The sequence below is a fragment of the Brassica rapa genome, chromosome A06, assembly GCF_000309985.2.
Source record: "Brassica rapa cultivar Chiifu-401-42 chromosome A06, CAAS_Brap_v3.01, whole genome shotgun sequence".
Lineage (NCBI taxonomy): Eukaryota > Viridiplantae > Streptophyta > Magnoliopsida > Brassicales > Brassicaceae > Brassica > Brassica rapa.
Window position 1 is genome coordinate 13,153,142 of NC_024800.2, and position 72,089 is coordinate 13,225,230.

Below are 72,089 nucleotides of genomic sequence, written 5' to 3' on the forward strand. Positions count from 1 at the left end.
AAAATTTCAAATCAAATTCGAAATTAAAATACTTATGTATTTTATATGGTATATAATTTATTTTTGAAAAGTATTAATATCCATATATATAATATTTATTACATGAGACTTCCTACTTATGTAATTTTGTAATCATTTATATCTTGTTATAACATAAATTTTAAACCATGGATCACAAAAATTTCAGTGTGAGATTTTTAACAACTTTAGTCATTTATATTCGATTTTTAAAATTCAAAATATAACATATACGAAAAAATCAAAATTTTTATTATATAGTTAATGTGGTTGTTTAATTTATTTTTAAAATGAATTAAAAATGATAGAGAATAGACTGATTTTTATCAAATCTTTATTATTCAAAATCATTAATTGTCATATATACTTTAGGCACATTAGGTAATTCTGTGATTTTTATTTAATGAAACAATGTAGATTATTTATGATTAATTTATGGTTAGTTTAGTAAAAAGCTTATTATATATTTATATGAACCAACATATTTTTCTAAGGATTCTAAGAATGATTGTAGTGATGACATGTGGCTACAAAAATATGTTGTAATGCTTCTCTTTTAATATATAGGGGATTGAAAGAGTTAACGTGAGTGCGACACATAGGAAAGTGACTTCTCAAATAATATTGTAGAGATTTTTTTTTTTGAACAACTAACATCACTATATAAACTGATAAACATATTGCATCAACCACGCGCTTTAGGGAATCGGAGAAACAACGAATACCAGCGAACTAAATTGAAAAAAAAACAAGAAAAACGATGGCGGACCAGCTAACCGATGACCAGATCTCCGAGTTCAAGGAAGCCTTCAGCCTATTCGACAAGGACGGAGATGGTCTCTAGTTCTCTCAGATCTCTTGCCTTTTTCGTTTTCTTACGATCGTGTTTCGTCCTGATTTTCTATTCATGTCGTACTTATTTCATGTGATGCGAGGAGGTTCTAGTTTTGATCCGATCATTATTTGTTTGATTTATATATCGTTCCCTGTAGCAGATGATATCGTTGTTTCTCTGTGATAATTCCGTACCTGAATTGATTATGAACCAATCATGTGACAAATCATTACCGATTTGGGTACATCTGATGGATACAAGTGCTTTTCTATAGACAATTATTTTTTGCTTTTAATTGGGAACTTGACATTGTACTTTTGTTATGATATTTGGTTAAACATGTTAGATGCTGTTGACTGTAAGATACTTGACATGTTTCTTGCTAGACAAATCGTCAAATCTGTTTTACTTGTCAATTCAAATATGATGATTGGGTAATAGTATAAGAGCATGTTTGAGCCGCGCATTCGTCGTGATCTTGCTAAATGTTGGCTATTAAGTGTTCCAAATTTGATACTTGGACTTGCAGTCTGAAACCTGAAGATGGTTTGCGTACAGGCTGCATCACCACAAAGGAGCTCGGGACGGTGATGAGATCACTTGGGCAAAACCCTACAGAAGCTGAGCTCCAAGACATGATCAACGAGGTTGATGCAGACGGGAATGGAACGATAGATTTCCCGGAGTTTCTGAACCTAATGGCCCGCAAGATGAAGGACACTGATTCAGAGGAAGAGCTTAAAGAAGCCTTCAGGGTTTTTTGACAAGGACCAGAACGGTTTCATCTCCGCGGCTGAGCTCCGCCACGTGATGACAAATCTTGGGAAGAAGCTAACTGACGAAGAAATGGATGAGATGATCCGAGAGGCTGACGTGGATGGTGATGGTCGGATCAACTATGATGAGTTCGTCAAAGTTATGATGGCAAAGTGAGATTCTTCGAAATCCCATGTCTGTTTTCCTTCCTGACTTTTATCATTGCTTCTTCTGTCTTTTGTTGAACCCATCATAATTCGCTGTAGTTTCTTGACAGTTTGAAATCATTCACTTATCACATTCTTGCTTCTCTATAGTATTGCGACAAATCTAGGCAAATGGAATTGTGGGAGGAGGAGGGGGGGGGGGATATTTCTAAATTCATACGTAGCAGTTATTTGCTGATGCATTTCTTTTTTAAAACATCTGACTTTATTAATATAATAATGAAAAAGATATATAACCCTCGTGAAAAGAGTATATTACGAAGAAAGGAACATCATAATGAAATAAAAATGAAACACCATGTTACATGTAGGAGTCCTTGCTGTTAGGTATGAGAGCTTGTGACCTCATATTCTGTTTGAGTATCAGAGAAGGAAGAAGATGAGTGAGAGAGTAGAGGGTGAAAATTACGTGAGTAACGTGGAGAAAGAGGTTGTTGGTAGCACCTGAGGTATGAGGATCAATAAGGAATAAAGAGAATAAGAGAGGATGAGCTGTGGAGTAGTCGCTTACTACGAGCAAGTGGGATGTTGGATCAGGAGACGTAATTTTATATATTAGCATTCGTATTTTATTTGCTTTTCATCAAGGATTTAATCAAAGTTGTAAAAAGGGGAGGAGAGAAACTAGCTCCCAATATTAGTTTTCTCAAACCTTGTAACGATTTTATCAATTCTATAAAATCATCTTTTTCATACGACCCATAACAATCTTGGTATCAGAGCCACAGTGGATGAGGACCCAATAACCAAAAGCCCAAACAACCGGCCACAGCAGAAAAGACTCAAGCTGTAGAGAGGAGGCCGCCGAATCAGAACCCTAATAACCAAGGGCAGAGGCAAAGTGAATTATCGCCGGCGGAGTACGCTCGCTACAAGGCGGAGGGTCTGTGCTTCCAGTGCAGGGGTAGATTCCATGCGAGACATGTCTACCCAAACAAAGAGCTGATGGTGTTGATCATCCAAGACGAAGATGACGAGGAGGAAAGTGAAGAGGAGGCAGTGCAAGCTGTGGAGGAGGAGGCGCAAGAGTTCGCAGAGTGCGCCACTTTGTCAGCATGCTCCACCATGGGTATTTCCTCTCCTCGAACCATCAAGCTGAAGGGGATGGTGCGCGATGTCAAAGCTGTGAGAGGGATCGGAGTGTGCCGTAATGTCACGTTGGTGCTGGGTAACTACTCGGTAACCTCTGATTTCTTACCATTGGAACTCAACAACGTTGATGTCATTTTGGGAATCCAATGGTTGGAAACTCTAGGAGAAACGAGGGTGAATTGGAAACTCCAAATTATGAAGATACCGGTAGAGAGGAGATTGGTGGAGTTGCAAGGAGAACCGGGGCTGTGTAGTTCGGAGGTCTCTTGTAAAGCTATGAAGAAGTTACTTGAGAAGAAGGAAGTTGGGATGATAGTTGAGTGTAGTATGAAAGGGAAGTGAGGAGCCGAAGCTCACATCTAAGGCGTTGGAGTTCGTGTTGGAGGGGTTCTCACAAGTCTTTGAGGAGCCGGTGGGACCACCATCACGTGGAAGGGAACATGCTATTAACCTTACACAAGGTAGCAACCCGGTGAGCGTCAGGCCGTTTCGTTATCCCCAGGCGCAGAAAGCCGAGATAGAAAGGCAGGTGACACTGATGTTGAAGGCAGGGATAATACAAGAGAGTGTTAGTCCATTCTCTAGCCCAATTTTGCTGGTCAAGAAGAAGGACGTCAGCTGGCATTTCTGCATGGATTATAGGACTCTCAACAAAGCCACTATCATGGACAGTTACCCAATACCAATGATAGATCAGCTCCTAGATGAACTGCGAGGGGCAGTGGTGTTCTTAAAGCTGAACCTCAGGCCAGGATACCATCAGATTCTCATGAAGGTTGAGGATGTTCCCAAGACGGAATTCAAGACTCACGACGGCTATTACGAGTTTCTCGTTACGTCGTTTGGGCTTTCGAATGCACCGGCCACCTTTCAGTCTCTCATGAACGAGGTGTTTCGTCCGTACCTGAGGCAATTCGTCTTAGTGTTTTTTGACGACATACTTGTGTATAGCAAGAACAAGGAGGAGCACGTCTTCCATGTGAGGTTGGTGTTGGAAATATTGCAGCAGCACCAATTGTATGCGAATCATAAGAAGTGTGAGTTTGGTAGCACTCGCGTTGAGTACTTAGGGCATGTTATCACAGCCGAAGGGGTAGCAACTGATGACAGCAAAATTCGTGATATGACTGAGTGACCCATTCCGAGGAGTATTAAGGACTTGAGAGGTTTTCTTGGGCTCACCGAATACTACAGGAAGTTTGTTCAAGACTACGGTATGATTGCAAGGCCTCTTACTGAGTTGCTGAAGAAGGACAGGTTTTGTTGGGGAGAAGCACCTGTTGGGGAGTTTGACAAACTGAAATAGGCTATGGTGATTGTTCCAGTGTTAGCTCTTCTGGACTTTGATGAGCAGTTTGTAGTTGAGTCTGATGCGTCTGGCTCTGGGTTGGGGGCGGTGCTCATGCAGAAGAAGAGGCCAATAGCTTACTTCAGTCAGGCTCTATCGGATAGGCAAAGACTCAAATCAGTCTACGAGAGAGAGTTGATGGCAGTCGTCTTTGCTATTCTCAGAAATGGCGTCACTACCTGTTGGGAAGGAAATTTCTGGTGCGAACTGATCAGAAGAACCTCAAGTTTCTCCTTGAGCAGAGGAAGATCAACATGGAGTACCAAAGGTGGCTCTCTAAACTATTGGGATTTGACTTCAAAATCCAATACAAGCCAGGGTTAGAGAACAAGGCAGCCGATGCTCTGTCTAGGCGTGGAGTCACAGCTGATCTGATGGCTCTCTTTGTTCCAACAGCCGTTCAGTTTAAGGATGTGGAGGAAGCCGTGTCACGAGATCCGGAGTTACAAAGGATTTGTGATGCTATCGCAGCTGACCCCTTCTTCCTTTTCGGATTTCGCATTGAGTCAGGGAAAGCTACTTCAGAAAGGGAAGATGGTGATACCTAAACAGTCACCGTTGGTGGGGGTGATTCTGCAGGAGTTACATGATGGAAAAATTGGAGGTCATGGTGGGGTTTTACGCACTCAGAAGAAGGTGAGTGATCTGTTTTATTGGTCTGGAATGTTGTCCGATATCCGCAAGTATGTTGCAGCCTGTTCAGTGTGTCAGCGCCACAAGTACTCTACTCTTGCACCCATCGGATTATTGCAGCCGTTGGCTATACCTGTGGCTATTTGGGAGGATGTCGCGATGGATTTTGTGGAGAGTTTACCACGTTCTGAGGGGTACAATGCTATCTTGGTAGTGATAGACAGGTTGTCCAAGTATGCCCACTTCATTGGGTTAAGTCACCCCTTCACGGCAGTGGATGTAGCGGTCGTGTTTGTACAGGAGGTGGTGAAGCTTCACGGTTTTCCCAAAACCATAGTATCTGACCGCGACAAGGTGTTCACAAGCTTGTTTTGGAAGGAGCACTTTCGTCTGGCGGGCACAAACTTATGTACGAGTACATCGTATCACCCCCAATCTAACGGTCAGACGGAGGTGACAAACCGAGGGTTGGAGACTTACTTGCGTTGTTATGCGAGTGATAAACCTAAGACTTTGGCGAGATATCTATCATGGGCTGAGCTCTGCTACAATTCTTCTTTCCATTCAGCTATCAAAATGACACCGTTCTGGGCTGTTTATAGAAGAGACCCTCCTACCTTGCTCAAATATGAGGAGGGGTCTACGGCGAATGCTGATTTGAAAGTAAGCTAATAGAGAGGGACGGGGAGTTAGCTCTGTTACGAGAACACATCAGTGCAGCTCGGCAGGTGATGAAGAGGCAGGTTGATGGGCATCGTAGAGAGGTCGGGTTTGCTGTTGGGGATCGAGTGTATCTGAAAATGCGTCCCTACCGTCAACGCAATCTGGCCGGGAAAATGAATGAGAAGCTGTCTGCTCGATACTACGGACCATTTGAAGTGTTGGCTCGTGTTGGGGAAGTGGCTTACCGCCTCAAACTTCCTGCAGAAGCTAAGATACACAACACTTTTCACGTTTTGCAGCTTAAGAAGGCTGTGGGGGATGCGTTGCAGTCGGTACCTTTGCTAGTCCAACTCACAGCAGAGGGAGCTTTAGAAGCACAACCAGAGAAGGTGATGGGGGGTCCGCAACCATTCAGTTACAGGGCAGGAGGAGGTGCTTATTCAGTGGAAGGGAATGCCAATGTATGAGAGTTCTTGGGAGTGGAGGAAAGTCATTGCAGGACAGTTTCCTGAGTTTGACCTTGAGGACAAGGTCAATTTGGCAGCGGGGAGTAATGTTAGGTATGAGAGCTTGTGACCTCCTATTCTGTTTGAGTATCAGAGAAGGAAGAAGATGAGTCAGCAAAAACAGAAAGTAGAGGGTGAGAATTACGTGAGTGACGTGGAGGAAGAGGTTGTTGGTAGCACCTGAGGTATGAGGACCAATAAGGAATAAAGGGAATAAGAGAGGATGAGCTGGAGTATTCGGTCACTACGAGCACGTGGGATGTTGGAACAGGAGAAGTCACTTTATATATCAACATTCATATTGTATTTGCTTTTCATCAAGGATTTGATCAAAGTTGTAAAAGGGGAAGGAGAGAGACTCCCAATATTAATTCTGTCAAACCTTGTAATGACTTTATCAATTCTATAAAATCATCTTTTTCATACAACTCATAACACTTGTCTTGCCAACTTATCTGTTATCTTGTTAGCTTCTCTTCCAGCCACTTAACGATATTGCTTCAAACCTTTGACTCCACCATTTAATCGCTTGTCCAAGTTTTTGCATCAAAATGAAAAGTATTATTATTAAAAATAGGGAAGTTTACTAAAATGACACAAATTAGTTGTGTTATTACTAGAATAACTCATCTTTTTTGAAAATTATTAGAATATTTTTTGGGTCGAAATTACCCTTGCTCATAGTTATAACAAAAAAAAACATTACCAAAGTACCCTTAATATTTGGTCGACGGCAGATTTATTTTCAAAAAAATAAAACTGTCGAGTAATAAATCTATTTATAAAATCTATGTAGAAAAAATAATCTATCGTTAAAGTGATGACAGACATTTTTAGAAATGTCAGATTTTTTTCCACGGTAGAGTTAATTGTCCGATTTAAATAGAAAATAGATTTTTAAGAATATGTCTGTCGAATGAGGTGGTAAACTTGTTATAAATGGTAGATTTTTGGGGTCGATTTATTTTCTCATGTTCGACTTATTTTCTTACGGCAAAGTTATATATCCGACTTAAAATTGTTGGTAGACTTTTTGCTTATGTGGTGGCAGACTTTTTAATTTATGTTGTGGCAGATTTATTGGCGAAAATCTGGATTTATGTAAACCAAACTTAATTTAATGTTCAATTTCGATCCGGTTTACTTTAATTTCGAATCTAATTTATTTTTAGGATAATTAAGATCAGAATTAGGTAAATTTGTGGTAAATGCCATCAGCTCTTTCATCAGAATTAGGTATTTTTAGGATACCAAAAGCTTCGAATGGTTACCAGCTTCCCGCTCCGTCTCGCAGTTAACAGTAACAAAAATCTCTATATATACACTATATCTATACATTTTTATAACTGTTAGAACCGCACCGCAATTAAACCGCTTGTCCTACACCGCTCAACCCGCAGTCACCATTTGGAGCCTTTATCAAGTTGTCTTTTTCATGATGGTTTAATCACTGGAACGTATGGTCTTCCTGACTTATAGATGTGAGAATTGACAACCATAATGGTTCATACCGTTCTTCTGGCTCACCATTGAGATAAGTTGAGAACCTAACCAAATTAACTCTAATCCCAAGAGTTGATTTGGTTAATACTCTTGTCTTTCTGGTGGACAAAAGAATCGTTCTAAGTTATGGAAGTGGCCAAATACAAATAGAAAGGAACAATTCTTCTACCAGTGTAAAAAATAAATTAATGATGACAACAACTTCAAAATAAAACATGTTTATTTATGAGGCAGGGAGCTACATATTTTTATATAGCTTATAACTAAACTCTACTCAAAGTCTCAAGTCACAAAGCCCTCCATTATTGCCGGCTCAGATCATAACTCACGCAACACTTCTCAGTAAGATCTGTTAGGATCTTTTAATCCAAAACCACCAAAGCTGCTCTTTCAACTTGACTGTGAACGGCCTGAACCAAATCCCCCAATACCTGATGAACGACCTCCTGTAACTAGAAGAACGGTCTGAATCGCAAGAATAACGGTTGTCTGATCCTCCTAAACGATCACCACCATATCTACAACTACCACCACCACCATAACCACCGGAATGACAATGAATTTTCCTCCTTTACCATGAGCCTGAAAAGGAAAAAAGTGTACTATAAAACCTTGCAATACATAAACATGACTGCTAAATAGCAAGAAAAATCACAGCAAGAAGTAATATATTCACAAGAAGGTATGAGATTACTCACGAGATCAATCGTCAAAGAATTATTCAGGTATTTTTTGGTTAGCAAATTCCCTGAACTCCTTCTCAACCTGACGCACAAGCTCTCTTGTCGGAGCCAAAACCAAACAAAGAGGGTTCTTCCCACGCCTGCTACACATCAAAGAAAAAGCTCTACTCGATTTCAAAGTCGAAGACAAATTCAATTTCGTCGATCTAAAATCAAAGACTAATCGGACCTAGGGTTTACACAACAAGGACGATGGCGACTTGACGAGGAGGTGACGAAATCGAAGGCGGCTGTGATGGAGGATATGTTGTTGGAGTGGATACGGGCAACGGCGACTCTCGATCGGAGATTGCTCTGACTTTGGTTTCGTCAATGTCGAGAGAGAGACCCGACAAACAAAGCTTCATTTCTAATTAACCCCTAACTTGATTTTAACATATATTTCTCCCTTTTTTTATTTATTTCGATGGAAAACTTGTGGTTAAAAAAAATGAGGTTAGAGATGGGTTTTTTAGTAAATTTGCATGTATCCCATTTTAGTTTAGTAATTAAAATTTAATATGAGTCATTCTAGTCATTCTTAAATTAATTAGAGTCATTGTAAGTAATTTCTCTTAAAAATATCCATTGCCATCTTGTAATCTTCTTATATGGCCTTGAATCCAACAATGTTGTAGAGCCATCAGTATTGCTTGTAGTTCACTTTCCAAAGCATTTAGAATCTTTTTTCCTTTAGCCTGAACTGATCCTTTGTAAATGCCATGATAATCTTGCACTATTCGTCCTAATTTTCCACCTCTGAATTAATAAAAGATCCATCAACATTACTATATTTTTACCCACCCCTCATTCGGCCTTTTCCATCTTTTTTGACATGATGTTATTCTCTAAGATCCAATCTCATTATTAATAGCAATTGGATTCATAATTTCCAGTTCTTTCCATTCATTTGCATCATTCTTAGCATACTGCAAGATACTCCTCCTTAAATGAACTAACCGAGATAATCTCCAAATTATCTATAAAGGTAAGTCTTATAAATGAACTAACCGAGATAATCTTGCAACATGGTAAACATGCTTATATTTTTTTTTCTTCCAGAATGAACGCCAAGTCTGGTTTAATGCAAATGAGATAGCAAGCCCCATATCACAAGAGCATAGTGTAGAAGAATCACAAGCTATAAGCTCGGATAATATTTGCATGGTGGATGGTTCATGGACTTCCACAACTCAGTTTAGTGGCTGTGGTTGAGTTTGGATGGATAGCTTCAGAAAGATTCAACTTATGGGGACGCGGAATTTAAGAAGGTGAGAATCTGCTTTACATTCTGAAGTAGAAGCACTATGATGGACAATGGAGAGTATGCTTCAACTTTCGTCATGTCAGAGTTTTGGGACAGATTGCAAGAATCTGATCGCGATGATAAAGGAGCCTCACGCACGGCCAAGTTTTGTAACAGAGTTGGAGACCATAAAGATGCTGAGAAATTGTTTCCCGATCTTCAAAATCTCTCATATCCCTTGAGCTCACAATGGAATTTCTGATTCTTTACTTAAGACTACAAAATCATTTTCTAGAGAGTTATGTTACATTGGTTGTTCTATTCCGGCCTGCTTGCCCAGACCACCTCAAGTTTGAATAATAAAATAGCCATTCATTGTCAAAAAAGCTATTAACAATCAAGAATAGTCTATTATGCCTCATTTTGAAGAGAAAAAATCAACACCCTGTGAAAGGAAATTTGTTGAAATAGTCCCAGTAATTCAAAATACCAGCGCTTCTATTAAGAAAAGGCAAGCTAATGGCAATGATAACAAATGGCATGTTAACACAGCTTCAAATGGGTTTCAATGGCAAGCTACTTGGTTGTGTATGACCCAGTTGATGAAAAAAAAAAGTTAAAAGCATTGAACACTCTCGTAAAAAAAAGTAAGTATCACATGTCACCAAACTCTCTATTTTATTTAACTTTTTGTCTGACTTGAAATTAGCGGTCTTTCTTCGCCTGAGAAGGTTCCACATATCCGCCTGGTGGGGATATTATGGCCAAAGATTTTTTCAAAAAATTATTTGAAGATGAGGGATTGGTTAAATTTTACTCTAAGTCAAAGGGGTTATTAATACCCTTGCTATATTGACGTAATTCTAAGTTTGTTATATCCTCTTTTACAGCACCTTGATATACCCTTAGGGATGTACAGACCAAGGTTCTCCAGGAGTACAAGTGCTTTCATATCTCCAAGGATTGCAATAATTGATGCAACCAGGCTTGAACCAGAAGCTACATTTGAGCAAGATGATGTGAGCATGACTGAACCAGTAGCTGATCTTGCGTATAAAAAGCTGGAGGAGAGTGACAGTGAAGAGGAGCTGGATGAGCTGAACACTACAATTGGTTACAAGGAGCAGGATGGGAGTTCAATTGGATTTAACTCAGCACGAGACCCATTCTCTTTCTCCAATGGGCCAATTACTCGATCTCAAACCAAAAAGATGAAAGAAGCAATTGTTGGTTTGGTTTACTTCAATCCAAACTCAGATTCAAACCAAGATCAAGCCGAGAACCAAACCAAGATCATCAATTACTCAGTCTTCAATCTCACTTAGACTTTTTCGATTTCTTAGGAAGTTTGAAAGACACCTTTTTTAATAAGTCTCTTGACATGTCCTAAACTTCTACATAAACTCATGTTTTGTTTTCAATAAGATCATTCACTCTTTTTATCAAAAACTCTCTCTCAAAACTTGTGAATCCTTTGTTCATAACTGAACATCGATTGCTTAGGAGTAAAGATCTTCAAGCTTTTCGTCTTTAGATCACATCCGAGCGGTGACCTGCTCGATCTGAGACACAACGAACAAGTGTTTATTTCTCCATCGACTTCACACTGAAGATCCATCCCCATCTTCTATCATCATCCATCTTTCATACCACCAGAAGAAACTCACTCATCAAACCCTCCATGAACCGATCCGTGCTCCAGATTCAAAATCCTCATCAAATCAATCACAAAGAGATATCAAAAGGATCGGCTAAATCACCCTCAGATCTATCAAAAAGGGATTGAAAATCATCAAGGTGTTCATTAATAATGGACACACTTTTCTCTCTGTGGTGGAGTAGTAAATACGAGGGCTGGCTAGGAGTTGAGTCGAAAATACCTAAGGGAGTCTATGATTACTACAACAGTAAGAGGCCAAATTTTAGCCCACTTGGCAAGCAATAGGGTCGAGATTTGGATACATTATAGTCAGTTCTGATGGTAGCTAACTGTCACTGTGCGTTGATGGTCATTTTTATCCCAGACCGAACTATCAAAAGCTATAATAATATGACTGGTTTGACTTCCAAGGATATTATCAAGAGGAGGCGAAGCCTTTTGCTCACATGGTCCCTTACGTCTTGTATGCATTCTCCGACGCTGAAGTTAAGCAGGCTATGGATACTCCATATTTTCAATCCAATTTGTAACAGATGGGGTTCCACAAGGCAAACCCCCTTATGGAGATTGTGGAATTTACGCAGTCAAATTCCTTGTGCGTCTAGTAATGGGTGTGGCATTTTTAGATGAACATCTTCGTGATCCTAATATGAAGATAATGAGAGGAAACTTGGTGCATAAATGTACGATGAAACAAGGCATCTAGAAGATATGTCTGTGTAACATACATTATATGTGTTAGATATTGATATACCATGGACTTTACATATTTTTAGCCATGATATATAAGTGTTTTAAGAACTATTTACTGTGTTTTGGAGTCTTTTTAGGGTGTTTACAGGTTAATAAGTGTTTTGGAGATATATGGTGATTTTGGGACATTTTGGAGCAAAAGCTAGAAGAAACTCGTAGCTGCCCATCGAACCATTCCAGAGTCGACATTCAGAGTCAACCGTCGAACGATGGACAGCTCTTGTCGTCGATCGACAATGAAGCGCGCGAATCCCGACTTGGTTCCCAGCCGACTTATGGCCTAAGTTCCACATTATTTACAAGATTATCCCTGGCCGATTTTAACCTAATATTTTTTGTGTTCTGCCATTTTTTGGGGAAGACACACTTTCATACTTTCTACTTTACACAGCAAATCATATCTAGGAGTTTTAGTAGTTTGGAGAGAAGATCCAAGACTCATTCAAAGATTTGTATTGGAACTTCAGTTTTTCGACTCTATTATATTTATGCAAATTATTCAGTTATTTGCTATGTTATGCTTTGCTATGTCTGAGTAGTCATCCTTGTTAGATTTCGGGATTAGAAGTAAGGTATTGAGAGATAGCTCAAAATATAGATACGCTAATGTGATAAGATTTCCTTCATGGGAATTACTATTAATGTTTGTGTTTTTGAGTAGCTAACTAGAACCCTGAACTTAGGATAAATAGGCGCAAGCGAAAGCATGGCCTTTTACCTGAATTAATTCTCCTGAGCTAGGATTTCTAGAAACAAGTGACAGCTGATTTAGTAAAACTAGTGAACCAATTGAACAGCTCGGTAACACTTGACTAGGTAAACATCGAGCGATGCTGGTAATGCGGCGTCGATATATGTTCGAATTATATCAACAAGTGATGGCTGAGATATAGACTTAGATCAATAGAATATATTCGCACGCGGAAGCTGGAATATATTGTCATTAGAATTCGTGTTCTAGGATTGAAACCTTAGCATCTATATCATTGTAATTCCAATTACCTGAAACCCTAAATCTAGCTATTTCTCATAAATGTTTACAACCTCAAATCAATCAATCAACCGAACAACTGCCTTGTTCACCTCTACTTTTTATTATTCTAATTGCTTGCCTAGTTTAATCATAAATTTGTTAGGATCTATTGTGTGCCTTAGCTCCTTGTGGATTCGATCCCTAAGTACTACGACTGAACCTCTTATTTGAGAGAGTAAAGTCACTCCTTGGGGTAATTTGAGTGATATCAAATATCATAAACCAAAGTTGGCAACCTTGCGGTTTTTCTTGTTTTCAAGTTCTTTTTTCCTACACCTTGTTTTCAAGTTCTTTTTTTTAACAGCTAGTTTTCAAGTTCTTTTAAACTGTTGTAAATATCTCTGAGTCAATTTGTTGTTTTAAAAATAAAATAAATGATTGCGCGGACACACATGGATTACTGAGAGAAAGTTCAATTTACTGTTATTTTATTTTATATTTATTCTTCATGGGTTCTTAATGTAGCTGGGCTTATCCAGTTTTTTCGGACCTAGCATGACACGCAAGGCCTTACCAGGACACACAAGCCCTACTTCTTTCAACTGGTTCTTCTTCCTCGTCATTTTTTCGTCCACTTCACTTCAGCGTCTTCTTCTTCACTCTACCAGGGAAACACCTACTTCCGGCACTTTATGTCAGAGGGGTAATCTGTCTCTGTCTCTCGTACTTTGTTTGATTAGAAACTAGTATGATATAAAACCTTTGCCTTTTACAAAAAATTTGGAACACCAATTCCTATGTTTTTTCAGTAATATATGTTGTTGCGTCTTGAAATCTATGTGCTGAACTCATGGATTGCTTACTTACTTGATTTTTGTGTTTGTTTGTCATTGTTTTCTAATATTGCCAACTGGTGAATACAATAGAATTCCTTCGAAGTTTTTGTTTGGACGAAACAAGGTTACATCCGAAGAATGATATATTTACAGCTATACTTTCAAGGCCCTAAAAGCTGTAAAAGATGTAGTTGGTGTTAAAATGTGGGAGTGTGAGAGTATGTTGAGAAGTCTCCAATGGGGATAATTATTAAGTTCATGAATCTGGATTTTGCCTGGAGCTCAAGATTGGTTCACTATGTTCTTTCTAGACAACTCTATTGCAAGAAACTATATGAGCTTTGGTTTTTGATCGAAAACACCCAGCCTTGTTTCTCGATTATTGAGTTTGAAGATATCACATGTTTAATGTGTCCTCCAATACCTAATACAAAGGTAGTGGGAGATTTTGAGAAAAGTAATCGTTTTTGGTGGCTGTTCAACCTGAGACGTACCCGTTCAACCCCAAGAGCTGAGGACATACGTATATAATGTCGGTCTTCTGGTTGAAAGATGAGGTAAGAGATTTTACTTTTGACACATCCTCAGGTGTGTTTTATTGGTTGTCGTACATACTTTCCTTCTTTTGTAGCACATGAACACAGCCTTAGATTTATATAGATTAAGATTCCAACAAGACCCAAATATATTCCATATCTTCAAGGATTGCGATTATGGACGTAGGGTTCCAGATGTTGTGGGCACATCAGTACCAGAACTGGCTAGCAGATGAAATAGCCCCCCCTGGTGGAACCTTTTACTACTACCAGGTACTTGCACTACAAGGAATATCGGCATCAGCAGCTGTGGGAACCGAAATTCGCACTGTCGATTTTCCGTAAAATAAGGAAAGTCAAGTCAACCCGACTTTCCCAGAGATCCCGGATTATCTGCGAAAACATACGAAAAATGAAAGAGACGAAGATAACAGAATATAGAAAGTAAGTTGCACAGAGGCGTATTATTGATTGACAAGAACAAAGTTACAAGGTTTCTGACAGACAAGACGAAGAGAGTTTTGCTAACCAAGTCAGTCTCAGAACAAAGACGAAAAGAGTCTAAGTGAAATCAAGCCGCCTAAATTCCATGTTTTTCTAAGCTAGCAGACTTTTTATAGGTCTAAATCTCTCTTCTGCACCTTTAGCTTTAGCTCTCCTTATATATGCCTTCTGGATCGGTTCCCGTTTCCTTTTTTACCCCTAGGTCGAGTTTATCCCTTCGCGGAAATATTCATTTCCTTCTTGATCTTCATCATTATCTTGAAAACTTGACATTTATCTTCCGATTTTGCGAGAGTTATCTCTTCTGCGAGTAAAGATACACCGTCATAGCATTGTTGGGCTCAATTTCGTATGAAATCTTATGTGTGCCTATAGCCGTGTTCTAGGCCTCTTTGTGATTTAAACGTTTTTACGATTTCTTCGAAAGAACTTTCTTGATACAACGTTGATTTAGCGAGGAAGTTCACACTTCTTGTGTAGTTTAGACAATTGTGTGTTAAGTTAACTATTGCCGTTTATTCGATAACCATGAACTTCATTCGGGAAAGTGAGTCTTTGCGGCTCTTATTGTAAAGCTCCAATGGTAACTCCAATCGATACGAAACGAGGGATTGATCCGTCGAGGTTCGACGAAAGGCATCAAGTTCATTTCCACGTCGCCTTATGGCGCGTCGGGAGGAGTTGGACGACGCGTTCGGCCCAACTCGCCTGATCGGCGAGTTTGACAGTGCGTTCGGTCCAACTCGCCCGTTCGGCGAGTTAGACTGCTTGTTTGGTTCCATGATCTGCTTCTCTCGAGTCTTTTGCTCAGGAATTTTTGTCGAGAGTGTGTGTCGAGAAAGCTTTTGTACAGAAACGCAATTATTAGATGTTGATTTCGAGATAACCGTTTTTTATCCCAACAGTAGCACCGACAAACACTACCATATCGTTTTCGTAGCGTTTTCATGAACGCTATGACAGCCGTAGCTATAATAGACTCCCACCCTATATTAAATAATTTTAACAGTGTCTTATTTTTGCTATTATATCGTTTTCCATGGCGTGTTTTGTGGCCATAACATAGTTTATAATGACACTTCTTCTTTGCCATTGAATATATTTTTGTAACTCTTGTGTTTCTGGTGGTGTGCACCTATAATAGCATTTTCCGTATGTTCTTGAATAAGATAAGATAGCTTGTTTCTTGTGCTGGGATGTTAATTTTCATAGCTAATCTGCGATGCCCTATTATTTTTTATAATAACACATTTGTCGGTTTGATTTATGCTATAATTGTTTTATTTGGATTATTTAATTGCACAATTTGTAAATTTAAAATGAAATAATTAAAAATATAACTTACTCTAATTAAATACATACAAATTACAAACATGCCAAAAGCAATATAATGTACTACAATAGATCCATAGCAAACAAAACACACAATGATGCAGCTATTATAGAACCATGCCATTAATATTGACGGCCACCCTTGGCTCGTGAGGACTGTCCTTGTTCTTGTTGTGGTCGTCTCATAAGAGCTGAGTTGCGGGCATTCAGGGATCTCATACAGTGCATGAACATTGGGACGATGTCTTCTTCAGGTTCCTCAATGCGTATCAAATATCCTTGAGAGCGTCTGAACTTGGTTCTAGTTATCTCTTCCATATCATTTCCTCCTGAGGACTGTCCTTGTTGTTGTTTTGGGTGTTTCATTTAAGCTGTGTTGAGTGCTTCTTGTTGTGGCTATTTTTTTTTTTGAGTTGTGGTTTCACTCAGGATGCCGCGGGTCCACAGATGATGCCCTTCCTTGCTTCCATTAGAGTTTCTAGATTGAAAAGTTAACACAAGTTAGATCTTCGGATAATAAGTCTGAAAATCGAAGAGGATATTTAAGTATCTCAACACAAGTTAGTGAAGAATTAATTGAAAAGTTAACACAAGATAGATCTACATGATAATAAATCTGAAAATTGAATATGATATTTGAGATCTCAACACAAGTTAGTGAAGAATAAATCGAAAAGCATAGCCTGAATATGGAATTCGAGTATTTCTGACCTGGGTATTGAGTATGTTGGTTATCTTCGTATTTGTTCCTTTCCGAGATCTGTAAGGCTTCGAATCTTTAAGGATCTGTAAGATTCATTACGTTCATAACTAGAGAAATCTAGTAATGAGATCGATGAGAAAAATCTACGGTTTAGAGGTCGCTAACCTTTGATATAAGTTGATGAGTTCAATGGAAACGCAGAGGGAAATCGGTTGTACAGAGATACGCAAAGGGAAAAATCGTCGGTATTGATGGAAAGACGGGAGATTCATGGTGGTTTGAGATGAAATCGTGGTGTCTTAAGAGAGATTCGTGGTAGTTTGAGATGGAATCGTGATGGCTACATAGAGATTTGTGGTAGTTCGAGATGGAATCGTGGTGGCTCAGAGAGATTCATGGTGGTTTGAGATGGAAGGAGATAAGTCTCTAACCTAGTTCATGGTGGCTACAACCTGTTTCGATAGACGACATATAAAGATAAAATATTTTAATTTGGCTCCCAAAATTTTGATATTTTGGTTTGTCTCTAAGAAAAAGGAAATATTTTGGTTTGGCTCCAAAAGATAGTATAACAAGAATATAGTTCTAAGCTTAAAACACCATGGTTTTTGTTTCATTTTGACATGGTGTAAATTTGTAATGGAATGTATGTGTAATTTAAAATGATCAAAAAAGAAATTAAAGCAGTACTATACAATGAATACATCATTTTGTGAACATATAAACCCTAAACACAATAACTACACCAATTTACCCTAACCCCTAAAACTAAACACTAAATGTAAACCCTTAACGACAAAGGTGTGGAAAGTTTCTTTTTTAACGCTGATTTATTATGATATTACAATTATGAGAAAGATTACATAGACCATTCGACAACCGACAATACTACCTACCTTATGAGGATCTACATCTAACTGCATCACCTGAGCCGTCCTACGAAGACCTACCCCTGACCGGATTAACTTGCACCATGTTGAAGATTCCTTGTAAGCCTTTCTTCCATAGTTTGCATAATTGTTTAATAAGTCGCTTTCTCCGGGAATTGAAACCTGGACCTCCTATAATGCGCAATCTGCAAGAAATTACATAGCCTGGGATTTGAACCCAAACCTGTGTGTAGAAGCCTTTAAATCTTAACCATTTGGCTACGGTGCTTCCACAAATGTGTAGAAAGATTACATCATTTAATTTTTGAACAAATAGATTATTTTGCTATTGTGTGTGTTGTTATCTTTTGTTAATAAACCCTCAACACTATAATTACCCTAAAACCTAAAATTAATCCCTAAAAATAACATATGAAACCCTAAATATAGACTCTAAACACCAAATCTTCTCTACATTGTTTTTGTTAAAAAATAATAATAATAATGAGATTATTCCATTTTTATATGAAAATGCATATTTGGACATTTCATTTTTTTGGCTTTGTTGTTAATTTCAAAAGATAAAATGTGAACACATAAAACATAGGTTGGTTACGGTTATGATCCAAATCATACATAAAAAACAAAGTTGCATGAAGTTGTAGCGCTGCTTGGTCGAGTGGACAGAAATAAGAAGAGAGTTTTTTTTTTGTATAAGATATGCCTTTCAAGCCATTGTTCATACGATTTGGAGAGAGAGGAACAAGATCAAACATGGAGAGAAACCTTTACCCATATTTGTAGCAAAGAAGCTAATTGACAAAGAAGTAGAAACAAATTAAGCTTGATGAGGTTAAAAGGTTGCAAAGGAATGGAAGACATGCTTCCATACTGGTTTAGCACAAGAGTGTAGAAAATCTTGATTTGCTTTAGATATTTGGAGTAAATGATAGGAGTTTTCTTTAATCAGGTCTACACCTTGTTGTAAAAAAAGATTTTTTTGATGAATAAAATTTAACATTCTTTCAAAAAAAAAAACAAAGTCATTAAAAAGACAAAAGTCATGTTCTCAAACAGACAAACACGAAGTCATTTATGTCTTAGAAGAACTTAATTGCTTGGTTTGTTTTGTGCTGTTGTTAAACCTGAAAACAAAGAAATCTTAAGTTAGTTTGACATATTTTCACACTTATGTAACACGACAGTGAGCAAATAATTGAACAAAAGTCTCACCGTTATAACTTTATCGTCTGGCCAAACTGCTTCGTTAGATGATCAATATTCCCCTTTGATTTCCCTTTATTAAAAGCAGAGAACATAAAAACAAACTGCTTCGGTCAGAATTTCAAATGTTTTTTTCCTGTAATTTTTGGTCTACGAATTTACTTATTTGACAAATCAAAGTGGAGCATATGGCTTTTGAATAAAATATCAATTAATGTTAAGATAATGCTTAAAAAGCAACAAATCAGATAATTAACAAAACAATTGTTAGCAAGAAATTGGCCCTAAACTCATTCGATGTGTTAGTTAAAACCCTATTTTTTCTCTGATTACCACTATCACGTGCATGTTATCTATAACTTCCAAATCGTGGCATGATTTTAAACTGTTCCGTAGTTTATATACTTTATAATCAATTCATTTTTTCTGTATTTGCTTTTCTTCTTTCTTCTCTATCGTTGACGTTCCCAAGTTTTTTTGAGGCACTATGTAAAAAAGAAATGTTGTCTGGATAGAAAAGGTAATTATTACTGTAAACTCGGGAGTTCCATTCTTGCTTCATTTTTATAACCACGATTCAAATTTGTATTACAAACTATTTTTAAGTTGCATTGATCTTCATTGTAGGAATTGTAGTATTATAATGTGTTTACGATGACTTGATGATTTATGGTTACCAAGTTTCTTTTTTCAAAGTTGGTACTTTTCATGACCAAAGGTTTTCAAAATTTTATTTGGTGACTTGACTTCTTAAGTTTTAGATACATGACATCAATAATTTTACCATAACGTGTCTTTGAACCCTTTTTGGGTCAAAAATTTCTCTGAACCTATACCTTTTATTATCAAATTCTAATAAACAACGTTTTGGACCTAATTGGTTTATATGGACAATGTTTTTTGATTCGATGGATAAATTTTTCATTCCAGTATTAGTTTTAACTTCCTATTTTCCTATTTTGTAGATTCAAAGATGAATGTGGTGTTACCGTGGTAGTACATTTTTAACCATAAACATGTAATGTTATTAAATTTTAAAATTCGATGTTAGTTCTTATCTGAAAAAAAAGAAATACAACCAAATACTAGTATGTATTAAATTATTGACAAATTTATTACTATTCAAACATGAACTTTAGAAAAAAAAATTCTAAGAAACTTAAGGTAATTGAAGTTTTTATATAAAAAGGTAAAAAACACAATCTTTATCCATTTAGTATAAAACATTTTTGTCTCATTTTTGCCTTAATTACCCTTTCCATTTATCAAATTTAATGAAATAAATAGTTTTATCAATAAAAAAATAAAAAAAAGATGAAATATCCATATATACATATAATGGTAATTTTTTTAGATTGTAAAACTTGTTAAATTAAAATTTATAATTATGTTTTACGTAAGATGTCATCTTCTACGAAAACTGGCATGGTGAAAAGTGAATTCCAAGTTAAACAAGTTATTCTATTTTCATTAGAATCAATAATCCACTTTTAAATAGAAAATCTAAATATGAGGAATGTGAAGTCTACGCATATTAAAGATAGGTACATTTCTTTAGAATGCATCTTCTATTTATATCTTTAATTATAAAGTTTTACAAATATGAAATATAAAAACAACTCAAGAGTCTACATATGGTCGAATTTTCTTACGAATTAGTTCTACGTTCTCTACCCACTGTAGAAATCTACTTTCTACGGATAAGAATTACTATATTTATGAAAATATGGAAAATTCAATTAATATTCTAAAAATATATGGAAATCTTTTGACTTTCCTAAAAATATAGGGAAATCAATATATTTTTATGGAAATCTTTTTATTTGGTATTGGATATTGAATTAAATTATATACAATTGGAATTATATATTAACAAATTATAACTAAGGGCTTGTGATTAACTATTTTAGAAATTCTATTTTTTAAAGGCTGGTCTGTTATCAGCATAAATTATTTTGTATACAACTTCAAAAAAAACTAGTTATATGTTATATTATATAAATTAATTTTAAACTCAAATAAAGAATAGATGTGGCAAAAAAATGCAATACAATGTATTGCAATTATTGTATTACATTGTATTACCAATAAAAATTAAAAACAAAACTTAATGCTAATAATACTAATAAATTGCAGAAAAAATAACGTAATATTACATACTAACAATTTCAAATATATATATTAACTAAATTTCTGTTTGACTATAACAAAAATTTGGGTGAATACTTTATACAACATATTTAATAGATTATAAGTCATATAATTCAAATATTAAATGTTTATACTGGTGAATCAATTTTTGAGTCACATATTTACATTTCGTAAATACAAAATATGACACAATTATTTTTTTAAATAGTTTTTGAAAATATTATTTAAAATGCCTTATATTTGTTGTCATGTTTACTCATAATTATTGCCTTTTTATATTTTATTCCCTTTTTTGTTGACGTTAATAAGTGAATCGATTAGTTTATTAATTTTTTATTTTATTCTCTTTTTCTTTAGTGTTTATGTTAATAGGTAAAGAATAATTTAAAATTAATTATAAAGTAATATTACAATGTAATTATAAAGTAATTAATTTGATTAAATAAGGGCTAATTTTGGGTTTTGCACAATTATTATACTACAGGGACAAATTAAAGTTGGATTTATACTAAGGGGATAAAGATTGTGTGTTTTTGATCTATTTTGGCAAATTTTGTATAATAAATACTTTGAAATCTTTTTTTACTTAAAATTTTGTTAGTTTCGAATTTTAGGATGGTTCTAGTGGTTTTAAAGTGTTGTAGCGAATTTTTAATTTTAGTTAAAAAAAAATTTAAAACAAAACTCATGGTTAAAGTTGTGCGAAAAACTGTTACTTCTGTTAATTATGTAAAAGAAAGCCCGTATTTATTAACTCATGGTAATTATGTTAACTCATGGGTCAGTATAGGGTCCTTCTCAATGGTCAGCCACGAGGTTTTATCACCCAACAGCGGGGCTTACGGCAAAGGGATCCTTTGTCTCCGTATTTATTTATTATGTGCACTGAGTCATTAATCGCGAATATTAAGAAGGCGGAAAGAGTGAAACAATAAATGGTTTAAAGGTAGCAAGAGCTTGTCCAGCAATATCTCATTTGCTATTTGCAGATGATAGTCTTTTCTTTTGTAAGGCAAATAAGGAGGAGTGTCAAACCATTCTTAGGATTTTGAAGGAATATGAGGTTGTCTCAGGGCAACAAATTAATTTCCAGAAATCTTCAATTCAATTTGGACATAAGATTGAAGAAGCTAGTCGTCAAAAATTGAGAGATATTTTGGGAATTCAGAATATAGGAGGCATGGGATCTTACTTAGGTTTACCAGAAAATCTTGGAGGATCTAAGGTACAGGTGTTTGGTTTTGTACAAGAACGCTTGAATAATAGGGTTAATGGTTGGACCTTTAGATTTTTTACTAAAAGAGGAAAGGAGGTAATTATTAAGTCGGTGGTTACGGTCCTGCCAAACCATGTAATGTCTGTTTATCGGTTACCAAAGGCTACAATAAAAAAGTTAACGAGTGTAGTAGCTCAGTTTTGGTGGAGTCCAAGAGGAAGTATAAAAGGTATGCATTGGAAATCATGGGAAAAATTATGTGTGCCTAAAGATAATAGTGGACTAGGCTTTAAGGATCTTATGGATTTTAATACAGCAATGCTTGGTAAGCAATTGTGAAGGCTAGTTGAGAAGCCAAATACTCTTTTTTCAAGAGTTTCAAAGTACGGTACTACATGAATGCTTCACCCCTGGAACCGATCCATTCATACTCCCCATCATATGGCTGGAGGAGTATAAATTCTGCTACATCTTTGGTTTGTAAAAGACTAATTAAAAGGGTGGGAACATGTTCATCTATATCAGTATGGAATGATCCTTGGATCCCAGCCACACGGCCGAGACCAGCAGACAAAAACCTTCAAAACAGTTACCCGGATCTCACAGTGGATTCCCTCATTAATCAGGAATCCCGAACATGGAATTTACAGGCAATCAGAGCTTTGGTGGATCCTCATGATGCAAAAATTAGTAAACGTATTCCATTAAGTCGAAATCAGATGGAGGATAGAAATGAATGGCATTTTACCAACAACGGGAAATATTCGGTCCAATCAGGTTATCAAGTGGAAAGGGTATATCCGGATAAGGAAAAACCACCATAATTTTATGGTCCCACGGTGGATACATTAAAAGCTTTCTGCTGGAAAGTACGGTGCATCCCGAAAATAAAACACTTCTTATGTCAACTCCTTTCAGGATGTATAGCGGTACTGAAAATTCTAAAATCAAGAGGGATACAAGGGGATATATGTTGTGCCAGATGCGGAGATCCGGAGGAATCAATAAACCATGTGTTTTTTGAATGTCCTACAACACGTCAAGTGTGGGCATTATCTAAAATACCATCGCATCCCAATATTTTTCCTATCAGTTCTTTTATGGCTAATATGGATCATCTTCTTTGGAGAGTTAATCCAAAGATGGATGATCACCAATTTGCATGGATATTATGGTATATATGGAAAGGCCGGAATAATAAAGTTTTTAGCAATCTGGATATTGATCCGATGAAAACACTTTAATTAGCAGAATTGGAGTCATCACTCATCACTCTGGAATGAAGCACATGTAGTAAAGGATCCAACGAGGGGGCATCAGGTACAGACCACTTCCACGTTAGTGATGTCAGGACGATGGTGCTTCATATATGGACCATGGAAAGATAAGGATTTATTTTCAGGGCAAGGCTGGTATAGTACTTTACCGGGTTTCGGTGGTTTATTAGGGGCAAAGAATGTAAGGACAAGTCTCTCACCCCTTAATTCGGAGGTGGAGGCTTTAATTTGGGCAATGGAATGTATGAAGAATTTAAGACAAGTTCAGGTGACGTTTGCAATGGATGTTCTCAATTGGTGAAGATGGTTTCGGAACCAGAAGAATGGCCAGCATTTGGAAGTTATTTGGAAGACATTAAGCTTTTAAAAAGAAGTTTCCTCAACTCAGACATCGTTAATGTACTACGGACGGAGAACCTTCGGGCGGATAGCTTAGGACGCCGTGCTAGAAAACAGTCGTCTTTCGTCATTCACATGGATGCGGAGTTACCGTTTTAGTTTACATAGTCACTATGAGTCTTTAAATGCTTTTGCTGTAAAAAAAAATGTAAAAGAAAGCCCGTTTAAGACGACACAAACCAACGAAAAAATAGTCTCATTTCTTCATCTCAATTCTCTAATTGCTTCTCTTGCTCAAACTCACGAATAAGCATGATATACTCTGCAGTTGAGTTCATTCCATGGATCAAGAAATGAGGTACAATTCTCAGCTAAATTTCTCGTTAGTTTTACCTTTGACTGATGGTTAGGGTTAGTAAAAATTTGGGGTTTGAACACGCTTTGTAGTTCATTTAACTGGTTCCTTGATAATATTGACGTAAAGTGTTTCAGTTTGTTTTTTTTTTCTTAGATTTCAAAGAAAGGCATTTTTTTTCCTTATACACCCCGAGTGTTCGATAAAATGCTAATATCTTGATTTCATTGTATTTGCAGTGATTCTGTTGATGTATGTTTCACTGTATTTCACAGTGGGAATTTTGAACTAGAAAGTACTGTCACTTCATATAAAAGAGGAGAGGTTCTTCAACTTGTATGTTCTCCACAAATGTTGTTTGCAAACATGTCGGAGGCTCTAGAGAACTCGTTGTTTGGTCAAAGGGTTTGGTATAAGCTTCCTTCTGAGAATTTTGGAGAGCTAAAAATGATGTGTAATGGTGATGTGATGTTTGACTTACTGGTTCAGTCAACAATTTTGACAAAGCTGCTGAATGTTTTTTGGAGAAAGACGATATTGACGATGGAGTTGCTAATGTCTCCGGTGTTAATTGAGCTTTGGTAATGTAGGTAGGGGGACTGGTGATAGATATAATGGTGATGCTGAGATGCTTGATGAAGATGCACGAGTAGAGAAAAATTTAGAAGGATTTGTCGATGAAGAAGAGAATTATAATGATGAGGTCACTCCGCAGAATTCTGATTGTGAAGGTGATGAGAGGCAATACCAAAGGTGTAAAAAAGGGAGTGGGGCGCTTAAGTTAGGTCAAGTATTTGTTACTTTATCTGAGTTCAAGAAAGCTGTGGTTGATTACTCTCTAAAGAATGGATTCAATGTCAAATTCACAAGATGGGGGTCTCAAAAATCTGAATTTAGGTGTGCAATTGTCGCTGGAGATGATGGTAGGAACAATAATGAACACGATGTTGCTGGAGATGATGGTAGCAACAATAATGAACACGATGTTGCTGGAGCTGATGGTAACAATAATATTGAACAGGATGGTGATGGAAATGTAAGTACAAAAGAGCATCAAAGTTGTAAATTCAGAATCTACTGCTCCTTTGAGAGATCAGTAGGGATGTTCATGATCAAGACGTTCGAAGATGAGCATTCTTGTATACCAGATGGCTGTAGCAGGGTCGTTAAAGGTCGAATGATTGCAAAGTTGTTGTTGAATAACATAAGAAGAGAACCTACTCTCATGCCTAAGGTGATGCAATAAAAGATGGAGGAGAAATACAATCGTATTGTCTCAAATGATCTATGCAGGAAGGCTAAGAAACAAGTGTCACAGATGATTCAAGATGAACATGACGAGCAATTTCAAGGCTAAAGGATTACAAAATATAGGTCATTAAGTGTAATCCGGAGTCTACTGTGGATGTTGGGACAGTGACAAAAGAAGATTGTAAAGAGATCTTTGACCATATATATATTTGTTTAGCCTCCTGAAAAAGAATATGGCTTGCACATTGCCCACCAATATTTGGGATAGATGGGTGTTTCTTGAAGAACAATGTGCAAGGACAATTCTTGGCAGCTGTTGGGAAAGACACAAACAATCAGTTGCTCCCTGTTGCGTGGGCAGTTATCCAAGTGGAGAATACTGAAAGTTGGTTGTGGTTTATTCATTAACTTAAACACGAATTGAACATGTTGGATGGACAAGGCTTCACTCTAATCTCGGATAGACAAAAAGTAAGTTGGTCTATCTTCAACTTTTTTTTCTGTTAAAACTTCTTAGGTATGATTAAAGATGTTTTGCTCCCAATGGCAGGGTTTTCCTATTGCTGTCGACCAAGAATTGCCAAGAGTGTAGCATCGCATGTGTGCACGCCACATTTACGGGAATCTAAGGAGATCTTTGATAGGCCATTGATTTTACCCACTTTTAGCCATGGTTTATAAGTGTTTTAATAACTAATTATTATGTTTTAGAGTCTACTTAGTATATTTATAAGATCAGGAGTGATTTGGAAGAAAGTGATGATTTTGGAGCATTTTGGAGATAATTGGAGAAATCATCTGAGCTGGCCATTGAGCAAGACCAATGGTCGACATTCAGAGACAATAATCGATCGATGCACATTCTGTGACATGAATCAACGGCGAAGCGTGCAGAAGCCCGTTTTGGTTCAAGCCGACTTAGAGCCCAAGACTTCACCAAATTACAAGATTACTCCTGACGAATTTTAACCTAATATTTATAGTTTTACAATATGTTAGAGGCAAAGTGTGCTTTCTTGTTTTCTTATCTTCACAGCAAAGGTTTTCTACGATTTTAGTAGAGTTGGAGAGAAGATCCAAAAATATTTGTGATTGGAACTCCATTAATATCTATATATTTATCTATGCAGTTTTATACCTAATTGATGCTATGAATTGCTTAGCCATGTTGGAGTAGTTCTTTTGTTAGGTTTAGGGTTTAAATAGGTTATGAGTGATTAGCTCCAACTAAAGATTGCTAACCTGTGATATTCATCATTAGGATTTTCATTAATGTATGTCTCTAGTTTAGCTAGCTAGAACTTGCCCTAGGAGTCATCACTTGCATCTCACCCTGAATCCGTCCTAATTGCGTTAAGATTGCTAGAGTAAGGCGAAAACTGATCTAGGAAGCCTAGTGAGCATAATTCAACCCGTGCGTAAAGCTTGACTAAGAACGTGTCGATCGATATTCCTATAGAACAATCAATGTCGATCGATATTCCTCTAGAATCATCGATCGACAGTTATATCTGGTCAATAAACAAACCTAAAAGCGAACATCAGTCAGTTTATTTATAAGTGTTTGAGCTCTATAACATCATGCATACAACTTGTTAGGTATCTGTAGGATTATAATCCTGATTACCTGAATAGAAACCATAAGTCTAGCTATTTCATCTAAAGCACCAAAAACCCAATCAAATCAATCGAGCAACTGCCTTGCTCACAAATCTGCTTTTTACATTTAATCATAATAAACCTAGATTAATCACTCTGATTAGATTTATTAGGTTCCCTAGCTCCTCGTGGATTTGATCCTAAGTACTACAACTAAACCTCTTATTTGAGAGAGTAATTCACTCCTTAGGGTAATTTGAGTGAGATAAATCTTATCCAGGAAAGGAATTGCCTAAATACTTGTTTTGGGCTGTTGCAAAGAGTTTCAACATTGGTGACTATGATAGAGCTCTAACAGCACTGAAGGCGTTTGATGCAGGAGTGTATGAAGCAGTGTTATCAAAGAATCCGAGTAATTGTAGTCGTGCTTTCTTCAGCTCAACTTTGGTGTGTGAAGATCTATCAAACAACTTTTATGGGTCATACAACAATACACTCAACACTGCTCGAGAGATGCCATTAGTGGAGATGTTGGAGAAAGTTCAGCTATGATCCGTATAGATACAAGAAAGACTAATGCATTGAGGTGGCAAGGAAAATACAGTGAAAAAGTGGTTGAAACAATCAAGGAAGAGAAGAAGCATTTGTTCGACTGTCGCATTGTTCCTAGTGGCAATGGTGTGTATCAAGTTAGGGAAAATAGTCATACTTATACAGTGGATATGCTTGCAAAGACTTGTGGTTGTAGGAGGTGGAGCATGACATGTATTCCTTGTTGACATGCTTTGCGGGTTATTGGGAAAAAGTAGCTTGATCCTTTACAATATGTGTCTCATTGGTACTTAACATCGACTTGGAGGCAGCAATACAGCGATCCAATCCGTCCCGTGAATGGAATAAACTTCTGGAGATCATTTGGGGAGAAAACTATTGAACCACCACCAAGAGATGTTCCACTGCCAACAAAAAAAAAAAAAAAAAGAAGAGGATTAAAGGAAAGAATGAGTCCCCACAGAATAAAAAGAAAGGAAAAGGATTACAGGAGCCTAAGAAAAAGATGATTAAGCTCTCTATGGAAGGAAGGAGTTCACACTGTGGAAGGTGTGAAATCTCATGTTACAATAGCCGTAGTTGTCCAAATGAAGGCTGTCCGGTTTATAGGCCAAAGAAACAAGTATCTAGACCAAGTCAAAGTGAAGGACCAACTCAACCATCACAAAACTAGGATTTTGGTTGAAGGTAGTGTGTCCTTTATTGATTTTTTTCTCTATGACTGTTATTGGTGTTATTCTTAAAAACTTATTGGTCTCGTTTTCGAATGTGTTGTTTCGGGACAGTGTGAAGTTAGAAGATATTAAAGTCCCACGTCGATCAATATAATGATCTTTGGGCAATATATATGTGTATTGGTAATCTTCTACTCTTGAGCTAGCTTTTAGGTGTGAGTTAGGCCCATCACTAATATGGTATCAGAACCCATGGTTAAGCCCAGCAGATTATTTCCCATATAAACTGTTTCCTACTTATGTACCCTGTAAAAATGACCCATTTTGTTGTGGTATTTCCGAGATGTTGGGCTTGGGCTGTTTCCACTGGACCGTTTCCCATCCACATCTCGAGAGGGGCTATTAAAGTCCCACATCGATCAATATAATGATCTTTGGGCAGTATATATGTGTATGGATAATCCTCTACTCTTGAGCTAGGTTTTAGGTGTGAGTTAGGTCCATCACTAATAGAAGAGACGTTAGAAGAATGGTGCTGGACACTGAAGTTTGTTTATTCTGGTCAATATGAAGTTGAAAGAGGCAGTAGAAGAAGAGTAGTGTTTAGGTTATGTATGACTTTTATGTTATGATCGGCAATGTTGTTCTAACTCTTTTGATATTGGTGTTTGACTTTGTAATGCAATATTTATGTTAGTAAATTGACTATTTTGTCAAACTCAAACCAATTTTATCTAGCAAAAACTCTTATAACACAGCTTTTTTGTCTTTTAAGAGTCCCAATACAACTTTTTGTCGAAGAAGGAGACTCCGATACATCTTTTTCAAGCTCTCCGCCAAAACGACACCGTTCCCTCTGTATAGGGTTAAATATTCTGTCAACCAAAACGACGTCGTTGCTTACGTGGATATCCTTCTTTGTCTGTCAATAATCCGTTAGCCATGTGGCTAATTGGCAGTTTTTCGCATAAAAAATAAACTTTGGATATGAAGCTTGAATTATTTGAAACTTTAGGTATGTTTTCGCACCCTCCTATACTTTGGGTATGAATTGAACATATGACCAAACTTGGGGCAGGTTATGGCTGTTTCCCGCCCGGTCTGTGGGCATTTTTTGTGAAACATTTGAATGAAACCTCCATTTTAAATTAAACATTCATGTATGTATAATGATGTTTGGCATACGCAGATTCTTGTGGCTGCGGCTATATTTTTGTTCGTTTGGCAGACGTCAGCTATCTGCGTCCGAACGCCGCAGCATCCAGCGTTAATAAATTTTGAACGCTGTAAATTAGCATCAAGGTCAAAAATTCTACGGCAGAAAATATAACTTACATATTTGCCCTTACACTATCTCATTATTAAAAAAAAACTAAATCTAATTAGATGCAGCTTTCTCTTCAGAATAGACGCAGATTGTGTTAAAAAAAAAGAATAGACGGAGATCTCCAACTCGTCTTCTCCGAATAGACAACGCAGCCATGAGCTCTCTCCTTGAGCTTTGTCACCACAGTTTCGTCCTCGAGCTCTGTCTTCTCCGAATAGACACAGTTTCGACCTCGAGCTCTCTCATCTCTTTGTCCTCAAGCTCTTCGACGAAACCCATCTCTTCCTTTTCTCGTCATTGTTCTCTGTTGAGGTAACTGTCTCTGTTTTTGTGTTTCATATGAGTTTTTGAGAATGGGTTTTGGATCCAAGAGCCTTAAAGTTTCTGAGCATAACTTGTCGTGTCATCTTGTTCCAGCTTCATTTTCACCTTTCCTTGTTTATAAGAATCATTGTCTGCAAAAAAAAACAAATGAGATATTAGATTATGCTCTTGTTCAATTGTTACTTGAACGATGTGTTTCATCTCTGCCAATGGTTGGTATATGTGTTTTGGTTGGTTCTAGTTGGTAAAGACATGTTTTTTTGTACGTATATAAGTGTATACATGATGAGAGATCCTTAGTGGTGTGATGTGTATGTACGTATGTATGTATGATGGTACTAGTTGTCTTCAAAGACTTTACACTTTATGATATCTTAAGTCTTGATGAAATGGGTAGGCTAAGATCCCAGTTATTGAGAACTGCTTAGAGGTTGTTGCCACTTTGGAAGCAAGGAACAATACTGGTGAGGTTCTTTGTTTAATTTTTGGAGATACAGTTTAAGAATGATGCCAAAACCTCACACTCATTTGATACAGTTTCACTCTTAGTTTCTTTGTTACTTGAACGATGTGTGTTTCATCTAGTTGTTTGCTTAGTTGGTGACTGATAGTTTAGCTTTGTTTAGAGCTCAATGAGTATCTTTGTTGAATGCATCTGTTTCTCTTAAGTTTCTCAAGGCCTATATGGAGCAATAGTGTTATGGCTGCATGAAAATCATGATAACATCTCTATGCTTGATGTTTGGATCAGACGATTGAATCTGACTTATGTTATGTTCTCTCTTTGTGAGTATATGAAGCTTTCAAAGCAAACAACGGTTCAAGCAATAGGAGTGGCGTCAAGCTTGGTCGAGACTATACAAGGAGCTTGCAGGCTAGGAGGTTGCTTCAAGGCTATGGTTTTGATGGGTATATGATCAAAGAAGAGACCGGGTGTGCAATGGTTTGTTGGCAAGATCGACCTCTATACTCAGTATCTGCTTGGAGATGAAGGAAGTGAAAGAAGATGAATGATATAAAAAATTGTGTGTTCTCTTTTGTTTATTAGAGCAGATTCCTTTTCATTTGTTATACATAGGGACACAATGTTTAGTTGTTTTGTGATTGTGACAAATGCTTCTTACTGCTTCTGCATATTGCTTCTTTGAGTATTCAGCAGTGTATGTGTTTGTTGGTTCATTTAGGTTTGATCCAGATTATACCAAAACCGGTCGGTTCAAATTCTTCAGTCATGGTCTCAAAACTGTTGCAAAAAACAAATTTGAATTTCTCTCGGCATATGATTCTGTTGTCAGTTATATTAAAAACTAATTTGGTGTTTGTTTTGATAACAATGAGGGCACGTGCACTCTCCAAAGAATGTTTGACAAAGGTTATATATATTAGTAAAGCAAAGAATGGTTACATAGCTAGTTAATACGAGCTGATTTGAAATGCTTCAATGGCCAAAAAAATGAAAACCAGGGATAAGGCAGCTTGAGCTCATTTTCTTGCTGCCTTCCAAGAAATGGTTTGTGTTTGCATCACCTCATTTGGTTTAGGTGTCTCTGTAATTCGATTCTCATTACATCTTTGTTTTTAGATGGTGAAGAAGAAGAAGAAGAAGAAGAAGAAGAAGAAGAAGATGATAATGATGGGGGTGGTGGTGGACTGGACATATTGTATATGAACATACCGTTTACCATATTAAATATATTAATTAATGACTAGGTTTTTTTGGCTTATAACTTTGATTATCATTTCTATGTGATATTGAAATATTTGTTTATTTATTTAAGACTTAATGTATTATTTAGTTTTTTGTTTTGTGATCAATATTTTGATATATCATTTTGTTTTTATTTAGCTAATGATTTATGACAAATGTTTTTGTTATATTTTTATTTTTGACTAAATATTTATTACCAATTAAATATAATATTTTATGGATGTAAATATATATTAAACTATATATTATTTATTAAAAGTACAATTATACAAATTTATAAAAATAAAATATGAATTAAATAAAAATAGCTGCAGCGTCTGCCAAATAAATAACAGTAAATTTGCTTCTAGCGTCAGCATCCACGTCCAGCGTCTTTTAAACGAACAATAATCTGCGGTTGCGGCTGAGACAGTGTTTGTGGCTGCGTCTGCGAAATAAACAACAACCAGAAGAATATGATGCAGCCGCAGACGAAGCATCATCCGCAGCCGTAGCCGCATGAAGCTGTATGTGCTAAACGAACAAAAATGAGACCTCCATTTAAAAAAAAACATTCATGTATGTAGGAAGAGGAGTTCGGAGAGAGACTAGCAAAACAGAAGAGGAGAGAGATAAATGTACTAATACACACTAATCTACACACAAATTTCATGTTTATAATTTCTATAATCCTACGTAGGGCATGAATGGTTCAAACGCAGCGACTACGGTTGCGGGAGTTTGCGGATGCGGATGATAGGGTTTCTAGCGGTTTTAAGAGATTTGTACGAATGGGTCTGCAGTTAGAATTTGGTGTGTTTGCGGAATACTTATGACTGGTTAACTACCAGATGCATCATCGGTTAAATAATAAATTAACAATATTTCACATTTTATATAATTATAAAAATATCAAAAATCATAATACTATAATAATAATAAAAAATATATTTCAAAAGTTCTAGTTTTAAATTTTTAAAAATTATAGAAAATATATTTATTTTAAATTTTTATAATATTAATTAAAATATAATAGATATATTTTAGTATTTTTATAATTGTAATTTAAAAATTTTATTGAATCTTTTATTTTTGTATTTATATTGCTTAAAAAAAAAGAAAAAGAAAATTATTCTCTCGCAACCGTCCGCAACCACAAACACTAGTTAAAACCATCATTTGAATTTATGAGGTTTAGATCGGTTTGAAACGGTTTAGAGTGGTTTGAGTGATTGTTCCAAAACACCAACAACTGCTTCCAACAGGAAAAGCTGCATTTGCCGGTGGTAGCGGGGAAACTCGTAGAGGGAATAGGCAGCATCTTCTCACATCTTTCGATTGTAATTAAATTTTATTACATACTCACATACACACTAAGGAACAAAATGATAATAATAATAATATAAGTGTTTGCTTAGTAAAATTGTATTTAAGGTATAACAAATACTAGAAGATAACCCGCGCGCATGCGCGGAGTGAGTTCTTATAATAATGTTTGTTTATGAAATGATTTTAATATTTTGCAACATTACAATCTTTATTGATTATAAAATGATGAATACGAATGTGGGTCTCTTAAATATATCATCGTTGTTGAAGAGTTAACGTATTACATTTTATTTTAATTATTTTTAAGACTTCATATACACAAAAGGAAATTAAGTTTTACGGCTGACACATATCACCAAAATCAAATGGGCAACATTGATTGTATGATGACGAAAGGGGATTAGGTTTTCTGCTCTCGATTCGTTTACTATCGACTCTCCATAAGTGATTTCATTTTCTACCTCTATAGAATTGTGCTTTCGTTCTCGTCTTTGTTTTATTGATATGAGTTAAGTTTATTTTTTAATTTTTTTTTATGAATTCAGTGAATTACATAAATGTCATTAAAAAAAAGGACATCTGTAAAAATTAGTTTCACTCCATTTACATATCTAAGAATCAAAATTTGTAAAAAATCACCGGCAAACTATATTAACAGGTTAGTTTTCAAATCTAATATATCAAGCTGTTATAGAATATAAGTGCAGAATCGAAGTATAAATGTTTGTCTAGGATATATTCACCAGCTTGGTCTAAAAATCATATAATTAGAACAACAAAACAAATTACTTCTTTCACCAGTTTGGGTAATATCTGAATCTGAACGGATAATAACCGAACCTGAATGGATATCCGAAGATAACCAAACATAAGTATGCTTAACTCTATATTTCTAGTTTATTTCTCTCAATTTATTCAAAATATTTATATTAATGATTCTTATTGCTCAAAATTAGATAATATACATATAATCATGGACAAAATCATTTGCTACTCACTTAAAATACATATCAAGTTCTTGTTTCTTGCATTAACAAAAGTTGCATCTAAAGTTTCAAAACAACAGCTAAATTAGTGTCATTCTATTTTTAAAGTTTTATCTCCAAACCTATAATAATTTAATCTTTTAAAAATATATTTTAAACACAAAAACTTAAACAATGAATAATTTATTTATTTTTTCTTCAAAATTTAAATACTCGAACCGACCCAAAATATCTGAACCTGAACATAAAATACCCGAACCCGACTCGAAGTTTAGAAATACCCGAATGGGTTCTATACCTTTATACTGAAATATTCGATACAAACACAAACGTGTATCCGTACGCCCATCCCTATAATATAGGATCATTTGTATCTTGCTTGAACAAAAAAAAAGTTAAACCAGTGATCACAAATTTTTAAAATGTGAGACTTATACCATTTTTAGTAATTATAGTCGTCTTTTAAAATCAAAAATATAACAAATTAGAAAAAAAATATAATTGGTTCTATTATATGCTTGATGTAATGTTTAATTTCTTTTAGTAGTATAAAATTAAACAAAAAAGAGAAAGGTTAGAATTTTTTATCAAATATGTATTATTCATAATCATTAATTGCCATATGTATGTTAACTATATTAGGTAATTCCGTAGCTTTTATTTAAGGAAATAAAAAATATTATTTTGTACACTATTAATTAATTTGATAGTTAGTTTAATAAAAAGCATAGTATATGTTTATATGGACCAACTTATTTTTTTAACAATTCTAAGAATCATTTTCGTGATGACACGTGGCTACGAAAACATGTTGTAATGCTCCATGATTAATATATAGGGGATAAATACTAACTATAAAATAAAAAGTGAATATATTTTTTAGTTTAGAAAAATGAAAAAAAAATATTAGATGAATTTTATATTATAATTTAGATATAAATAAAAGACATACTACATATTATGAATATATAAAAGAAATATTTTTAAAATTTATGAAAATATTAAATAATTAATAAATATTTTTTGGATAGAATCCTGAAAATCTCAGGACCGGTTCTTGTCATAGATAAGATTTTAGAGTAGTTTAATAAAAATCATAATAAATTCTCAATTCACCTAACATCATCTAAGAACTTAGAGGAGGTTATTGGAATCAGAATTTAGAAGGAGTTAAGAGATTTTACAAGTTAATTTTTAGAAGTTAAGTAGAGTTAACAAATATTCTCCAAATATCTATCAAATACTTTGAATTGACTTTTGTAGATTTTATTGATTTTTATGGATTTGCATAATATATTATTTTCAAAATATTTCTTCTTATAAGGCAATGTATAACAATCTCTTCAGAACATTTCCAAAAACAAAATCTCGATGTAAACCATATATACAAACATCACGTAATTGACACAATAATACCCATATCTTCTTCTCTTCTCCTTCTCATTTTCTTCTTCTCCTTCTCATTTTCTTCTTCTCGTGTCCAGCTACATACATGTATCTACTTCTTCTGACCATTATTTTATAGCTCTTTTTATATTCAGCAGAATAAAATTATTTTCCAGCCACCATTGTTGACCATTGTGTATTATTATTCTATGTATTGCTTTGTGTTTTGACTTCTTTTTTTGACTTTCGTCATTTGATTTTTGCTAGCTTGTGTTTTTGTCTTCAGTTCGATTGTTAATTATTTATACTAACTATAGTTAGTTCTTGAATAAGATTTCAATGGAGGATAAGGAAAAAGGTAAATATAATTCATGTACTCAGGATGAAACGAAAGTATTGATTGAATTATCACTACAAGAAAACAGCGTAATTCTGACGGACATTCTGACGGAAAATGAGATCCTCGGAATATTCCGACGAATTTCCGAGGAAATTCCGAGGAAACCCAAAATTTGGGGTTCCTCGGAATTTCCTCGGAATATACCGATGAAATACTGAGGAAATCATATTTCCTCGGAAAATACCGATGAAATACCGAGGAAATCATATTTCCTCGGAATATACCGATGAAATACCGAGGAAATCATATTTCCTCGGAATTTCTATTAATTTATATTGTTCCTCAGAATTTCCTCGGAAAATTCCGAGGAAATTCCGAGGAACACATGTTTCGGGTTTCAAAACATCAAATTTTTTTGCCCTATATCATTTCTTATACAAATGCAATGCATACCATTGAGGAATCTTTGTATAGATGATCATAAACCATGAAATAACAAAATTTCAAAATAAATTGTAAGTATTCCCTTTACCGTTCATTAAAGTGTATAAGTGTTTCTCTTATGTTGTGGGGATTTCGTTCATACAATCGGAAAAGTGTTATATAAGTGTTTCACTTAAACAATTTTTTGACTTCATAATCAGTCTAAAACACTTAATAAGGGTTATATAAGTGTTATACAAACCGCAAAACGTTGTTTTCGGTTTAAAAACCCTACTTCCTCGGAAAAGCCTCGGAATATTCCGAGGAAATTCCGAGGAAAAACAAGTGTTCCTCGGAATTTCCTCGGCATAGTCCGAGGCTTTTCCGACGATTCAGGGCTTTGCTTTTAGGGTTTCCGTTTCTTCGGAAAAGCCTCGGAATATTCCGAGGAAATTCCGAGGAACACTTGTTTTTCCTCGGAATTTCCTCGGAATATTCCGAGGCTTTTCCGAGGAAGTAGGGTTTTTAAACCGAAAACAACGTTTTGTGGTTTGAATAACACTTATATAACCCCTATTAAGTGTCTTAGACTGATTATGAAGTCAAAAATTTGTTTAAGTGAAACACTTATATAACACTTTTCCGATTGTATGAACGAAATCCCCACAACATAAGAGAAACACTTATACACTTTAATGAACGGTAAAGGGAATACTTACAATTCGTTTTGAAATTTTGTTATTTCATGGTTTATGATCATCTATACAAAGATTTCTCAATGGTATGCATTGCATTTGTATAAGAAATGATATAGGGCAAAAAAATTTGATGTTTTGAAACCCCAAACATGTGTTCCTCGGAATATTCCGAGGAAATTCCGAGGAACAATATAAATTAATAGAAATACATGCACATGATATTCTTTTTCCTCGAATTAATGAAAATATTCCGAGGAAATTCCGACGGATATTTAAGTGGCCGTCGGAATTTCCTCGGAATATTTTCATTTAACCGGGCAAACAAGCCGCCAAATATTTCGCGAAAATTGAAATTAAAAATACTGAGGAAATTCCGACGGAACATATCCGTCGGACCCTAGGTTTTATAAACTCGAAACGCATCTTCTTCCCCATTTCTCTCTTCTTCCTCTCCGGCGATCTCTCTCTCCTTCCGGCGTTCTCCATCTTCTCTCGCGACGATATCTCCGGCGACTCCTCTCCATTCCCTTACAAATCATGTAAGGACCTTATTCCACTCTCTTATGTCCTATTTGTTAGGTTCTTAAGTAGATTTGATGATTTTAGAAGTTTTTTGATAGATTTTTGTTAGGGTGATTGGGTAGGATTGTGATTTGTTGTGTAATAGGTTTAGAATTGTGATTTGGTTGTGTTGAATTGATTTAGAATTTTTTTATAAATTGTTTATTATTTTTGTATTTACAAAACGTTTTTCTATATAAATTCGATTTTACAAAACGTTTTTTGTATATAAATTCGATTTTCGGATTTATAAAAGATGATTTCATATTTATAAAAATATTTATATTTATTAAAACTAATTTTGTATTTATAAAACATTTTTTTGATTTATAAACACTATTTTTTTATTTTTGTATTTATAAAAACTATTTTTAAATATAAAAAACGTTTTTTGTATATAAATTTGATTTTTGGATTTATAAAAGACGATTTCATATTTTAAAACTAATTTTGTATTTATAAAACATTTTTTTGATTTATAAACACTATTTTATTATTTTTTGTATTTATAAAAACTATTTTGTATTTATAAAAAGATGATTTCATATCTATAAAAATATTTATATTTATAAAACTAATTTTGTATTTATAAAACATTTTTTGATTTATAAACACTATTTTATTATTTTTTTGTATTTATAAAAACTATTTTATTTTTATAAAAAGATGATTTCATATCTATAAAATATTTATATTTATTAAAACTAATTTTGTATTTATAAAACATTTTTTTATTTATAAACACTATTTTATTATTTTTTGTATTTATAAAAACTATTTTTTATTTATAAAAAGATGATTTCATATTTATAAAAATATTTATATTTATTAAAACTAATTTTGTATTTATAAAACATTTTTTTGATTTATAAACACTATTTTATTATTTTTTGTATTTATAAAAACTATTTTGTATTTATAAAAAGATGATTTCATATTTATAAAATATTTATATTTATTATAACTAATTTTGTATTTATAAAACATTTTTTTTATTTATAAAAACTATTTTATTATTTTTGTATTTTAAATATGTTTTCTATTTCAATTTTAATTTTTTATTTTCGAATTTCAATTTAAAAAAATAAATTTATATATTTTTTTAAATTTTGGAAATATTCCGAGGAAGTGTATCCCTCGGAATATTCCGACGACATCTTCCTCGGAATATTCCGAGGACTTTCCGACGAACTTGTGGTCCTCGGAATTTTCTCGGAAATTCATTTCCTCGGAATTTCGTCGGAAATTTCCGAGGGATTTCCGAGGAAAAATGAATTTCCGAGGAGTTATTTCCGAGGACTTTTTTCGTCGGTATGTCGTCGGAATAGCGTTATTCCGACGACATACCGACGATTTTTTCCCTCAGTATGTCGCTGTTTTCTTGTAGTGTATTTGTGGAGGGAATTAACCGTGGATGGTGTGATTCTAGTGGTATAATAAACAAGGCAACGGTAGAAAATAAAATACTACAAGTCCTCAATGAAAGAGTTGGATGCCAGAAACTCCACAAGCATTATCAAAGCAGGATAAAGTTTTTGAAAAACCTATACAATAGCTATGTTGATCTTCAACGTAATAGCTCTGGATCTGGATGGGATTTTGATACAAAAAGGTTTACAGCTTCTGAAGAAGTGTGGCAAGGATATTTGAAGGTATTTTTTTTTTACTTTACATAAAAGTTTGATATTGTAGAAAATCATTATTGTATTTCTTATATATGTTTATAAAAATAACAGGCACATCCAAACCACCAGTATATGCGCTATGACTCACATGAACAGATTTGAAGATTATCTTTGATGGTACAACTGCCAATGGTACAACTGCCAATGGTACAGAAGATAATTGCCACCATTGGCAGTTGTACCATCAAAGATTATCTTCAAATCTTCAAACTGTTCATGTGAATCATAAAGCATATACTGATGGTTTGGATGTGCCTGTCATTTTTATAAACATACATAAGAAATACAATAATGATTTTCTACAATATCAAACTTTTATGTAAAATAAAAAAAAATACCTTCAAATATCCTTGCCACACTTCTTCAGAAGCTGTAAACCTTTTTGTTTCAAAATCCCATCCAAATCCAGAGCTATTACGTTGAAGATCAACATAGCTATTGTATAGGTTTTTCAAAAACTTTATCCTTCTTTGATAATGCTTGTGGAGTTTCTGGCATCCAACTCTTTCATTGAGGACTTGTAATATTTTATTTTCTACCGTTGCCTTGTTTATTATACCACTAGAATCACACCATCCACGTTTAATTCCCTCCACAAATAATTCAATCAATACTTTCCTTTCATCCTGAGTACATGAATTATAATTACCTTTTTCCTTATCCTCCATTGTAATCTTATTCAAGAACTAACTATAGTTACTATAAATAATTAACAATCGAACTGAAGACAAAAAACACAAGCTAGCAAAAATCAAATGACGAAAGTCAAAAAAAGAAGTCAAAACACAAAGCAATTTGTAGAATAATAATACACAATGGTCAACAATGGTGGCTGGAAAATAATTTTATTCTACTGAACTAACTATAGTTTGGATGTGCCTGTCATTTTTATAAACATACATAAGAAATACAATAATGATTTTCTACAATATCAAACTTTTATGTAAAATAAAAAAAATACCTTCAAATATCCTTGCCACACTTCTTCAGAAGCTGTAAACCTTTTTGTTTCAAAATCTCATCCAAATCCAGAACTATTACGTTGAAGATCAACATAGCTATTGTATAGGTTTTTCAAAAACTTTATCCTGCTTTGATAATGTTTGTGGAGTTTCTGGCATCCAACTCTTTCATTGAGGACTTGTAGTATTTTATTTTCTACTGTTGATTTGTTTATTATACCACTAAAATCACGCCATCCACGTTTAATTTCCTCCACAAATAATTCAATCAATACTTTCGTTTCATCCTGAATACAGGAATTATATTTACTTTTTTTCCTTATCCTCCATTGTAATCTTATTCAAGAACTAACTATAGTTAGTATAAATAATTTTAACAATCGAATAAAAAACAGTCAAACTGAAGACAAAAACACAAGCGGTAAACAGATGGAGAATTAACATAGGCCAAAACTAAAAACGATTTCTCTCTCGGCGTAAAATAGCTGGCTCCCTCTTTTTGGCTTATCTCCCTGTTTGCTATTGTACACCGCATAGCATAGTGGGGCTTCGTGGCAAATTATACACGTTTCCTTTTAAGAAAGAAACCTTTTTTAGATATTTTCGCTGGTTTCCAACCTGATTTCAGAAAATTCTAGTGTTTGTTCATCGTGTTCTTCAAGAATTTTCTTCGATCAAGTTAATTTCAAGACCGTAGAAGTTGGTGGTTGACCTGTTATTTATCAAGATTTGAAGTGATAGTCATGTCGTCTCATCTTGATAAAGAGCTGTTAAATCTATCGTTGGAAGAAGAAGAAGATGTTCCGTTCGTTTTCCCGGACAAGCCAGAGTATTATTCTACAGCAAGGAACTCACTAAGCTTGGTGGGACGCCTCCTTAATCCGTCATGTCAGAGGATGTCTGAATTGATTCTCGAGATGCCTAGAAAATGGCAACTATACGACAGAGTCAGGGGCGTATGAACATGATCTTTTGGATATCCTCAACAGAGGCGTCCATACGTTTCGGTTATGGCCGATTGTTTTGGAGAGATGGGTGGAAAGACCTCCAGCAGATTATCTTCAATACTTTATGGTGTGGGTTCAGATGAGAAACATCCCAATTAATCACTATACTTTCAAAGCTCTGTGGTCTCTTGGGGACTTTGCAGGCCAGGTGGTTGAATTGGCCTTCGATCCAGATAAACCTCAAACCAAAGATTACATCAGGGTTTTAGTCAGGTTTAATGTTGCAAAACCGCTCAGGAGATCAAAAAAGGTGACTTTGCCAGGTGGTGAGGTGGTGAACATTCTGTATGACTATGAAAGACTTCAGAAAAGATGTTATACTTGTCAAAGACTCACTCATGAGCAAAGTCAGTGCCCTTTTTTCAAGAAGGAGTCGCTGGATCCGGTTCTAGCAGTTGAGTCTTCTTCAACTGGAAATAAAGGGATTGGTATCTCTGATAGTCTCCCTGCTTCTGATCCTCGGTTTGGACTCATCCCTGAAGACCTCCTAGGATTGGAGCCTATTTCAGGAAAGCCTAAGATTGCACCGGAAGTTCTTGATGATATGCGTATGTATCTAATGGTTGCAGATGGTCCTGAAAAATTGGCTAGAGCTGAAAGAGTGAGGAAATCTATAGAAGAGTTAAGGAATGATCCGATAGGGAGGAAGACTTGCCTGATGTTAGAAACAGCTCCTTCAGTTACTAATGAGGTAGACAAAGGAAAAGGGATTGTTTATGACTTCAGTGTTCAGATGAAACCAAACTCAAATCCAGTGAAGTTGATGGCGTCGGCGATTGCAGCAGGGTCAAGGGTCTTACAATCCGGAAAAGTGGTTTCTGATTTGCCAATTCTTAATGCTCAAGTAGTGCCGTTTGTTCTGCTCTCTCTCAGGTGGGTTCAACGGGTTTTAGTACGGGTTTCGCAGAAACAAGTACTTCCGGGACTCCCTTGAAGAAAGCTAAACCTCGTAGACGGCCAGGTACTTTTAAACGCAAGGGCAATGGTAAAGCTGTCATGATTCCAGACAGAGATTCTGGAGTGCAAATTGGAGAAGGTGTAGTGTCAGATCCGAAAAGGAAGGCGAATGATGATGTTGAGCCATCTCAAAGCTCTGCAAGGTTTAAGAAACCATTGGTGGTCCCAAATGAGGGACCGCCCAATATCTAAATGACGATGATTAGCTGGAATTGCCAGGGCTTGGGCCGTGCACAAGATCTGGTGATTCCAAGACTATGGGAGATGAGACAAGAACATTTCCCAGAAATTTTGTTTTTGATGGAGACGAAGAACAAGCGAGACGTTTTGGTAGATATTCAAACCTGGCTAGGCTATGATAGGATCATGACAGTGAATCCTATTGGGTACAGCGGCGGCCTAGCGTTGATGTGGAAAAGCTCAGTGTATATAGATTTCAAGTTTGTCGATAAGCACCTGCTGGATTTTCATGTACAGTTTGGAAATCTCAGTTTCTTTGTTTCTTGTGTATATGGTGAACCGGTTCGTGGTGATAGACCACATCTGTGGGAGAGACTTTCTCGGATTGGGGTCTTTAGAAAAGATCCTTGGTGTATGCTTGGGGACTTTAATGAGATTAGAAGCAATGATGAGAAAATAGGAGGTCCTAGAAGAAGTGATATATCTTTTCTGCCGTTTAATGAAATGCTTGAAATTGGAGAGATGGTTGAACTTCAAAGCTCTGGAGATAGTTTCACTTGGGGAGGCAATAGAGGGACCTTGTCCATTCAATCAAAGCTGGATAGGTGTTTTGGAAACAAAATGTGGCATCGGCTCTTTCCGGTTTCTAATCAGGTTTTTTTAGACAAAAGAGGTTCCGATCACAGACCTGTGTTGGTTAAGCTTTCATCTGTTTCAGTGGCCAGAAGAGGACAGTTTCGTTTTGATGGAAGATTTCTTCATAAAAAAGGGGTTTCAGAAGTGTTAAAGAAAGCCTGGTTAACCAATCACCCCTACTTTGAAGCAACTGTTTTGGAGAGACTGAAGTGTTGCAGAAAAGCTTTGAGTACTTGGAAGAAGAAAGAGTGTTTGAACTCGCGTGACAAGATCAATCAAATCCAGTTTGCTCTGGAAAGAGAACAATCCTCTTTAAGTGCTTCTACAACGACTATCAACTTTCTGAAAAAAGAACTTGTCAAAGCTTACAAAGAAGAAGAAGAATATTGGCAACAAAGATGTAAGGAGCAATGGGCAACTAAAGGTGACTTGAATACAAAGTATTATCATGCCTCAGTCAAGCATAACAGAGCTAGGAAGCGAATCGTTAAGCTAAAGGATGATCTGGGTCAAGATCATTTTTCTGAGGAAGCTAAAGGAGATGTCGCCAGTGCTTACTTTACTAACCTTTTCAAGTCGGCCAATAATGGAGAATTTTCTGAGTTGTTTGAAGGTTTCTCAGCTAAGGTTACGCCAGCAATGAATGACTCCTTATCCAAGGTTGTGAGTAATGCAGAAGTCAAAGAAGCGGTGTTCTCAATCAAGCCTGGAAGTGCCCCTGGCCCTGATGGGATGACAGGGTTATTCTTTCAAAAATATTGGGGAATTGTAGGTGATCAAGTGACCAAGGAGGTAAAGGATTTCTTCTCCTATGGTCTGTTTCCAGCTGAGTGGAACTTTACGCATCTTTGTTTGCTCCCAAAGATTGATGACCCTATCTTTATGTCTGACTTGAGACCCATTAGCTTGTGTTCAATCCTTTACAAGATCATATCCAAGATTTTGGTGTCGAGGTTGAAACCGCTTATGCCAAATATTGTGTCTCCAACGCAATCTGCATTTGTGGAGGAAAGGCTTATAACAGACAACATACTTATAGCACATGAGATTATCCATGCGTTGAGAACTAATGTTAAGTTCTCCAAGGAGTTTATGGCGATTAAATCTGATATGTCAAAGGCTTTTGACCGTGTGGAATGGGGATACTTGCGTGCTTTGCTCTCAGCTTTGGGGTTTAACCAGGACTGGATTGAGAAGATCATGTTCTGTGTTTCTACAGTCAGCTATGCTACCTTGATCAATGATGTTCCTCATGGCTTTATACTTCCTAAAAGAGGTCTTCGACAGGGAGACCCCTTATCTCCGTTTCTCTTTGTTCTTTCGAAGACCCCTTATCTCCGTTTCTCTTTGTTCTTTGCACAGAGGGGCTCATTCATTTAATTCACAAGGCAGTTGAGAATGGGAGTCTTCAAGGTATTCAGTTTTGTGAAGAGGGACCGATGATTCACCATTTGCTGTTCGCTGATGACTGTTTACTCATCAGTAAAGCCTCTCCGGATCAAGCAAGAAAGCTGATGGAAATTCTGAAAATCTATGAAAGGGCTACGGGTCAGCTGGTCAATGTTTCTAAATCTGCCATCACTTTTGGTGCTAAGCTTAAGGAGAATCTGAAGGTTGCCATCAAAGAGATTACGGGCATTGAAAAAGAAGGAGGTTCTGGTTCGTATTTGGGATTACCTGAGTGTTTCAGCGGTTCTAAAACCAAGATCTTAGCCTATATCTATGATAGGCTCAAGGGTAGATTGTCGGGTTGGTTTTTGAAACTGCTGTCTCTCGGTGGAAAGGAAATTCTGATCAAAGCGGTCGCAATGGCAATGCTGGTTTATGCAATGTCTTGTTTCAAGCTTACCAAGATTTTTTGTGAGAATCTTACTAAAGCAATGGCAGACTTTTGGTGGAATTCTCTGGAACACAAAAGGAAATTGCATTGGTTGAGTTGGTCTAAATTGTGTTTAGCTAAAGATCAAGGGGGTCTTGGTTTCAAAGACATTCAGAGCTTCAACCAAGCCCTATTGGCAAAACAAGCTTGGAGAATTTTGGCTTTTCCTGACTCACTGTTTGCGAAAGTTTTTAAAAGCAGATACTTTGAAAATTCAGATGTCGTTTCTGCTAAGATCGGATCAAGACCTTCTTATGCATGGCGGAGCATACAATTTGGTAAAGAACTCTTGGTTCAAGGGTTGAGAAAGCAGGTGGGCAATGGTGAAACGATTTTTGTATGGGTGGATCGTTGGATTGAAGGTGATGTGCGTCGAGCTCCTCTCATGAAGAATATTTTTGTTGATCTTTTGCTCAAGGTTAGTGACCTTATCGACCACCAGAACAACTGTTGGAATTTGGAGAAACTTCGTGAACTGTTTTATGAAGAAGACATTGAAAGGATTTTGGCCATGAAAACTGCGTTTAGAGAAGAGGATTATTGGGTTTGGCTGCATAATAGGCATGGTAGTTATTCGGTGAAATCTGGATACTGGTTTATAAATAATCTGCGCAGAAGAGAAGAAATCAGAGAAGCTGAGGCTCACCCTTCTATTAATGTCTTGAAGTCCGACATTTGGAAAGTTCATACGGCTCCTAAGATTAAAATGTTCTTTTGGCGAGCTATGAGCAATGCAATTCCGGTGGGTGAACTCCTGGTGAAGAGAGGTATTAAAATGGATCCATGTCGTCAGTCTTGCGGTTTCCAAGGCGAGTCTATCAATCACATAATCTTCCAATGCTCCATAGCCAGGCAAGTATGGGCGTTGGCAAATGTACCATATCCAGAGAACGGCTTTGATAAGGTATCTCATTTCTCGAACTTCCATTCCTTGATCTTGATGATGAATGATGCGATCATCCCTGAGGAAGTAAGAAATGCTATTCCCTGGATCGTGTGGTATCTATGGAAGTATAGAAATGGTATCATTTTTGGTGATAGACAAATGACGACGTTGGATTTAGTGAAAAAGATTTTCGAAGAAGCAGATTTTTGGTTACTGGCTCAGTTAAATGAAAAGAACCGTGAACAGGAGGAACATGAGGCAGGATTGGATGTTTCAAAGTCCTGGTCTGTTCCTCCAAAAGGTTGGCTGAAAGGGAACATAGGTGTTCATTGGAACAGATCACAAGCTAGATGTGGTGCTGCCTGGGTTGTTAGAAATGACAAAGGAAAGGTCCTTATTCATAGCAGGCGAGCGTTCTCCAATATCAGTTCGTTGGAAGATGCTAAATATCAAGCGCTATTATGGTCTGTGGAATGCTTTCACTTCCATCATCTCAATAGAATCATAATAGCCTTAGATGATTCTACTTTTCCAAAGGTTATTCTAAGACCGATCGCGTGGCCAAACTTCAAATGTCAACATATCCAGATTATGGCAAGATTGGAGAAATTAGAACGGTGGAGAGTGTTGAAAGAAGAGAGGTCATCTAATAGAGGAGCTTTCCTCATAGCTCAAAGTGTGATCAAAGGTGGTTATGCTCAATCTTATGTAGCTACTGGTGCTCCTTTTTGGCTTTTGGATTTCTTTGAGAATGAAGAGAGACTTTCCTCTTTTTAGATTGACTACTGAAGAGCTTCATGGCAAGAATTTTAGTGGTTTCGAATCAAATTTGTAGGAACTAAGTCTCTGGGTTTTTGGCTATTTTTTGGGTTATGTTTTGACCAGGTTGTTTTATGGTCTTAGAGGGTATGTTTTGTCTTCTTGAAGTTTGTTGGTGTTGTACCGTTAACTATGATGCTCGTTTGAGCAATGAAATGAAATTATCAGATGACAAAAAAAAAAAAGAAGACAAAAACACAAGCTAACAAAAATCAAATGACGAAAGTCACAAAAAGAAGTCAAAACACAAAGCAATACGTAGAATAATAATACACAATGGTCAACAATGGTGGCTGTAAAATAATTTTATTCTACTGAATATAAAAAGAGCTACAAAATAATGATCAGAAGAAGTAGATACCTGTATGTAGCAGGACACGAAAAAGAGAAGGAGAAAAGGAGAAGGAGAAGAGAAGAAGATATGGGTATCATTGTGTCAATTACGTAATGTTTGTATATATGGTTTACATCGAGATTTTGTTTTTGGAAATGTACTGAAGAGATTGTTATACATTGCTTTAAATGAAGAAATATTTTGAAAATAATATATTATGGAAATCCATAAAAATCAATAAAATCTACAAAAGTCAATTCAAAGTATTTGATAGAAATTTGTAGAATATTTGTTAACTCTACTTAACTTCTAAGAATTTATCCACTTTTAAAATCACTTAACTCCTTCTAAATTCTGATTCCAATAACCCCCTTATTACACAGATTTCAAAAATCTTATGAGAATAGATGATATTTTCAAAGTCTAGTTTATGAGTAAAAACATAAGGAATTCACCTCCCAGTAACAATAGAATTCAATAGAATGATAAAGTCCATAATAACTAAACTTTATGAATAACAAAAGATTTTAATGAAATTTAAAAGTATTTAAACTAATAACAATGGATTTTGATAAGACTTTTTAAATCTGTAAACCAATAACATGGATTCTCAAATTTTTATAATTTCTTTAGAATTCTTAAAACAATAACCCCCTTAATAAAATTCAAATAATTTCAATAACTAGATTAAATACCCCGTAAGGATATTTTTGGTATTTATCCAATTTATATACTGCTTATTCAACTAAGTACATCATTTGGATAATCAAGGAAATATAGTTTTTATTGTCGTACTAGTGGTATTCCGGCACTACGCGCCGGGTTCGTATATTATAATTTCTAATGAGTTCATAATTGTATTTTTGATCTATTTAATAGTGGTTAGTGTTGGAGTGTAAGTGGGTTTTACTAACCGATTCAATAAAAATAGAATAAATAGCTAACAATTACATCAAAGTAAATATATTTGAATTTAAAATATAAAGTAAAATTGATGTTCCAAAAGAAAAAAAAATGTAAATACAAGTGTTTGTTTTGTTATTTTCTTGTTTGAAGGGAGATAATAAATTCGTTTACCCTCTTAGAAATTTAACAATCTTTGGATGCTTTGTCAATGTCATGGATGTAGCAATCTATTAGGAAATTCATTGTAGACATGTGTACGTTAAAAAGTAAAACATTTAAAATAATATAGTAGACCTTAATGTAAATCCCAAATAAAAATTTACCAGCCATTTCAGTTGGGTTTTAACATTTAGTTGGCCTTAAATGTTGAGGTGATGGAAGTTGCGGTGGAGAAGGAAGGAGACATAGGTCCGGAGAGCTGTCAGTAATCGTTGAGGCTAGACTCGTCAGCATGAAGATGAGCGCTTCAAGTATGCCTCAATGTCTTCCTCATCATTACAACTTTTCATTCTCATACGTAGATGTGTATAATCTACAGTGTATTTTTAGACATTCTAAAACTATTCATAATGTTCTAGGTCATATAAAAATTTATGCCCTTATTTTTCATATATTTTTATCTATAAAATGTTCTACATTACATCTAAAATTTTCGTATAAGACCATGATATACCTTTTTTTTGCTAAGCAACCGTGATACTTTAACCGGCATGTTTGTTTTTATCTCGTTGTTATTAAATAAATTTTGTTAAAATTGTTTTCATGAAGCTAGGTTCTATTTTTAGTTTAGGTTATTTAGTTTCTTTTATGTTTTAGTGTGTTCCTTCACATGTTATTCTATATTTTATCTTCTAATAATCATGTTTAATTGATGAGGTATATTTAATTAGAAGTTTGAGGTAATTTAAATTAAAATGATTAATCATTTGTTATATAAACATGAATTTTAAAATTTTATTTAATTTTATTTTATAAACTATTGAACTGTTTTGAAATATTTAGAAGTTTTCATTGTAAAGTCTTTTTAGTTAAGATTTTAGTTTAAACTAAAAAATAATAATTCTTATAATAAATGAGATTTTAGAGTAGTTTAAATTACATCAGAGTATTTATTAAATATTCCAAAATCATTTTTAAACTTACTAAAATGACATCGCTTCAGGTTCTAAATTTAATAGATTCCCATGTATTTCTGTTGATTAAAAATTGTTATTCGCTTCAAGAACAAAATTCACGTAAATAACTAAAATGAAATATGTTTTAAAATATTTTAGCTGTATTTATTAAACAATATTCAATAAAACAACATAAATCAAACAAAATTAACTACTTGAGAAGTTCAACCCGTAATGAAAAGAAAATTGATTAATGATCTCTTACAAAAAATTATAATAATCATGGTTAGTTTAATGGTCTATTTAATTGGAAGTTTGAGGTAATTTAAATTAAAGTGACAACTCATTTGTTATTTAAACATAAAAATTTAATTTGTTATTGAACTTGATTATTAATAAACTATTTGAAAATAACTATTTAAAATATTATGAAGTTGTAATTTTTAATATTTTCATTTATTGTATAGTGTTTTTAGTGGAATTTTTAGTTTTTAAAAAAATCTTTAGTTATTTGAAATTCTAGAATAATTTAATCTAAATCATAGTAATTCTTAAATTTTCCAAGACCATTTAAAACTTACTAAAATTAAATCCCTTTAGCTTCTAAATTTAATACATTACCCCATGTATTTATTTTGATTTCTTTTCTTTAATTTTCAAAAATGAAATATATTTAATTAAGATAATTTAGAAAAAAAATAATATGTACTTAATCAAACCGTAACAATATCCAAAAACATTTTAAATCACACAAAATTAATAACTTGCAAAGTTCAAACAAAAAAACCTTTCAAAGTTCAATATTCAAGAAAACAATATAAATCAAACAAAATTAACCACTTGCAAAGTTCAACAATTCAGACCGTAATAAAGGGAAATTGATTAATTATAACTTACAAAGACAAAAATCTGTGAAACTAAAGGAAAACATTTGTTTATACGGTATGAACCAAAATTATTTGTTTATATGGTATGAACCAGAATTACACAGAGTACGCGATGCTTGGATCAATAACGTTACACTCAAGTCTTTGAAACAAAAATATACACAACAAAGCTCGCTTAGCTTCACAAAACAATTTTTGGGTTTGGACATGTATATAGGATCTATGTATATGGTCAAACCGGTACTGAACTGGAAAGTCAATCTTTGTTGATCAAAGCCTCTTTCCTTGCAGATGTTTTGTCATGACACTCAGAAACACTATAAAAATGAAATGGATTCTTTGATACTCAAATTGCAGCAGCTTCTGTTTTGTTGATTCAACATGCTGATTCAGATTCTCTCATCACTATAAAAATCTAAAACATTTTGCCTGAGAGAACTAAAGCACAGAAAAGTTTTACAACAGTGGTTTTATAGAAAATTACATCCTAGATTGAGTTAAAATTGAGCTTTTTGAGTGGATAAGAGTAACACAGATTTTCACAGAATACATCCCAGATAGAAACATATCATGAAGTTCAAGTTAATAGGCACAACAAATCCTGAAGTTAACCCAAAAATATCTGCTTCGTCTAAATAAAAATGACCTCAAGAGCATTCAGAAGGATTTCTCGATCCAATCCTCTCCAAAAAAGCTACGAAGCTAACCACAAAAATATTAGCATTTTTCAATAAATCTATAAGATAACAAAGGAATCAGGAGTCGAGAGATACGATTGATCGAACAATAGAAACAAACAAATAACACTCCTTTAGTCCAAAAACATACCAGGTAGTTTTCTGGTCGTACGTATGGAATCAGAAAAAAATCATTTGGTATTTGCTTCACGGACTCTAGCAACTTTTCAGAAAAAGTGCCATTAGTGAAACGTATGGCGAGGGAGCATCAGATAATCGAAAATTCTGGGTAACGTCGAACCCGCTCATCTTGTACACAGAGCCTTTAGTGAAACGCTCCCTGCAGATGCTGAGACGGTTCGCATTCACAGATCCTTCCTTGCATAAGCGTTGCTTTTGCAGACAAACAAATGAAAAACATTACAGTCTCTGTAAAACTGGTATCGTCAAAAGGGTTTACAAAATTCGGGACAGATTACCTTGGTTGTGGTTGAACATCGACCGAACATGGATTCTCAAATTTTTATAATTTCTTTAGAATTCTTAAACCAATAACCCCCTTAATAAAATTCAAATAATTTCAATAACTAGATTAAATACCCCGTAAGGATATTTTGGTATTTATCCAATTTATATACTGCTTATTCAACTAAGTACATCATTTGGATAATCAAGGAAATATAGTTTTTATTGTCGTACTAGCGGTATTTCGGCGCTACGCGCCGGGTTCGTATATTATATTTTCTAATGAGTTCATAATTGTATTTTTGATCTATTTAATAGTGGTTAGTGTTGGAGTGTAAGTGGGTTTTACTAACCGATTCAATAAAAATAGAATAAATAGCTAAGAATTACATCAAAGTAAATATATTTGAATTTGAAATATAAAGTAAAATTGATGTTCCAAAAGAAAAAAAAAATGTAAATACAAGTGTTTGTTTTGTTATTTTTTTGTTTGAAGGGAGATAATAAATTCGTTTACCCTCTTAGAAATTTAACAATCTTTGGATGCTTTGTCAATGTCATGGATGTAGCAATCTATTAGGAAATTCATTGTAGACATGTGTAGGTTAAAAAGTAAAACATTTAAAATAATATAGTAGGCCTTAATGTAAATCCCAAATAAAAATTTACCAGCCATTTCAGTTGGGTTTTAACATTTAGTTGGCCTTAAATGTTGAGGTGATGGAAGTTGCGGTGGAGAAGGAAGGAGACATAGGTCCGGAGAGCTGTCAGTAATCGTTGAGGCTAGACTCGTCAGCATGAAGATGAGCGCTTCAAGTATGCCTCAATGTCTTCCTCATCATTACAACTTTTCATTCTCATACGTAGATGTGTATAATCTACAGTGTATTTTTAGACATTCTAAAACTATTCATAATGTTCTAGGGTCATATAAGAATTTATGCCCTTATTTTTCATATATTTTTATCTATATAATGTTCTACATTACATCTAAAATTTTCGTATAAGACCATGATGTACCTTTTTTTTGCGAAGCAACCGTGATACTTTAACCGGCATGTTTGTTTTTATCTCGTTGTTATTAAATAAATTTTGTTAAAATTGTTTTGATGAAGCTAGGTTCTATTTTTAGTTTAGGTTATTTAGTTTCTTTTATGTTTTAGTGTGTTCCTTCACATGTTATTCTATATTTTATCTTCTAATAATCATGGTTAATTGATGAGGTATATTTAATTAGAAGTTTGAGGTAATTTAAATTAAAATTATTAATCATTTGTTATATAAACATGAATTTTAAAATTTTATTTAATTTTATTTTATAAACTATTGAACTGTTTTGAAATATTTAGAAGTTTTCATTGTAAAGTCTTTTTAGTTAAGATTTTAGTTTAAACTAAAAAATAATAATTCTTATAATAAATGAGATTTTAGAGTAGTTTAAATTACATCAGAGTATTTATTAAATATTCCAAAATCATTTTTAAACTTACTAAAATGACATCGCTTCAGGTTCTAAATTTAATAGATTCCCATGTATTTCTGTTGATTAAAAATTTTTATTCGCTTCAAGAACAAAATTCACGTAAATAACTAAAATGAAATATGTTTTAAAATATTTTAGCTGTATTTATTAAACAATATTCAATAAAACAACATAAATCAAACAAACTTAACTACTTGAGAAGTTCAACCCGTAATGAAAAGAAAATTGATTAATGATCTCTTACAAAAAATTATAATAATCATGGTTAGTTTAATGGTCTATTTAATTGGAAGTTTGAGGTAATTTAAATTAAAGTGACAACTGATTTGTTATTTAAACATAAAAATTTAATTTGTTATTGAACTTGATTATTAATAAACTATTTGAAAATAACTGTTTAAAATATTATGAAGTTGTAATTTTTAATATTTTCATTTATTGTATAGTGTTTTTAGTGGAATTTTTAGTTTTTAAAAAAATCTTTAGTTATTTGAAATTCTAGAATAATTTAATCTAAATCATAGTAATTCTTAAATTTTCCAAGACCATTTAAAACTTACTAAAATTAAATCCCTTTAGCTTCTAAATTTAATACATTACCCCATGTATTTATTTTGATTTCTTTTCTTTAATTTTCAAAAATGAAATATATTTAATTAAGATATTTTAGAAAAAAAAATAATATGTACTTAATCAAACCGTAACAATATCCAAAAACATTTTAAATCACACAAAATTAATAACTTGCAAAGTTCAAACAAAAAAAACTTTCAAAGTTCAATATTCAAGAAAACAATATAAATCAAACAAAATTAACCACTTGCAAAGTTCAACAATTCAGACCGTTATAAAGGGAAATTGATTAATTATAACTTACAAAGACAAAAAAATCTGTGAAACTAAAGGAAAACATTTGTTTATACGGTATGAACCAAAATTATTTGTTTATATGGTATGAACCAGAATTACACAGAGTACGCGATGCTTGGATCAATAACGTTACACTCAAGTCTTTGAAACAAAAATATACACAACAAAGCTCGCTTAGCTTCACAAAACAATTTTTGGGTTTGGACATGTATATAGGATCTATGTATATGGTCAAACCGGTACTGAACTGGAAAGTCAATCTTTGTTGATCAAAGCCTCTTTCCTTGCAGATGTTTTGTCATGACACTCAGAAACACTATAAAAATGAAATGGATTCTTTGATACTCAAATTGCAGCAGCTTCTGTTTTGTTGATTCAACATGCTGATTCAGATTCTCTCATCACTATAAAAATCTAAAACATTTTGCCTGAGAGAACTAAAGCACAGAAAAGTTTTACAACAGTGGTTTTGTAGAAAATTACATCCTAGATTGAGTTAAAATTGAGCTTTTTGAGTGGATAAGAGTAACACAGATTTTCACAGAATACATCCCAGATAGAAACATATCATGAAGTTCAAGTTAATAGGCAGAACAAATCCCTGAAGTTAACCCAAAAATATCTGCTTCGTCTAAATAAAAATGACCTCAAGAGCATTCAGAAGGATTTCTCGATCCAATCCTCTCCAAAAAAGCTACGAAGCTAACCACAAAAATATTAGCATTTTTCAATAAATCTATAAGATAACAAAGGAATCAGGAGTCGAGAGATACGATTGATCGAACAATAGAAACAAACAAATAACACTCCTTTAGTCCAAAAACATACCAGGTAGTTTTCTGGTCGTACGTATGGAATCAGAAAAAAATCATTTGGTATTTGCTTCACGGACTCTAGCAACTTTTCAGAAAAAGTGCCATTAGTGAAACGTATGGCGAGGGAGCATCAGATAATCGAAAATTCTGGGTAACGTCGAACCCGCTCATCTTGTACACAGAGCCTTTAGTGAAACGCTCCCTGCAGATGCTGAGACGGTTCGCATTCACAGATCCTTCCTTGCATAAGCGTTGCTTTTGCAGACAAACAAATGAAAAACATTACAGTCTCTGTAAAACTGGTATCGTCAAAAGGGTTTACAAAATTCGGGACAGATTACCTTGGTTGTGGTTGAACATCGACCGACTTTCAGATCACCAAGCAGGGTGAATGAATTCGCGATTGTTGGAGGTGATACTTGTAGTTTTCGTACACACGGCTGTCTTCATCGCTGCAACGATGGCAATTAATAGGAGAGCTTTGGTCGGTCACATACGAAGAGTCTGAGCTCAATTTAATGTTGAGTAGTGGGGAGAGTGGGACAAAGCTTGTTAATGCTCGGATTAAAGGACCAAATTAGGTGTTTCAGGTTGTGTATTGGAGGCGGCTCCGTCGGGACAATGATGACGATTGATCTAAATGGTGTTTTTTCTGTAGAACATAAAATATGGGTCTGGAGATATACAATAGGAAGTCCAAATCAAATAACACATATGAAACGAAAAAGAATTTTGGACTTTGAGACAAAGACAAATAAAAAAACGCAGGGAAAAGAAAAATCGGTTTAGTTGATTTTCTTAGATGCCACGTGGCTCAAAATGCCCCATGCTAGATGGTGATGTGGCTCAAGGAGGAGAGAGACAACTCTCCTTTATTGTATAAGATATTCAAATTTCCCAATATGAAATGATGTCACATGTGCGTTTAGTTTTCGCCTGTTTGGAAAGTCAGGAACCTGTTTTTTGGTTGGTGGCTCTGGATCGACAATTTTTTTAAATTTACTACAAAATTAGGGATTTTTCATGAACTTTTGTGTGATATACGTGGACCATGTTCGACGAATCTGGCCAAATATTTATGCTCAAAACTGGAAACAATAAATCTTTTATTTTTCTGGAGCTTCACTCAAAATAATTTTATGCTCTTGGGAAAAGAGTTCACACGATATAGAGGAACAGAGAAGAAAGCAAATGTCGAAATATTATGTGTATTACGTTGAATGTGATTACATGTATATATACAAGACATGAGATATCATATCTCAACTAAGTTCCTAAGTAATCGTAACAGAAAAAGAGTTACGGAGAACTAAGTTATCTCAACAAGCAAATGATATTCCCTAAAGTATCGGAGTATATTCCAACACCCTCCCTTAAGTTGGAGCATACAAGTCTTGAATGCCCAACTTGTTTTGAAAACCTTAAAACTCATATTTTCCCAATGCCTTCGTGAACACGTCATCCAACTGCGCCTTTGTAGTAACATGAGAAGTAGCAATAATAACAGCAATAATAGCATCCCGTATGAAATGACAATCGAGTTCAATATGTTTTGTTCTCTCATGGAAAACAGGATTGTTACCAATGTGAAGTGCAGCTTTTCTGTCGCAATATAACCTTATCGGTTGTTCGTGCTTGACCCCAAGCACCATTAGTATCCTCTTGAGCCATATCAGTTCCTTTGTAAGTTAAGCCATGGCCCTGTATTCAGCTTCCGCAGACAACATGCTTACTGTATGTTGCTTCTTCGTCTTCCAAGATATTGGTGAGCTGCCAAGTTGAACAAAGTAGCCGGTGATGGATCTTCGTGTAACCGGGCAACTAGCCCAATGAGAGTCTGACCATCCCGTTTTCTGGAAGTTGTCATCCGCTCGCAGTAAGAGTCCTTGGCCCAGTGTGCCTTTCAAATATCGAACAACCCTTAGAGCAGCCTGCCAATGATCTGTGCGTGGAGTTTGCATAAACTGAGCTAGGATATGAACCTGAGTAAGCTAAATCAGGTCTAGTTACCCCAAGATATATCAGTCTCCCTACGAGACTGCGATACATCTCCAGATGTTCAAGTAGTGGAGATTCGGAGAGAGCCAATTTATGGTTTTGCTCCATTGGAAATGTAGCAGGCTTAGAGTTCGTCAAGCCCGTGTCTTGAATTATCTCAAGCGCATACTTTCTTTGACTCAAATACTTACCAGTCTTGCTTCTAGCCACCTCAATTCCCAAAAATACCTCAAAAGACCTAAGTCTTTCATCTTGAAACATGACGACAGGAAAGTTTTGAAGAAGTCTACCGCATCAGGTTGATTACCTGTTATTATCAAGTCATACACGTAGATAAGAATTTGAATCTGAGTAGAACCCTTGGTATATGTGAACAACGAGTAATCCGAGAGACATTGTTCAAAACCGTAAGTTTTGAGAGCTGTAGACAACTTCTCAAACCAGCATCTCGGGGCCTGGCGTAGTCCATACAAAGATTTCCGCAGTCGATACACCTTTGTCGAGTCCTTCGACTGAAACCCTGGAGGGAGTTTCATATACACCTCCTCATGAAGATCTCCATGCAAAAAAGCATTGTGTACATCCATTTGATGTACATCCCAACCTCTTTTCGTAGCTACATCCAAAAAGAGTAACTGTACCCATTTTGGCGACTGGAGCGAAAGTCTCTTTGTAATCAACCCCCTCGACCTGTTTATTCCCGAGAGCTACCAAACGTGCTTTGAAGCGTTCGATCGGTCCATCAGCCCTATACTTCACCGTGTAGACCCATTTACACCCAATCGCCGTCTTTCCTGGCGGTAGATCAACGACATCCCAAGTGCGGCTCCCTTCTAACGCGGTAATCTCTGTTCCCATAGCCTTTTTGAACCATTCATCCTCAACAGCTTTCTTGTAAGATTTCGGTGGAGTTATCTTACCAGTCGAGACCTGATAATCCGTATGGCACGCTGAGAAGCGTCCGTAGCTGACATAATTCGTGATCGGATACATCAGTTCTTTCCCATTCGAAGAGCTTCCGAGTAACCGAGTCTGAGCTGAGTTTGTAATGAAGTTTTTCAGCGTTACCGGTGGTTGTCGTCTCCGTTGGCCACGACCAAGCTCCGGTTCCAGAATTGTGACAACTGCTGGCTCTCTTGTTTCTATTTCCGGTTGCGATGTAGAAGAAGAGCTTGATTCCATTGCTGGTTGCGCCGTTGGTGGTATTAATGGAATAATGGGCCTAGCGGGATGAGCAGGAGAAACTTCTCGGCCCAAAGTTTCATTAATTTGAGTGTTTGGCTGTTGCGGGTCGTCTTCTTCATACATATCTGCACCAGTAATGGATTCCTATACAACTGGAGTTGTTGTGGCTGTTTCTTCATCTCTCTTCAAATTCGCATAAGGAAATTGGTCCTCAAAGAAAACATCTCTGGAGACCCAGAATTCTTGTTTTTCCAAATCAAACAACCTCCAACCCTTTTTCCGTAAGGACAACCCATAAACACACAACGTCTTCCTCGTGGTGCAAATTTATCCCCATTTGTTTCCTGATTATGCGCATAACACAGACTGCCAAAGAGTTTTAGATGATCGTAAGTAGGCAGTTTGCCATGAATCTTTTCGTAAGGTATAAGTCCTCCAAGAATCGAAGATGGTGTCCGATTGATCAAGTAGCCTGCGGCAAGGATACACTCGCCCCAAAACTCAATTAGTAGATGTGCCTGGAACCGAAGAGCGCGAGCTATGTTGAGGATATGGCGATGCTTTCGCTCGACTCTGCCATTTTGTTGTGGAGTTCCGACACACGATGTCTCGTGTACGATGCCTAGTTGCAAGAAATGTTCTTTTAAACATAAGAACTCCGTGCCGTTATCGCTTCTGATGGTTCCAACGTTTGTTTGATGTTGCGTCTGAACAATCGACATAAAAAATTTCAACTGTTTAGGTGCTTTGGTTTTGTCTTTGAGAAGAAAAATCCACACCTCACGAGAGTAGTCATCAACCAGAATTAAAAATATCGAGCACCAGTAAACGATTCTGTTCTGTAAGGACCCCAAAGATCTGTGTGTATCATTTCAAAAACCTTCAATGTTTTATTGAGACTAACTGGAAAACAAGATCTTGTTTGCTTTGCGCGGAGACAAACATCACACGCCTTATTGAGAAAAACATAATTAACTGAACTTTAAACAACAGGGAGTGAGCAAACAACTTTAGCAGCAGGATGTCCCATCCTTTTATGCCACAGCTTATAAGATTCTTCATCATTTGTTATAGCTGCAGCCGCACTTTCCATACTGCGTATGCGGAATGCTCCAAGCTCCCTCTTAGCCGCTCCAGTCACCATCCTCGTAATGTGGTCCTGGATAATCAAGAAATGATCAGCCAACTGTACAACACATCTATTCTCATCCATAAGCTGACCAACAGATATAAAGTCCGAAGGCATTCCTTCAACATAAGAAACAGAGTTCAACACCAGACCCTGTCCAATTCTGACTTTCCCTTCTTGTACTGAAAGCATTTCTCTACCATCAGCCAACACTATTAGAACTGGTTCCATATCTCTAATGTCAGTGAGAATATCAAGCTTGCCAGTCAAATGATGACTTGCTCCAGTATCCAATATCCATGAATGAGTAGAAGACATACCAGTTAAAGTTTCAGCTGTGTTAGCGTGACTTTTCCCCGCATTTGAGTTAAGGATGTTTAAGATTGACTTCCATTGATTGTCACTCAGACAAGTGACGCCATCACGGTCTTTGTCAGTAACCACGTAATTTGCCTGCTCCACTTGGTGACGCCCTGGTAAGGTTACCGCATTAGCAGTAACTGTCGCACTACGCCCTCTTCCATAGCCAGTAGAAGAAGAACCACGACCTCTCCCTTGCGTAGACCCTGCGTGTGGCCTATCTCCCCACCACTCTGGGTAGCCAATGACAGCAAAGCAACTGTCGGTAGAATGACCAGTGCGGTTACAGTGTTTGCAGAACACCGACTGATTTGAATCATCAGGACGTCCTCGACCTTTGGTTTGAAATGCGAAGGCCGTCACAGGAGCCGTTGAGGTATCTTCCTCCAATTTGTGTGCTGCTCTCATATCTTCTTCTTGTCGCACCACATTGTACACTTCTTCCATCGGTTGGAGTGGTGTGCGTGAGACAGTAGAAGATCGCACCATTCAAAAGTAGTCATCATCAAGACCATACAAGAACTGGTGAACCTTATCTTCTTCACGGTCATTCTCTTGGAGCGTTCGAAGATCACAAGTACAGTTTCCACACTTGCAAACATGAAGAGGACGGTAGCTTGCCATGCTGTCCCAAATGCCATTGAGTTTCCCAAAGTACACCTCTATCGCCAAACCCCTTTGTTTGCAACAAGCCAGCTCTGCCTTGATCTGTTGAATGCGAGGTCCACTGAGCACCGAGAACCGCCTTTTCAGATGATCCCATAGATCCTTAGCAACATCTCTGTGAGAAATGTTGCATCGCAAGGCGGGTTAAATTATCATTTTGATCCAAGACACTAGTAGTGCTTGAATCGTCCACCAATCCTCCAAGTCAGGAGAACCGTCATCAGGTCGTTTGATAGATCCATCAATGAATCCAAAATTCTTGCGAGAGCAGAGAGCCGTCCTCATTCCGCAAGCCCACTCATCATAGTTCGTACCCTTCAGTAAAGGATGCGAAATCACAACCCCGAGATTATCCGTAGAGTGTAAGTCATAAGGAGAAACCTTCCTTCTCATTTCCGTTGTTGTCGTGTTCGCATCAGTTGTCATTGGCGTTGTTTTGTTTCAGAGATCAGAAAAAAAAATTAAAAGAAAAGATATTCAAGCTCTAATACCATATAGAGGAATAGAGAAGAAAGCAAATGTCGAAATATTCTGTGTATTACGTTGAATGTGATTACATGTATATATACAAGACAGGAGATATCATATCTCAACTAAGTTCCTAAGTAATCGTAACAGAACAAGAGTTACGGAGAACTAAGTTATCTCAACAAGAGTATATTCCAACACACGAGACGAGACATATTAAAAGCCGAAGATGAGGCGATATAAATAGAGTTTATTGCATCAACTTGGCTCATTTTTTCCTTTTCTTTTTTTTGAGAAAAGCTCGACTCATTTTCTCCTTCAAGAACCGTAAAAATTCTTGTGCTGGGTTCACATCGAAGATACATAACTTCAGGCAGAGCAGGTACCATTGCACGATAGCCAGCCTCAACGGAAGAATGACACATTGTGTATTGCTTCTTTGTTTTCCAGCCAACCGGTAAGTTACTAAGCATGACGACAAACACAGTAAATGACCAACGGGTGATATGACACGACGACCAATATGAGTCACAGTTAATGGTCAATGACAGACCATGAGATGAACTTAGCAAGACACCTTAACCAAGAGAGCCTTTTAAGTAACTGAAAATCCGAAGAGCAGACTCCCAGTGAGCAGACTCCCAGTGAGCTTCTTTCAGAGTTTGCATACACTGAGGCAAAATATGTATTGAGTAGCTCAAATCTGGTCTTGTGTGTGAAAGGTATATTAAACGACCCATGAGACGTCAAAATTTCTTAGGATCAGTTAGCAATTGACTCTCGACGACCGCGAGTTGGTGATTTTTCTCGAGAGGTATGGGTGCAGGACGCAAGCCAAGATTTCCTGTGTCAGTGACGATGTCTAAGGCGTACTTTCGCTGCCCCTTTGCTAACTTCAGTGCCAAGAAAGTATTTCAACTTTCCCAAGTCCTTCATTGAGAAACATCTTCCCAAGTATTCCTTCAAATTCCCAATCATTTATAAATTGTTGCCAATAATGATTAAATCATCAAAATATATTAAAACATGAAGAACCACTCTTTTGTACGAATGAAAACAGGGAGTAGTCATCTTATGCATGTATAAATCCAAACTTGAGCAACGAGTCCAATAGCTTTTTAAACCAACACCTCGGTGCCTGTTTAAAACCAAAAAGAGACTTCCTAAAACTACACACTTTGTAGGGATATGAGTGTTTAAAACCAGAAGGAAGTTTCATGTAAACCTCCCCTTCATGGCCACCATGGAGAAATGCATTGCTAACATCCATTTGGTAAACTTCCACTTATGTGCTGCAACCAGATGAAGCAGTGTTCTAAACAGTTGACTTCTCATGTGTATGTGCTTGCGATCCACTCGACCATTCTGCTGTGGTGTTGAAACACACGAGGCTTGATGAGTTCCCTTCTCGCGGAAGAAAGCAGAAAGACACATGAACTTTGTCCCGTTATCACTAGGAATGATTTTCACAGTTTTACCAAATTATTTTTCAGCGTAAGATATGTCATACTGCCCGAGAAAATTCATCAAAAATCGTTAAAAATAGACTGCACCACATAAAGAAGGGACTTTGTAAGGACATTATACATCAACATGCATTAAAGAAACACAACCATCAGATTTATTGATACTTTCTGGAAAACCTCTAGTTTGCTTAGTTCAAAAATATACGTCAGAAGAACGAGAGTTAACAGAAGTAGAAGAAAACAATAGTATAGTCAAAAGAATAGAAAAAACTATTATGTTCTAAACGCTGATGCCACAAAGTCGGATTAGATGACGCATTAACCATGTGTATCTTTTATGTAGCAACATCCATCAAGTAATATACCCAATCACGCTCTTCACCGGTTCCAATCAGAGTCTTCGAGAAACGGTTCTGCAAAACATAAACTACATCAGTAAATGTTGCGAAGCATCCTGTTTGTTTAAGTATTTTTGAGCAATGAAATCTTTTCTGATATAAGTAAAACACCCGTATTCAGAGCAAACATTTGAGTGACATCTGCAAAATCAATAGAGCACAGAGGAATGTAGACTACATCTCTCAAAAGAGAGAAATTGTCAGTTAGGTGTTGCGATGCTCTAGTGTCCAAAATAACATTACCAAATTTTGTCTTACAAGATAACTTATATATACCTGATTTCTTTGGAATCATCTGAGACAAGATTTTCCATTGGTCATGCGTGAAATCAGGAAAGGCCGATGCATTAAAGCTGGTAGCATGAGTGATATCAATCAAATTACCCCAAGGAGTGACTTGTACTTTCTCAAATAAGAAGTTCAGTCGTAGTACTTATGGATCAAATCAACAAGGACCTAAGACACAAAATCGATCCTAACCAGTTTATGATTAAGCTAGGCAAACAATTAAATAGTAAATGCAGAGGTGAACAAGGCAGTTGTTCGATTGTTTGGTTGTAAGCAATTATGAGAAATAGCTAGATCTAGGGTTTCATGTAATTGGGATTAATGGTATATAGATGCTAAGGTTTTCAATCCTAAAACACGAATTCTAATTACAAAGTATTTCAGCTTCTGTGTGCGAATAAATCCTACTGACTAAGTCTATATCTCAGCTGTCACTTGTTGAAATAGTTAGAACGTCGATCGACACTATGTGACTAGCGTCGCTTGATGTTTACCTAGGAAAGTGTTACCGATCTATTTGATAGGTTCACTAGTTTGACTAAATCAGATGTCGCTTGTTTCTAACAATCTTAGCTCAAGGGAATTAATTCAGGTAAAAGACCATGCTTTCGCTTGCGCATAATTATCCTAAGTTCGGGGTTCTAGTTAGCTTCTCTATAACACAAGCATTAATAACAATTCTTATGAAGGAAATCTTTATCAAAGCTTAATTTACCCACAAATTGTGGATATTCTTCAGAAAAAACAAGGAGACTGAACAAGACATTGAGAGGATGTTCCAAGAGGTCAGAGAGAAGATGAGAGAGAGGATTACATTGGAGAAGAAGAGTGATCCTGGAAAGTTTTTAGTGCCATGCTTGATAAGAGGAATTGACTACCATAGTGCGCTTTGCGACACACGTTGTTCAGTCAGCATTCTACCAAAGGTGATGATAGACCATCTGGATCTGGAGATAGAGCCCTTAGAGGATTCATTCACTTTTGTGTACTATTGTAAGAGGTACTTGGGAGGAATCATCAGAAACCTTGAGGTGAAGATTGGAAATGCCCTAGTTCCAGTGGAATTCCATGTCCTAGATATCAAGCTTAACTGGAATTCTTCTCTATTACTTGGGAGAGCTTTCATGGCTATTGTAGGAGCAGTTTGCAACATGCAGACTAACCAGTTGTGCCTGACACTCATAGACCCTAACATCTATTATGATCCACTGAGAGTTGTCAAGACACATACATCATAGATGGAGATTAGAGATGATCCATGATTCATAGTAGTATGTTACTCCGATCCCGGAGCCAAACTTGAGTCGGATAATGGAGCATCGATCGACACTCAACCTGAGCCGTCATTCGATTGTCGGTTTGAAGCAACGATCGACAGTGACCCTGCGAATGAGATAGACGATTTTCCAGGAGGATCGATCGACAGTTGGGAGAATGATCACTACCAACCCAGCTTCGGAATTCACATTGCTATCCCTTCGAAAAGGAAGATCTGTGTCGTGCAGCCGGATGAGTATGACGTATACAGAGATGAAGATGGCAACGCTCATGCACTGGATGGGAGGATCATCAATGTTTCTAAGAAGGATATAGAAGAAATATTAGAAATGGCTGATAATTAAGGAGGGAAGTATATAAGTCTACCACAGTATGATGCACGTTTTCAGATGCCTAGAATCTAACCCATACCTACAACTTCACCAGAAGATGACATATACACTAGAGATGAAGTCATGGAGATAATGAATGTGGGAACCGAAATTCACACTGTCGATTTCCGTTTAAATAAGGAAACTAGGAAAACCCTAATTTCCCAGATGTCCCGGATCTCTGCGAGAGCCAACGACAAGTGACCAAATATATGCGGAAATTATGAAAAGATAACAAACGAGTTTAGAGAAAACAATTGATCTTATTTCGATTCCGCGTAAGAGCGTTGCGATCATTACAAGAGATCATGAAAGCTTTGGCCGCAAAGGCTGTCAGAGAGTTACTTAGTTCTAGCGGCCTAATAGCTCAAACCTAGTTGAGTCGCAGCTCGATAACGAAAGACGAAATAGATAAAGAAAAGGTTTTTGATTGATTTCGGACTGAACCTTGTTAACGGCTGCCTACGTACCCCTTTCGAGGATCAAGCCGAACGTAGTTCAATTGATAGAGCTGGACAAGAGATCGAACTGCCTGGGCGAGTTCGTCTAGTAATTGAGTGCCAGTCATAGAAACCAAACTTGTCGAGAATAAGCCTAAAGTTTCTAAGTGAGGAGAGTTCCGAATCTAAAAAGTTCTCTCCTCCTTCTTGCTCCTCGCCTAGGACTCCTTATATACTAGCTCCAAGGTCGGTTTACGCTTTTACTCTTCTGCCTTTAAGCCGTCATAGCATAAAAATGGAGATATTCCATTTTTCCCGATCTTCACAATTATCTTCAAAACTTCCGTATTTATCTGCGGAAACTTGACATTTATCCTTCCTTGTGGGCCAAACGTAAACCATGCTGTGGTTTACGGGCTTTTGGTTAGGAAAATCATAGGATGGGCCTCGAGTCGTGTTTTAGGTCCCTTTGGGCCGTCTTCCGACTCGACACTTTTACTACGAGTTTTCCGCGGTTTCTAATCCGCTAAGTTTGATCGATGAATTAGAATGGCGGGAAACTTGGACTGAGCTTGCTACGGTCTTCGGGAAATAGCGTTCGAAGGTTTGACGAGAATGCAAGAACTGGTGTCGTATCGATGTTCGGAAAGGTTCAATCGCTACACAGCGACCGAATTTTGGCTCGAGCCCGGTCGCTTCGTAGCGACCGAGCGGGACGAGCGCTCGGTCGCTACGTAGCGACCGAGCTTTGGCTCGAGCTCGGTCGCTACGTAGCGACCGAGCGGGACGGACGCTCGCTCGCTACGTAGCGACCGGGCTGTGTGCATGCTTGGTCGCCGCGTATCGATCGAGCTTGGCTTGTCCGTGGTCCGATTGTCGTACTCGAGCTTGTCCGTGGCCGAATTGGATACATGTCTGTTTCCTTCGGATAATCGGTATTTAGTGGTTCGATTAAGATTTGAACAAGATTTTACCGCAAGGCTCTTTGTAAAGATATCTTTACGAAAATTACTTTTTCGTAAAAATGTTAATGCTGATTTTTATGGACTTTTAGACGTTGATTCCGTCGTGACCGATTTTGACCCCAACGGTTAGCCCCCCAGCTCGTTAGAACCATGAGTTTACAGCGTGAGGTTCTAGCGAGTGGCCTGGCAAGTTAGGCAAGTGAGTTAGGCGGAATTAATGGTTAAAAAGGTCAGTGGTAAATGGTCTTCTCGCTCTTCTAAAAATAGAACGCGATAAGATTGGGGCTGCACCTTATGACGGCTGCCTACGTACCCTTGGTGAAGGGATCAAGCCTTTCGTAGTTCGTCTTGGAGTTTAAGGTTCTTATGACTAGTTTTCCAGTAGGACCTTTATGGTCTAGTTTTTATGTAGCGGTTATAAGGCGTGTTGCTGCCGATGGCATTTTGTATGGGTGCAGAGGGAAGACTACGAGTTGTCGTCTCGTAATCTAACTCTGTGTGTATTGCCATATCCATAATCTATTTCGAGAGTTTTCCGCAGTGTGTAAACTTGCGGGATTTTTCTGAAGACGTTCGAATATTGGCAAAGAGACAAATTTTGGGATCTCGTATCAGGGTGTTTGATACTATGCCTAGAGATGTTAGAGACCAGTGCGCTGGGTTTAGGGCAAGACCTAGGTTTACTTTCGGTTTAAGGATTGTGCGGTGACTGGCCGGCTATCGTTTTTCCTGTTGCGATTTCTTCCTGATTCGTATCGATTTAAAGTCCGCGATAGGTTCTCGGCTTATACGACTTGTTTGATACGAATCGAGCATCTCTCTGGAAACCGGAAGTGCTAGACCAAAATTTCGGATTTCTTTTATAGCGCTATTATCCTTGTGTCGGATGTAAGAGAGTCATCTTCTACGAGATGGCTAAGTCTGTTTAGGACGTTTAAGAGTTTGTTGTGATCAGCAACAAACTTAATGGTAAAAATTACTATTTTGAGTCTTCGCGAAAAATATGTTTTGAGAAGATGTTAGTGCGTATGACTGTCTGGTCTTCCATGAAGGTGTTTTTATCGAGGAAGGAAATGTCGTCGAAGAACTAATCTTCAGGCGTCCGCGACGTCTCGCGATGCTGAAGATTTGTTATTCTTTCGTATGCCACGTTTCGTGCTTGAAATGTTCGCGGGCTTTGAAGATGTTTCGCGATGTTGCGAGGGTTTAGTATTAGCCCTGTGTTCGAGAAACGTTCTGGTTTGACTATGAATGTTCGCAGCCAAAAATTGTTGTTCCTGCTCGGATGCTAATAGCTTTATTTGCGATCGAGGAATTATGACTGAGGTGTCGTGTAAATTTGTCCATGGGAACAAGCGTTTTCCTTCATGGTTCTTTGTGAAGAGTTGGCCTTCCGAGATGTATTTCGTGCATTTTTTAGGATGTTTCGTATAGCTCTAGAAGCTTTGTTACGAATTTTTCCTTACATGCCGCGTATTATGGTTAAAACGTTGCGGGCTTAAAGTGAATTGTGGAGCGTATTGAACTTGGTCAATTTTCGAAAAGTTTAGATTTTCCGTTAACCGTTTGGTTGTTAGGACTTAGTTTCGTTACGAAGAATTTATCATATGATTTCCGACTGTGGGCTACACGATAATTTATCATATCATATAACCGATTTTACGAAGGTTGTAAATCAGTGATATGTAAACATATGTCAAAGTAGCATTGTTTCTGCGGGTTCTACTAGAAACGTTCCCGCTGTGATTTTGATCTTAGATGAAAGTTTCTTGGAGTTACCCATGGAGTATTACCGAAGTTTATTTCAATACGATCTAGTCGCGGAACGCTTTTCATAGGTTTTTCGAGAGGATTCTTATGACACATTCGTTTCTTGAACGAATTGGTCAACCATAAGTGGTTCTAGCTAACCAGCGGGAGGAAAATGTTCCTTTTAATGTGCACGATGCTACATATATTCTCGAGTTTTCTTCGTCGCAAATGTTTTCGATGCTTTTCCGTGACTTACTTGGTACAATGGAAACTGAAAGAAACGCTTTGGTGATTGAAGATTTCTCGTAGAAATTTTTAAAACGAAACTGGCTTTCTGAAGCCGGAAAAGGCTTCAATACTTTGGCTAATCGTCGAGTTTCAGTTTGATATTGGTACAAGTTTTCTGTACGCATGATTGCGACAAGAAATGATGTATAGTTTTTGAGATTATGTTCATGATCGTCTGGATATGTTGCTAGCGTTTAGACGAATATTAAGATTGTCGTTTGCCTATTCTTGACGATTTGCAGAAGTTTTTTGAAGTTTGGGAGTATACGAGTATAGTATACGTACCTACTCCCTTTTTTTTTTTTACGAAAGAAAAACGGTTGAACCGATACTTTGAAGGGTTGTGTACGTTTCCTCTCCTGATGTTTGGAATGATCGATAATTCGGGACGATTTATAGACTACGCTTGGACTGTGATTTGGTTGTTTCCACGTTGACGACTTGGTTCCGAGAAAATTGCCAGAAACGAATCGGTTTTAAGACGACGTTCATGTCTCTAACTTTTTCTCTCTTTAGGAAGCGAACTTGATATGCGTGGCGATCGTTTCTCGACTTTCGGAGAGTTTAGATCGGTTTGCAAGATCTGGATGAACAATTATGGAACAATATATCGAGACAGGAAAAATCGCTTAAAACTTAGTTCGCTAGACTATCCGCCTAGGTTTTACGTTCCCTAAAGTTCTATGGCAGCCTCAAAGTAATTTCCTACGAAAATTCCAAGTCTGATTTCAAAAGTTTCAAGTCGGAAATACCTTAATTCTCTCGAAGATGCAGTTTTGTCCCTTCTCAGTTTTGCATGCTCATTTCCGTTTCCTATTCTCGTGTATGTTCGCCATTTCCGATATTGATGTTTATCCTTTGACTGTTATCTTCTCCTTAGATAAGACGTCGATTTTTGTAAAAAGGTTCAACGTAATCGTATAGTTAAGGCGGCTAAGGTGTAAAGTTAACCATTGCCGTTTTATACGATTAATCTGAATCTATGCGAGAAAATAGGTCTTTGCGGGTTTTTTTTATATCGTAAAGTCTCAATGGTAACTTCAATCGAGGCGAAACAAGAGACGTTTCGATCGAGATTCGAAAGTGAACGCAAAGATGGAGGTAGGGTGAGCAGAAACAAGCCAAGGAGTTTAAGATGAGGTTTACTTGTGTTTGTCGTAAAATCTCAACGGAAACTCCGATTGAGACGAAACGAAAAACGTTTCAATGAGAATTCAAAGGAGAACGCAAAGGAGGACCCCTTTGAGGCCTGACAGGTCGCTATAGCGAGTGAGGAGTTGGCTTGAGCTCGGTCACTACGTAGCGACCGAGCAGCGTGTGTGCTCGGTCGCTACGTAGCGACCGAGCAGTGTGTGTGCTCGGTCGCTACGTAGCGACCGAGCAGCGTGTGTGCTCGGTCGCTACGTAGCGACCGAGCAGCGTGTGTGCTCGGTCGCTACGTAGCGACCGAGCCGCGTGCGTGCTCGGTCGCTACGTAGCGACCGAGCTGTGTAATCGTTTTGTTGTGTTTCCTTTTTCCGCGATTAGCGTAGGGGTTTTTCAGCGGTTTTTTTTGGGAGAACAAGTTTTATCCCTCCGAAATGTTTTCGGAAAATGTGTTATTGTAAAACCCTTACGCATCGAGATTTCTTTACGGGGTTTTGATAAGATTTATCGTTTCCCTTCTTGTTTACAGGGAGAAATCGTGAGCTTGTTTTAGTGCTCTTCCTGTGGCGGAAGGTCGCGACTAAGTTTTCGATTTTGTTGATAACTACGGCGTTTTGCGTAAGCGTTGGCCATAGGAGCAGTCAGTGCTGCGAGTTTGTCTTTCATATATCCAAACATCGTTTCGATCAAGAGTTTTGTGGCCATGAGTAAGAGTAATCCGTAACCCCCCCTCCTTCTAGCGCCAAACTGTGGGAACCGAAATTCGCACTGTCGATTTCCGTTTAAATAAGGAAACTAGGAAAACCCTAATTTCCCAGAGGTCCTGGATCTCTGCGAGAGCCAACGACAAGTGACCAAATATATGCGGAAATTATGAAAAGATAACAAACGAGTTTAGAGAAAACAATTGATCTTATTTCGATTCCGCGTAAGAGCGTTGCGATCATTACAAGAGATCATGAAAGCTTTGGCCGCAAAGGCTGTCAGAGAGTTACTTAGTTCTAGCGGCCTAATAGCTCAAACCTAGTTGAGTCGCAGCTCGATAATGAAAGACGAAATAGATAAAGAAAAGGTTTTTGATTGATTTCGGACTGAACCTTGTTAAAGGGTGCCTACGTACCCCTTTCGATGATCAAGCCGAACGTAGTTCAATTGATAGAGCTGGACAAGAGATCGAACTGCCTGGGCGAGTTCGTCTAGTAATTGAGTGCCAGTCATAGAAACCAAACTTGTCGAGAATAAGCCTAAAGTTTCTAAGTGCAGAGAGTTCCAAATCTAAAAAGTTCTCTCCTCCTTCTTGCTCCTCGCCTAGGACTCCTTATATACTAGCTCCAAGGTCGGTTTACGCTTTTACTCTTCTGCCCTTAAGCCGTCATAGCATAAAAATGGAGATATTCCATTTTTCCCGATCTTCACAATTATCTTCAAAACTTCCGTATTTATTCGCGGAAACTTGACATTTATCCTTCCTTGTGGGCCAAGCGTAAACCATGCTGTGGTTTACGGGCTTTTGGTTAGGAAAATCATAGGATGGGCCTCGAGTCGGGTTTTAGGTCCCTTTGGGCCGTCTTCCGACTCGACACGTTTACTACGAGTTTTCCGCGGTTTCTAATCCGCTAAGTTTGATCGATGAATTAGAATGGCGGGAAACATAGACTGAGCTTGCTACGGTCTTCGGGAGATAGCGTTCGAAGGTTTGACGAGAATGCAAGAACTGGTGTCATATCGATGTTCGGAAAGGTTCAATCGCTACACAGCGACCGAATTTTGGCTCGAGCCTGGTCGCTTCGTAGCGACCGAGCGGGACGAGCGCTCGGTCGCTACGTAGCGACCGAGCTTTGGCTCGAGCTCGGTCGCTACGTAGCGACCGAGCTTTGGTTCGAGCTCGGTCACTACGTAGCGACCGAGCGGGACGATCGCTCGCTCGCTACGTAGCGACCGAGCGGGACGGACGCTCGCTCGCTACATAGCGACCGGGCTGTGTGCATGCTTGGTCGCCGCGTATCGATCGAGCTTGGCTTGTCCGTGGTCCGATTGTCGTACTCGAGCTTGTCCGTGGCCGAATTGGATACATGTCTGTTTCCTTCGGACAATCGGTATTTAGTGGTTCGATTGAGATTTGAACGAGATTTTACCGCAAGGCTCTTTGTAAAGATATCTTTACGAAGATTACTTTTTCGTAAAAATGTTAATGCTGATTTTTACGGACTTTTAGACATTGATTCTGTCGTGACCGATTTTGACCCCAACAATGAACAAAGCCATGTCTGACCAGGATAAGATGTACGACAAGATGCAACAAACTATGGACAGACTCTTCTACCCTCTCCACAACAGCAATGCTTGGATAAGCAAAACAATGGAGGAGCTGTAGCAGAAATTGGATTATACTGAATGGATTAGTCAGAGGCAGCAAAATCATAGAACCAAAGGTGAAGAAGCAATAAAAAGCTTTGTTGGTACCTAGTTCGAGATGTCCAAAGAAGATGTAGACACTTGTTTCCCAACAAGTAGTCACCTACCTCCTTACTATAACAAACCGCTTAATGGGAGGCAATCCATTGGTAAGTTTTGTTTACGTTTTAATTAGCTGTTTGCATCGACCGATGAGACATAGCCGATAGCGATAGACAGTACATCACCACCGACGATCGATCGACACTGACATTAGCGGGCATGTATATCATTTTTCTTGTTAAATTGAGTACTTTTGATTTATGTTCTCACCAAAATTCGACTGAATAACCACTGCGGACATTGTTGTTTAAATCTGGGGGAGTTTTAGTGATATTAGTTTATTTGAGTCTTACAAAAAACTGCATTTACTTAAGTTTTATCGAGTCAAGATTATTATCTTATTACCATTTAGATACTACTCTAACCACTCTCTACCACCATCTAGATTTATTGATTGCATGATGTATTAGATGGAAACGCCGCAGTGTATTACGTGTTACTCACATCCACACTTACTAAGAATGTCTGGAGAAACCAAAGTTGACTTCATCAGTAGAGTTGTGTGATGTATGGTAATGGTGACTACGCTAGAGTGTAGTACATTGAATCATCCAAGGTTAGTAATCATTCACTTTCACCTTTCATATTTGCAGAAGTGAGAGTAGTGATTTTGTTTTCAAAACCTTCATTAGGAATGCTATTGTTTTCCTTGAAGACAAGCAAAAGAGTAAGTATGAGGGAGTTGATTTACCATAGATTTTACCTGTTTTTAGTCATGTTATTTATGTGTTTTAAGAGTTATTTGTTATGTTTTGAAGTCTTTAGAGTATTTATAGGTTCATGAGTGTTTTGGAGATATATGGTGATTTTGGGGCATTTTGGAGATAAAGCTAAAAAAAACTCGTAGATGTCCATCGAACCAGTCTAAAGTCGACATTCAGAGTCAAACGTCGATTGACGAACCACTCTTTTCCTTGATCAACAGCAAAGCACACAAGGTCCGACTTGGTTCCAGTCAACTTATGGTCCAAGTTCCACATCATTTACAAGAATACCCCTAACCAACTTTAACCTAATATTTATGTGCTCTACCATTGTTTTGGGCAACACACGCTTTCATACTTTCTACTTTTCAGAGCAAAACATATTTAGATTTTTAGTAGTTTGGAGAGAAGATCCAAGACTCCTTCAGAGCTTTGTATTAGAACTCCAATTTTTCTACCTTATTCTATTTATGCATTTTATTTAGATATTTGCTATGTTCTGCTTTGATATGTCAGCTGCTGCTGGCCTTGAAGAACTTGATCAAGCTTTTCTTCGATCTTGCTCTCCTCGGTCTCTAGTAGTGGTTTCTGGCAAGAAAAATTTCCATAGGTTTTGTTGTTGTAGTTGTTGCAGTAGGGTTTCTAGTACTGCAAACAGTGGTTGTAGCTGCTCCTCTGTTTATTGCCATAGGA

At 36.5% G+C, this 72,089-nt stretch overlaps 3 protein-coding genes and 2 long non-coding RNA genes across 7 annotated transcripts; 3 read left to right on the forward strand and 2 right to left on the reverse strand.

Moving 5' to 3' along the window:
- Window positions 1-397: 397 nt before the first annotated feature.
- LOC103848042 (calmodulin) lies at window positions 398-2,529 on the forward strand. The gene is given in 4 exon segments (XM_033272982.1): window positions 398-854; window positions 1,412-1,611; window positions 1,613-1,782; window positions 2,148-2,529. Coding segments are annotated over 4 exon segments (462 nt in total). The 5' UTR covers window positions 398-778; the 3' UTR covers window positions 2,164-2,529.
- Window positions 2,530-7,683: 5,154 nt separating this feature from the next.
- Window positions 7,684-8,702, reverse strand: LOC103848041. Its single transcript, XR_628942.3, has 3 exons — window positions 8,494-8,702; window positions 8,280-8,404; window positions 7,684-8,163 (listed from the first exon to the last, which is right to left on the reverse strand). It is a non-coding gene; the product is annotated as an uncharacterized LOC103848041 (long non-coding RNA).
- Window positions 8,703-8,884: 182 nt separating this feature from the next.
- LOC103848040 lies at window positions 8,885-34,251 on the forward strand. Of its 3 annotated transcripts, XR_004448418.1 has the most exons (4): window positions 8,885-10,196; window positions 10,440-13,638; window positions 13,862-29,992; window positions 30,402-34,251. It is a non-coding gene; the product is annotated as an uncharacterized LOC103848040 (long non-coding RNA). The 3 variants fall into 3 exon arrangements; XR_004448417.1 differs by having other exon boundaries at window positions 8,885-13,638; XR_628941.3 differs by having other exon boundaries at window positions 8,885-13,638; window positions 30,805-34,251.
- A 4,953-nt stretch (window positions 34,252-39,204) lies between these two features.
- Window positions 39,205-39,815, reverse strand: LOC117125956 (uncharacterized protein At2g29880-like). Its single transcript, XM_033272983.1, has 2 exons — window positions 39,438-39,815; window positions 39,205-39,354 (listed from the first exon to the last, which is right to left on the reverse strand). The coding sequence occupies exons 1-2, from the start codon at window positions 39,765-39,767 to the stop codon at window positions 39,205-39,207; spliced, it is 480 nt and encodes a 159-aa protein (XP_033128874.1). The 5' UTR covers window positions 39,768-39,815.
- Window positions 39,816-40,804: 989 nt separating this feature from the next.
- Window positions 40,805-42,217, forward strand: LOC103848097. The gene is made up of 3 exons (XM_033273467.1): window positions 40,805-41,017; window positions 41,148-41,861; window positions 41,942-42,217. Exons 1-3 carry the CDS (start codon window positions 40,805-40,807, stop codon window positions 42,215-42,217), a joined length of 1,203 nt encoding a protein of 400 aa, XP_033129358.1.
- The last annotated feature ends 29,872 nt before the right edge of the window (window positions 42,218-72,089 follow it).

Bases quoted from the DNA above. Each gene is read 5' to 3' on its own strand.
- LOC117125956 (XM_033272983.1), bottom strand. From the start codon at position 39,767: ATGGAGGATAAGGAAAAAGGTAATTATAATTCATGTACTCAGGATGAA. The intron at 39,355-39,437 runs GTATTTTTTTTT...TAAAAATGACAG, and splicing joins TGTGGCAAGGATATTTGAAG to GCACATCCAAACCATCAGTA.
- LOC103848097 (XM_033273467.1), top strand. From the start codon at position 40,805: ATGTCGTCTCATCTTGATAAAGAGCTGTTAAATCTATCGTTGGAAGAA. The intron at 41,018-41,147 runs GTATGAACATGA...GTGTGGGTTCAG, and splicing joins TATACGACAGAGTCAGGGGC to ATGAGAAACATCCCAATTAA. The intron at 41,862-41,941 runs GTCTTACAATCC...GCTCTCTCTCAG, and splicing joins CGATTGCAGCAGGGTCAAGG to GTGGGTTCAACGGGTTTTAG.